This window comes from Amblyomma maculatum, chromosome 1, assembly GCF_055883805.1.
Source record: "Amblyomma maculatum isolate TAMU_Amacu chromosome 1, ASM5588380v1, whole genome shotgun sequence".
NCBI lineage: Eukaryota > Metazoa > Arthropoda > Arachnida > Ixodida > Ixodidae > Amblyomma > Amblyomma maculatum.
Window position 1 is genome coordinate 195,121,710 of NC_139344.1, and position 64,932 is coordinate 195,186,641.

The 64,932-nt window shown below is 47.8% G+C and overlaps 1 protein-coding gene across 1 annotated transcript; it reads right to left on the reverse strand.

Moving 5' to 3' along the window:
- Positions 1-27,954: 27,954 nt before the first annotated feature.
- Positions 27,955-59,608, reverse strand: HGTX (HGTX homeodomain transcription factor). Its single transcript, XM_084586905.1, has 3 exons — positions 59,146-59,608; positions 31,168-31,337; positions 27,955-28,179 (listed from the first exon to the last, which is right to left on the reverse strand). Exons 1-3 carry the CDS (start codon positions 59,606-59,608, stop codon positions 27,955-27,957), a joined length of 858 nt encoding a protein of 285 aa, XP_084443031.1.
- Positions 59,609-64,932: the final 5,324 nt, after the last annotated feature.

Below are 64,932 nucleotides of genomic sequence, written 5' to 3' on the forward strand. Positions count from 1 at the left end.
GTTCAGTTCTTTTTTATATAGTCATTTTGCAGTGTCATTAAGGCAGTATAGCCAAGTAATCATGACTGGATTCGGTATTTTATGTGTTTTTTTTTTTTGCTAGTTGTGTGAATTGTGCTGGATTGGCTCTGGATCTGTCTTTTTGTTGCTCATACCAAGGACAGTTACTTTCTGCGCACGCCACTAGAAAGGCTTTCGCCTTAAAAACCGCGGGACCACACTGGCAACATGCACGAGATATATCTATGAGTGAGGTCCCGAAGAACTCTGCGGAATTCTGCGCAAGGAAAAGGCTAAGATACTGCTGAGACTGTATTCAAGATTATCATTGATACTTTCCGTGCCTAATCATGAATAAGGTTGAACAAGATGCCTGTGGCTATAAGCGCTCTAGATAAACTTCGTACATTGTTTCGTCACAAAGATACGTGCTAGAATTTTTGAGCAATAACAAACAAAAATTACGAAGCGTCACGCCAATATAAAGATGTATTAGTCCCTGTCAAAAGAAACAGTACGCTTGTCAGCTCTCTCTGCCCTTTACGGAATACTTAATAATTTCCAGGGAATCGTAGGTATGGTAGTATTACTTCTAATGTGCTCTTTGCTGGCAGTGGAATGCCAGCTACAAGATCTATGCAATGGCTTCCCCAAGGAATATATTCTCATACTATTGCCAGGCACTCACGCGTATGAAAGGTGTTCGTCTCGCGCACGTAGCTACGGAGCCTAAAACTTGACTGGCAATAGAAACTTTGCAGTATACGCACATGACATTACGACGTACCCTCTGCGCACTGAGTGCAATAACATCAGGTTACAATTTCTGCTGGAGAGCATTAAAGTTGTTTCCCTGGCATATTTCAAGAAAAAAGCTGTATACGCTGAATCATGTATAATTACGTCATAATTCTAAAAAAATAGAAGTTTATTGTGTGAGATGATGTTCTGTATCAGACTGTTCTGGAAACTTTTTTAATAACAGAGTTTCACTTCCTTTGAATCCACAATGGTAACTGCTGTGGAACCACACTTGCTTTCAGATTACTAAACATATCTTTCTAAGAAACTGTTTACAAAGGAATAATAATACAGAAGGAGACAGAACGGAAGGGCTACAACTGTCTGGGTCGGAACCGCTTTAATGCCAGCGCGGTAGTTCTTTTTCTCTGGCGGCTTCTGTCGAACACATTCGCGACCACTCCTGACAGCGGTGAGGACTGCTTCCGTCGGCTTGGGTAGGGCTGCACCACATTTTTAAAATGTCAGCTGGTCGCCGCTGTTTGTCACTCACACCATCCCCACGCGCTTGTTCTGGTCCCGCTGATGCATGGCGAAAATGCACGGCAGTTTATCACCTGTCTGCACCCTAGAGTGTGCTCCGTCACTCCTTGTTGCTACCGTTACTGCTTCAGGGAGTCCTCTTCTCTCCCAAGAACCTCTCACTTCCTCCTTCATCTCCTCCTCTACGGTGCAATTAAGGTATCCACCCAGAGTGATATACTGCGCATTTTGTTTCCTCATGAAACGCGTGCATTTATTGCTTGATCACTCCGTTACGTTGTCCAGTCGATGAAGCTACAAATGTAAAGCTTCTTTTTTTATTTTTATTTTTATTTTCAATGCGTGCGTTCAGTTTTATTGAAATCTTGAAAAGTCGAAAGTTGAGAACAATAGCTCAAGTGAAAGACTTTACAAAACGAAAAATATACACTCAGTAACAGAACCGCATCCCGACGCGGTGGCTCAGTGATTAGCAGCTTGGATACTGAGCTCGACAACTCACTTTTCGAACCCATCCTTGACGGCCACGATTAAATGGAGGCGAAATGCAAAAGGTGTCCGTACGCTGTGCGATGTCAGTGCTTGTTAGAGATTCCTAGCAGGTCTAAATTTATCCGGAGCCTTCCATTTTGGTGTCCCTCATGTCATGAGTCGCATTGGGACGTTAAAGCTCACACAACAGAACATTAGTAAGGTTAGGTGCTAACTAATAAAGCTGCAGAAAAAAAAAAAGAAGGTGCAAAGGCCCATGAGAAAATTTATATTTGAAAGACGGAGTGGTCCAGAAATACGTGGTCGCTGAAGCTTTTCCCGTACAGAAAGCCTCGCTTCAGTTTGAAGGGGTGGGGAGGGGGAAGGACATTGACCTTTACCTCCATTTCACCCCAGTCAGTCGTTCAATCCGCTCCCTACAAAAGCCATCGCGGTACGAGTTGCGCTATTCGTGCATCCCTGCCGTAACGATTTGGGTGATTTGGAAGTGCCGTCATCTAACGGCAAAAACGTGAACTTCTGCGAAGCGCTTAGTGCAGCTTCAAAAGGCGGCGCTGTAGTAGGCAGATTGGCGGCTGAATCGCTGAAGTGTCCCTCTCTCTCTCCCACAATTTCATTTCTTAGCTTTTTTTTTTTTTTTTTTTTTTTTTTTTTTTCTCTATCGGGAAGGGGAATTTTTCATTTTCGGCATTGTTACTTTGTTACAGAAGGGCGAAATGCTCTGGAAATCGTTATGCAATACGAGTTGCAGGAGGGACCTTTTCTAGAGTGCAGCTTTGGCCTCGTAGGTTGCAACCACCAACATGTGCGTTTTCCCCGTGGCCAAGAATTCACTATCCCTGGCGGGCCGCTGAGGGGGGCTGCTGCGACAGAGGTGGTCTTTTGCTGTCTTGTGTCTTTCGATTTGACGAATGCGAACCCCGGTTTGCACAAAATTCCTTCAACGCCGATTCATTTCTAGTTCCAAAGACAAGGTCAGCTTTCGCCACCCTGGTTTTCTTAGGAAGCGAAACTGAACTTTTCTCTATATATCTTGCCCGCTAAACGATCGAGGTGTTTTTTTTTTTCAAAAAGGGGGGGGGGGGGGGGGGGGGGGGGGGTCTTGGCTGCGAGATGCGGAAGAGAGCTTCCATATTTTCATCAGTTTCTTCCTGTATTTCACGCGCACATCCTTCAGAAGCTAAGAAAAGGAAACCTCCATGAGCTTGTCCTCGCTGAGTGTGCAAACAGCTGCACGTCAGCATTCGATAGTCACGAGTTAACAGAAGGTAATTATGCTGCCTACAAACAGGCCCTGCACACCTTTGAAGCTGGCTGAAATCTCGTCGCTCTATATAGTCATTCTCTTAGAATGCATGTTGCTTAGGGCTCCTACGGCGAATAGAGCACAGCCAATTTTACCGAAGCGAAAAGAAAATGAAGGACGAAGCAATGACCTAGATAGAGGGCGAAACGCAGCGCTGACTTCACCTTTGAGAACACGGTTTAGAACGCAAAAATAAAAGGAACACAAAGAAAAAAAATCTGGAAATACATGAGCTTGCGGTCATATGTTACCATAGGCGTGCGCAGGGTTCTGGGTTAGGGGAAGCCAAGTTTCCTGCAGCGCCTCCTCCCCCCTCCCCCACCAAGGCCCCTACAGCCGAAACACAGCGCGAAGATGAGGAATGGTTATCAAACATTTATTTTGATGTGATGGAATAGCAACACATACAAAATATTCTGCGCTTAAGAAACAAAACAAGCTTCACTATTGCAGCAGAATTGCAAATTACTCGACGACACGCTTCTCGCAACGGTTCCTTAATTGAGTACCCAGCTTTCTAGAAGAAAAGGTGGCTTAGAAAGCAACAGCGCGAGTCCTCGGCCGCCAGTATAGTAAACAAATCTGCATGGCAATAACCATAAACTTTTAAAAACGACGACACAGGTCCGGCAGAGTGAAAGTGATGATGATGATGATGAACTGGTGGCCATGCCCTTTGAAGCGTGTGGACACTCACACAGTATCCGGCCAGAGTGGAAAAAAAAAAAGAAAAAAAAAAGTTACACAGTTCCGCATACACTGAGTTGCGCAGTTACACACACACGCGCACATAGGTCACATCGGTCACTCTCACAAGCACACACACAAGCAGTAGGGTGGATTAGGCGCCCCCTATAGAAGATTAAGGGGGCGCCAAGTTCACTACCATAACTTCACTCTGTGGGATCTGTGCCGTCGTTTTTATAAAAGTTCCCCCTCGTCAGCGTATGGATGAATATGCTATATACCGTTAGGAGCACATCACGGCCGCCAACAGCGCATGCAAGCACTTCTTTACAATGCTAACATTCGCAAATCGCTGAAATGAAGAGGAAACTCACGACAACAGCTGTATAAAAGCTCCTCACTTTTCCTTTGTAGACTCTCCCACTTCTCTGCAGGGTAAACGGCAACGGCATGTCGTACGAGGTGCAGCTACATCGCTGTCTATTCTTCGGCGAAGAAAGCGGAAAATAAAATAGCTCTGTTTTTTTTTTCTTGTTTTTTTTTTTTTTTTTTTTTTTTTTTTTTTTTTCTGTCAACGAGCGCACGCCATCACTTGCTGGTTTCTTGGTTAGTAAGGAGAGGGCATTCGCGAGTACGCCACTGAAAAAAATACAAAAGTATGAGAGCGGCGCAGCTTTGCGACGTATGGTTGATTGAGCATCGCGGGCGATGCATGTGCTGCAACGGCTGTGGACCTGTATACCTTCATACGCGCTATAGCATCGCCGGAAGCAAAGGCAAAGCTTTAGAAATAAGCACAGAAAGAAAACGCAGATGCGCCAAATAGCGTTCATGGCGTCCTCTTGTGTGTGGAAGCGGGAAATGATGTGCAGTCCCTGAGAAGAAATCCTGCGGGTAAATACCAAGGTGAGATACTAACAATTAAGGCAAAAAAAAAAAAAAAGTCGTGAAAGAAATGTTTATCGCCGGGTATGTAAAACCTGGTGTAAAATTCCTGAATATATCCAAATATAAAAAAATATATTTTCAGGAACAAACTCCCTACTGCAGCGGACACAATATGCTGCAAAACTGCTCTAATTGTTGAGGTAAATAATTATATTCTACTAATAAGGTTTTTATTTATTGCATTGGGGGGGGGGGAGGAAAGGAAGGGGAGTAGCCCTAACGCGGGGTTTGAAACCGTGAATAAGGCGATACCATAAGTGTTTTTGAAACGAAAAAAAAAAAAAACGCACATTTTCGAAAATCCCGCAGCGCGAGGATGTCCGACGCTTTCTGCCGTAGGAAACCGAAACGGAGAGCAACAGACGCGCAAGAAGCTCAGCACAGACGCGCCGTCCGGTCATAACCTGACGTATTGGCTACGGTGCCAAATTTCAACTGCCTGCTATATACTGTGCCGTGTCATGCACTTTATTTCGCTCCATCGCTGTGAAAAATATCAACTGTGCAGTTGGCAATGAGTGGATCTTTCCCTTGCATCAAGTTGAGGCAAAGGAATGCACAAAACGTGGAGCAATACCAGCTGCAGTTTGAACTGGGTACCGTAGCCACTCCTTGTACGTCCAGTTCGAAGCCTCGCAGCCCGGAAAAAATCACGAGCATGCATTCAGAAGGTGGTATAGCTGGCAGGTTACATGTCCAAGGGCTGGTATGTCGGAGTTGCAATGACACGCTCTCCGGCGCTCATTGCTCTTTTCCTCAATAAAGTCGCTGGACGTGTGATTCGTCTGTGGGTTGTGACGTCACGAGACCAGATGGCATCGTCGAGTTGGAAAGTGCTGCCAACTCGGCCAGCGGTCCTTCTCTCCCGCTTGAAACTTTGCAGCCTCGTAAAATTACAGACATGTGTCTTGGAGCTGTGGCAATGGAATGCCCAATCCTTTGTCCACCAGGCGACGATGCTTCGTTTGCGCTACAAACTTTTAGCCTGACAGATATGTCGATGGCTATTGGACATTCAATATGGTTTATACCGTCTAAGTCACCTAGAAGGCATTTGCCACCACGCGATAAATGATTCAGAAAGGAGCATGTCCCTGTCCCTTATTTACTTAGGGATAACACAGTAATGTAGTACGTTATAAAAAAGTAACGCTCTCGTCTGTATGACGCATGAATCTGATCAATATTTTTTGTGATTTTTTTTTCTCCTCAGATCTGTTTAGGCTTGTCTTTTGAATGAAGAGCCTGATTGCGCATTTAGGGAGGTGATACCTTTAGTTATTATTTTTCCACGTTAGTAACACCATTGTTTCGGGGGAGGCAATCTGAACAACGCTTGTGGCGATCAGTAACATGTGCAGATGCTTAAGATGGCGGCTGCCACATGTAATGCACAGGGAATGCTGCCGGTAAATGAAACCCGAGCGCATGGTGGTGTAAAGGGCTCATTAGCACAATATATTATTTGAATAAAGGCAAATGCATGGGGCGTCTCTTTCATTCAAAGTAAGTTCGAAACCGGACAGAACTGTCAGCTAGGAGAGCCGATGACGCATTACAATGCGTTCCAGTGCCAGGTGCGTGCACGCCGTTGACACGGACGGAAGAAGGAGAGGACATTTTCCAATTTCGTTCTGTCATGAGAGTTAAAGAGGAACGAAGATATATAGTTAAAACATTTCATTGCGTTAATTCATCCCCAAAGAGTTAGTACAATTCAAACAATTAATAAATGAGTAATTGCCCGTTCGCATCCACTTTTCGTAACCATGCGTCTGTGCTTGCGGAGATAATGTCTAATTACTCCATTCTTTAGTGCGAACGCACTAACCCGAAGGTCTCGAGCCTGGAAAAATCGTCTAACGTTTGTATGTCGACTTCATGTATAGGTCTCCGCCGAGGAGTGAGGCAGATGCTGAGTTTTGCTTTCCCCAAGAACACACCAGCTGAAGATCTTTAGTTCAGTTTAGCTAGCTCAGTTTATATGATTTAACATCCCAAAGCGAGTCAGCCTTTGAGAGACGACGTAGTGCGCGGCTCCAGAAATTTCTACCCCCTCGGGTTCTTTAACGTGCGCTGACATAGTACTATACACGGAAGCCTTGAAAACTGTAAATTGCAAACTGTTGTATAGGAAAGCAAATACGCAGTTTCTTTTCACACTACTCGCTGGACACCCTAGCCGTGCCGTATGAGAACGAAAGAAGGTGGGAGAGAAGGAGGTTCCCCAAGGGTGCGCTTACAGCTCCGTGCCAGTTTTTCAGTGCTAAACCGCCAAATAAAATCATGCCAAACAATGTTTTCGCATGTATTAATCGACTTAAGCACGGTGAAAGCTTGGCTAATTTTTGCAGTTAAGATGTAATTTCTTGCTTGGCAAACATATGCGCTCGTATGTAAAACTGCTGAACTGGTCCACATCGGTGGTCGCGTTTTCACTCACAACGATTAGTCCGTAGTTTGACGTTGGACTAGGAAGCGGATTCGATCCCTGCCTTGTCAGCCATATTCTATGGAGGCAAGGTACGCAACCGCCCACCTATTATGCGATATAAGCGCAGGTTAAAGATCCCAAGTGGTCTGAATCAACGTGTGCCAGTGCCCTATGCCTCAGATAAGAACCTTACTGCTTTGCCATCTTTCGCTTGTTCATCAGTGCTCTCCATTGGTCACCTGTCTGAGCGTTTCCTGTTTACTCATCCTCTTTCATAATATACTGTGAAAGAAGAAGAAAATGGAGACTCCTCACGAAAGCGAGCAGCCGAAGTACCAAAATCAAATTTTGGCATTTTATTTCTCCTAAGAGCGCTACTCGAAAGTCATTACCAAGCGTGTAAAACACTACGGGAGGTCAAACTTTGTCAAAGACAAAACTTTAAGCTCGGAATTGCCTGCGATACAGAATTAAAATCGACAGCCCGTGGTGTACATGCCAAGAATGTATAACGCGTAGCAAGTTCTTTATCCTATTCCGTGCTTGCCCTGAGTGAATTTGCGAAGGAGTTTATTGAATGCGCTCATGACAGCGTGGGAGCCGCGTCTCCTCTACAAAGTGCATTATTCTGATTGTGTCTCGTACGTGCTAGTCGCAAGGCTGTCTGCGCCTGAATTGCGACGAAAAAGTGTGACGCTAGCCAAGCTAGCGCTTACAATCGCATTTTCGTAGGAAAACAGCGCGCATTCGACGAGGAGCGGAGAAGACACATCGAGACGAGCGCCGCAGTTTGTCGCCCTCCGTAAAAACCAACGGAAGCCTCACTAATGCGACTTGTTGGGGCAATCCCCAAGACACTGCAGCCCCAGCGTGGGAGGCGGGCAGCAAGAGCGTTTCTTCTCTTCGTCCCTCATTCGTTGCCCCAACGCCACCGCGAAGCGGCATCTTCCTGTCCCTTTGGCTCGGAGATTACCGCGATGACATTGACATCCATCGTTGAAAACAGCTCGTCTTGTGCCGCAGGACAGAATCAATGAAAACAACGGCCGGTGTTCCCTCTGCTTTCCTTTTATTCCTCTCAACCTCGCCGTAGTCCCTTTCTTGCCGCCCATTCAATGAGAGCCTTCTTAATTTCCAAGATTGCGTCCACCGTCCATCTCGGAGCGCACTCGGCGACTGCGCGGCCCTCCCCGAGAGTCGGCGGTGGCGGTGCCGGTCTTTCGATCACCATCTTGTCAAAACTCGATTTCGGGAGATTTAGTGAATGGAACAACAACTTTAATGCCCCGCGGAGAGACAGTTTGTTCCGAGATAAAACTTGCCTAACTCGATTTGCGACCCATCAAAAGAACTTTGGCCGCCTCCCGTCGATGCGGAATGAAAGTCGACTGATGGGTCGCCCCGCTGCATGCCGGAGTCCCGGCTGTCGATGAAATTGCATTAGCAGAAGATGTATCGCGCCGGCTTTTCTTTCTCACCCGTTCTGTGCCTGTCTGTTCTTGTTTCTTTTTCCTCTATCTCTCTCACTCTTAGCGGCGTTCCCTCCTTTACTTTCTCCCCTTCAGCTTTCTCCTGGCCACCATAACCGCCCGTTCCACTTTCTTTAATTCGACTCTCTCACTTCTCCGGAGCCCTCTCTCAGTGGCGCGAAATTTTTGAGCCGGATCGATCCACGGCAAGCTTAGCGGGCGAAGCGAGCGCGTGTGAATTCATCATCGAGCTCTAGATGTGACGTCTCGAGTTTTCGAATATATTATCTGAAACTTAAAGCAGTACTCTGCTCGGCTCCGGAGCAATGGGAGCCAGCTGCTCGACTCCGCTCTCGTTCGTCTGGGCCCCGATGCGTGCCGGCGGCGCACTCTCTCCGGCTTTTAATTTTGGAAGCCTTCATTCCTTTTATTTTTTTCTCCGACGGATAATAAAGATTGCAGACGAGTGGACCAGCTTTGAGGAAAAAAAAAAATGGCCGGTCTGAACGAAAATGAAGAGCGACGGGTACGTTAATGAGCTTAATGACCTCGTTTTCCTTTTGAGGCGCACCGTTCTTTTGGTATAGACACGAACCTTTCCTCGCTCATCGTTGTCGATGGCGGGGTATACTTACCAGCAGAAAACAAACCTATTTGCTTTTAGTAAGGTAGATTTTATTAAAGAAAGATTATGCAAGTCTGGCTACGTACAACGTTTGCTACAATATGGGAATAAATACAGTAATTTAGGAAAACAAAAAGAAGGCTAGAAACAAGAATTGAGGGGAGGTGGTATGGAGAAGGAGGTGGAATAAGAGACTAATAATATCTTATGCCGTCGACCACAAAGGTGAGTAGGGAAAGCACCCTTTTGTTTTTTTCTCACGGCCTGCATGCAAACGAGGAAGTGCTAGAATGAAGAAAAACTAACCTGGTATACAGTATGGTAGTAAAAATTGTAAAAAATATGCACTACAAGACCAATGCAAGCAGCTGGGAGCTGAACACACGAGTCCGCTACAGTTCCAGGAGCAATTTAACAGTGCATATAGCTTCGCCTGGTAAAACTTATTGGAGTGACATTAACGGTGCAGCATAACACGCTGTAATCCCTCAGACTGCTGTTTTAACCGGCCTATTTATGTGCCCTATATTGTTTAGGAGAGCTTAATGGTGTTAATAACGGGACAAATCGCCCACTAAAGAAGACTACAACTGCCTGTGCCTCAAGACACAGCCACGCCACATCCTTCGGCGAACGAACGATATTTATCCTAATGTACAAAAATTGAAGGTCCTCTATGTAACGCTAGTGTGTGCCCTTGAATAAAGGCTCTCCCGCTTGTGTTTCGCCACACAGTTTGAAAGCGCTGCCGGCCGTTTCCGAGGGCAGGTCGTTGTCGTCACCGCACTGCGTATCACCAACGGCGAGCGAAGCGATAAAGCTATACCGTCGCTACACGCGTACGGTACTACGCTCTTCGCGTATACATACACACTCCGACGTTTGCCGCAGCAGCGCGGGCCGGGCGATGCAGCGCGGACAGCTAGCCTCGAAGGGGAGCAGCAACAACGCGGCCGCTGTTTCTCCCCAGAGTAGCCATAACTTGTCGCGGACCGAACAGAGGAACTGGCCGGCCTCTCCACGCATCCCGACTCCACACTCGTCGATGTGGATTTATACGCTTGCGCGGCGTTGTTTCTCGCCAGTCCTCCGAGGACCACCCGATCATAACTTACGGCGATGGTCAGCGCTGGGCCGCCAAAATCAGCCTCTTCCTGCTCTCAGGGAGCGGCTGCCGTAACGCTACAACTTCGTGCGTGCGTGCGTGGGAGTGCGCGCGTCCTAAGGAGTCGCTTTTTCTCGGTTAGCTTTTGAACGCGCTGGTCTGCGGGCGTGTAGCATGTGAGGACACCAACTGTTCGTTTTGCGGGCCGGGCAATCCGACTCGGCTTTTCTTTATCTCTCTCTTTTTCTTCTTCTCGCGTTGTTTCTTATCGAAGCCGATATGGTCTGCGTACAGTTGGTGTCTTTGTTGCCTCCAGCGCGGACGCAGCGTCGTCAGAGCCCGGCGCGCATCTGCAGGCGGGGCGTGCGTGCGTGTCGCGCTCGGCGGCCGGAATCCCTCTCCCGGGAGCAGTTCCCCAACGAGGGTGTTATTTTAGAAACAAAAGCTTATGTTTCCGCTGGACCAATTCGGCACGAGAAGGCCGCTGCGGCTATATTGCCCGTGCGTCTGAGAGACATCTAATATCGCGCCCTGGGCGAGCCTCAGTGCGCGCGATGCAGGCGAGGATGTGTCGCCAGCCCAGTCCCATGGTTCCGCTCTTAATGCTTAGTTTTTCTTTTCGAGAAGAGAACAAAAGAAGACAATAGCAGGCACTCTCTTCTCCTGTTTGATAGAGAGGTCATTCTAGCGCGTGAATTTTTTTTTTTTTCATATCTAATCAACTCGCAGTCTAACGAGCTTTTTTTCGATTTAAGGCAGGTGCGTGGATTAAACATCGAAATAGATTTTTTTTCTCTGTGTTGCTGATACGCGTGCCAAATCATGCCTGCGCCTGCCACCGACTGCCCACACCAAGCCTGCACTCTATCTGTAGGCCGCTTTTTTTTTCTTTTTTTTTTGTATTTTCTCATCTTCGTCTTCCAAGCTATCTTAGATAAGCTATCCTTCTACTCTTTCAACGAAAATCGAGCCAAATGGGAGTTTAAACGGTTGGCTTCACTATTTAATCTCCCTCTGTGGAAATAGTTACTCCACCAGAATAAACCTGTCAAGTGACATTAATTTCTCCATTTACCTATTAATGGAGGACGTTTCTTTTTTATGCTGTTGTGAAATGGTTCTTGGCTCGACGTTCCCCGAATCTCGAATGTATGGAAAAACAAAGCATCGTTTTCAGCCATCTGCACCACCACTGAGCATCTTGTCTGCTTCTGGTAATTCTTTTGACAATAACTGTGAGTGACGTCCCTTTCGTTACCACCGTCGCAGCACAAAAGGTCGAATTATCGCTATGTTTAGCAACAATATAGCTACATTGAGCTGCTTCTATTAGGCCTCCAGCACGCTCAAATTATACCTGATCTTCCTTAGCTCGCACTGAACTCTATAGTGCTCCCGCTTTAGGCCTCCCTCTCGCAGCTTTCTTTTTAGTGTGGTCCGCGCACTGCGTTGCATCCGACTACACTGTGGCGCATCAACGCGGAACTACGACGGAGCAGTGTTCTCGATAGAACTGATGAAATGGCATTGCTCTTGTGTTATATTAAAAAACAAAGCCTTATATACATAAAGATGAAACAAGTTAAACAAGCGAGGTTACATCGCTTCATCTACGATACTTGTCCACCAGATGAGCTTGCCAAACACAAGATGACGATACCTACGAAAATAGTTCCTCCCTCCTAAGCCTACGTTGCGCTTGCAGACGGCGAAAAGAACCGGCAACGCAGGCTTTTGTGTGAGCAGCACAGTTTCCCACGCTAGAATACCGGCTTCCCAAGCTGCTTTGTAGCCGCGTTTACGCCACTGGCACGCAGGTCTTTTAAGGATTAGTCTGAAGGAGGATGCATATCATCGCGCCATGTTTGTGTTTCATGTCTGAGTCATAATAATTTTGCTTATTTATACTCCTTAATATTTATCTTGAGTATCGTGATAATAAATTGCTCCTTATAATATGTGCAGTAAGTAAGCCATCATTATGCGTGTGTGCTAGAGGACAAGCCATTTGCTCCCAGATGCGCTCTTTTTGCTAATAGTGTACCAGGCGGCGTTAGCAAGCCGAGTTATGTTATAAAGAGATAGATGACCGTCATAGTTATTCATGTGAACTACGGACAGCGGACGCAAACGTGGGTCAAAATCTTGCAAATCTTGCTTGCGCATGAAAAAGCCCTGAAAATGCATTTCTGCATTAAATATTAACTCTGTATTTTGGCAAACACCTGCGGTGCAAGGAATTGCAGAAAGTGCGATAGGTATACTTGTTCACAGATATCAGTTTCTCTTCCAAGGATGCGGGCATAAGGCAATCATTTAATAAAAAAAAAACGATTTTTTTTTCTACTCAAAACGACCTGAATTTAGTGCCAATTCAAAATGATGAACATTTGGGTTCAATGTAATTTATTTTTCTGCTCAATCCGCTGTATGCCCGATCATAAAAGCGTTTCGCTTGCCCGCAGGGGTAATTAAACATTACAGACGATTGATATGCCTTTTACTGGTGCATAGTCATAGACAAAAATTTGCGAGATGCCGGACAAACGTTTTAAAACTGCTTTGGCGTCCCTAGGCGGCGACATGACAGCGTCGAGGCCAAGATGGGTGACAACTATATTTGACTGCATGACTGCCTGATTGCTTCTTTCGCGGAAGCGAGGCTCTTTTCTTCAACTACGAAGTCGCTTTTGGCAGCATGCGCTCGCCGGCAGCCATGCGGCGTTCGATTCGCAGACAATCTATTGACGGCGTACATTCGCGGGGTACGTCGTCTTCTGTCGCATCTTTGAGAAACGAAATGTTGAAGTCTTGCCTTTCTATCTTGTTTCTTTCGGATAGTTGTGCATTCGTGTGCTTGCCATTTGGAAAGCGTGATAACCACTAATGGCTTTTCCTATTACCAGACAGTGTCCTTTGAGAGGGTCCACTAGTTTGACTTTTATACTGCCGTATTTGTTTCGTGGCAATAAACACATTGTCATGCTTCAGTTGTAACACTTTCGGCTGACATATTAATTATAAATTAGGTTGCGTGGCAACGCTAGCAGCTGAGACGAACAAACAGAAATGCTTCGTCGAAAGCCCCTGCTCTTGCTTTGAGCAGTTTGCAAAATCCACGCAGTCCTACCACTCAGGCACAAATGCACAACTAATCACGAAAATAGAAAAAAAAAAAAATAAGCGATACTGCAATTTTTTTTTTCTTAAAGATGCGATAAAAGACGACGTGCTCCGTGAATGTGCGCCGTCAGTGAAGTAGATTGGCCGCGTTATGGATCAATATAGCCGCATGGCTGCCGACGAGCGCGAGCAGCCAAAAGCGACCACTTGCTCTAAGTTCGGAAAGAGGCTCGCTTCACATGAAAGAAACACCGAAACAGTCATTCGGGCGAACATAGGACGCGCATGCGCCTAGTCATCTCCCAGCGTAGCCTCGACGCTATATCGCCGCCTAGTGACGTCAAGGCAGTTTTAAAACGCTGGTCCGGCATCTCGCAAAATTTTATCCATGACTGTACATAATATTTCGTCTGCGATGCGTATTGAGTCAATCGTTGTTTTAGCATAATGTTCACAGCATAGTCATGTTGCCAAGTCGCGTCAAAAGCGAAACACGCTTCTGAAATCACGTATTCAAGCTTTTCGGAGCTCCGCAAATGCGCCAGAACCTAAAAGTCTTTTAGGCAGTCACATACCGGACGGCGACGAAACTAGACGACATACCGATGTTCCCTTCACATTTAGAATTTCTCATGCACATGTCACATGCTGCTGTACGTGCACATACATAATTTAAAATTACATTCTGTTGGTTCGCGCATTTGCTTAAACGAGGAGGGAGGCTTATACTTGTAATGTATTTGATTTAAAAAAAAAAATAAAAACGCGAGTTTGTTTCGGTCGCTATGAATGCGCTATATACCGTGTAACCGGTTGCTTTGCAGTAGTGTCACCACTTAATTTTATCCCGATGCCTGTGCCTCTCAAAAAACGGCAGCCATTGTCAGCACAACCGAGCGTCTTGTTTTCTCCCGAATGCGCACTATCGGGTCACTGATCTGCCTTCATATAAAATTTTTCGATAAGCCTCCGGACCAGGGATTATCGTAGCCGCCCCAGCCGTAAACGTCGGTTTGTAAGAGTCGCTGTTCATACCTGCGCTTTGGCACAACGAACGAGTTGAATAAGAGCAGTAACATTGACAACTGCTTCGAGCTTTTATTTAAGACATATGCGGCTCAAATTGAATTCATTCCGCGAATGTATACGAGCTGCACCATTATTTTCTTCTACGAAAAAGAAAATAAAAGGAAAGGCGATGCTCACCAACGCACAGGGAATATGCATGAAAGTTGCCAGCGTTTTCTAAAATATACCTTCCGCATATATATGTTCTTCCCAACGTATCACGTACGCCGCCATAAGTTGTAAAAACCGACTACTTTAAAGGATAGATTTCTGTGCACTCGGAACGTATCGTTCGAGATTAAGGGGAGCACCGCTTGATTCGCTGCGTCTATTCCGGGATGGGCGCAAAGGCGGCGATGAAATTGTGGCTTTGGGCTTCACTGATACCACATTCCGCAAACGATTAAACTGTGTGCGTTATTATTAGTACGTCCCCTATTGAGCTGCGTCACCGCTATACTTGCAAGATCAACAGAAAGCGATGACTACCAGCAAAGCTTTGATGCTCGGCTGGCGAGTCGGGATCCACTCGCGGGAACCAATAATGTCCCGCTCCTCTCCATCTTCCCTGGTCCGCTCGAGCAAGAACCACGCCGTCGCCATGCAATGTCGAAGTGTTATGCGTCATTCTTGCTTGCCCGACAAGATAATTGAATCCTTGGTCACAGGGGCCCGCTAGTGGACAATGTACTACGTACGTTTGTTACGCGGCAAAGGTGCGCATGTGAGAGGGGAGAAAAGGAGAGAAATGAAAAGAAAAAGGCGCGGCTTTTATTCATGGTTTGCGATCGAGGAAACGGGGTTTTGATTTGAATCCGTAAGACGTTTTTACTCCGGGCCTCGATGCTGACTGGAAGCGAAATTAATTTATCGACGCTATCGGAGCCTGACACTCCTCCCTCCCAAACAATAGGGCAAAGACAATAACACTGCCTACTTAAACCGATCCACAAATTCGACTCTATAGGAATCCGGCCTCCACAATAATTCCAATGGGACACCGACTACTGTACCGAATCGCTCAAGCACGAGATCAGAGGGTGCACCTCCAGTGAAAGGGCTCTCCGTGAATTCGAAGTTGCTTCTTCCTGGTGAGATTATCACACGTGTCCTTTAGACGCCTCTCTTTGAGCCTAGGAGTGAGGCTAGGCTCACTTCAGGTGTCTCTTCTAGTTCCTCAAGTCGCCGCCTGCGAGCAATGCCGGCCGAGTGGTCATATGGAGGATCACAGACACACCTTTTCTCCACTGCGAAGGCAGGGGTGGCCAAACTGCGGCTCTTCGTCGGTCCAAGGGGCTGTCTGGCATTTGTAACGCACGGCCCCTACCCGTGACTTTTAACCAGGCTGCTAAAGAGTGCAAGCAAAGCATTCGAGCCAAACTTCAAGGTGTTTTCTTCATGAATGGATAGAACATTGCAAAGACAAAATGAGCAGCCGCTACTTGTTTGGTAAGTACAGTGTCACCACCAGTTCTTTAGACGAAATAAATATAGTTAAAATTCCCGCGTTTGCTGTTTACTGCAGCTCTCGATTAGAATTATAATTATTATTATTATGTATTTTTTTTTTTTTTTTTTTGTGGCTCTGTGCATATGCATGTCTGACAACACGTCTTTGAATAGCCGCGCCTATTGGACCATATCGCGGAGAGAGGACGGCTCGCATGTTTCGCGGCTCTGTTGCCCTTAACTGTAATCGCGGACAAAAGAAGGCAAGGAGGCTAGCGAATGTTTACCGTTTCTCTTGCTCTAAGATATGCCTGAGACTGTGAACCAACGTGCCTGAAAGCGCCTTACTTGGTACTTCCTGTTGAGGTTCTGACTGCCAATTTAACATCAAGAAAAGTATATTGAACTTAGACGTCCCTCGGGGGCAGTCACTTCGAGCGTACACGTTCATCGATTCCTTTCAAACATACACGTCTGTGTTTCGCTTCATTTCTGTCCTCTTCAGGAGGCTGTTTTCCGGTCTACCTTCGTATATTCTTGTTATTGATTTTCATTTATCGTGTATGTCATGTCGACAATATTACATGGTAGTAGATCAATCCTTGTATAATTATTTCTTCACAAAGAACCCAAAGAAACGCTTTACTGAACACCTTCTTCTTTTGTCCTCATCTGTTGAGGCAATTGTGGAGTCAAATTAGTTGTCATCAATTTTTTTTTTTTTTTTTTTTTTTTGCGGCACATATGCAGTTCCGAATCCCGTCTGTGATAAGTGAACGGCAGCAGTGTCAGTATTGCCGTGTTGCTTTGCCTTGCCCACATATTTTTTTAGCGAAGTTTTGTGAAAAACGCAATCTTTGTCGCTTTACCGAAGTGTAATTTTGACATAGAGACCCTTCCAACAACCGGACCGTTGAGAAAGTCTGCAATACGGATCTCCATGTCGCAAGACAACTCTGGCGCGACAGTAAGGATTGGGAACGTGTAGTTTTTTTCCGCCAGCAGCCCAGAGTTTCGACGCCAGCACCCCCTGCGCCCCCGAGCAGGGTCAGGCGGTCAGGCAGGGTCTCCAACCGGATCGGCATTATTCGGAGCCTGCGTGGAGCGCATCGCACCTTGTCGGACACGGCTCGACAAGGACGATCGCGGCATCGCGTCATTCAAGTGGCGCCAGGGTCCAGATGGGGGCTCCACAAAGGGGGGTCTCGCGTTGACATGCGATCCAGAGACTCAAAGGCAGTCAATAAATTTCAATGAAACGCTTGGAGGGCTCGCCATCGCGCCGATATCCTCTCGAGAGGCGAAGCGCCAGCCCCGCGCTCCATTGAGCCGCGGCTTGGCTCGGCACAAATCGGGCCTCCTCGGCTCCTTCGCGCGCCCCTCCTCTCTCGGGCGGCGGCCGCGTGTTTGCGCAGTCTCGTTCCATTGAGCCGGCGCGCTTGGCTGAATTCGGGCCCCTTCGGTTCCTTCTCGCCCCTTCCTCGACCCAGAGGGCGAGGGATTAAGACCGGGGAGCGGTCGTTTGTCAAGCTAAAAGGCAGAAATGTCATCGAGTATTTCGGCCCATCGGAATATAATGTTGACTCGTTTGAATGGAAGGTGGAGCCCCTGGAAGATGGCCGCTCGCGCGCTCGCTGACGTTGCCCCATTTGGCAGCTCACGGCCGGCTTTGTTATTTGACTTTGGGCTTTGCCAGAGTGTCCGCTTTGTTAAGTGGGTGTCATTGTACGCCGTGTTGCGCTGCCGGTCGCCCCGGGCCTGGCACACAGTAACCGTCCTCTCCGCCGCCACTGGCTCGCCCCTGGCGTTCTTTTCGGTAAGCCGAGCCAAAGAACACGCTTCCACTTTCTCTTTTGTTGCCTTTTTTTACACTCCAGAATTTATTCAGCGAAGCAAATAGACGGGAAAGAGTGCGGTTTACCTAGTAAGAAGTATTTGAAATGCGCTTCATTAAGTTTTGATTACGCTTAATGTAAAGCGGAAAGAAACGTCACTCTTGAGCAAATGCGATGAGTGAGTTCCAGTTAGCCTCTGCTGCAGTGCGATGCTCCAGCCCCATTCACATTGAAGCGACTTCAATCCCACCAAGTCGCAGTAAAGGAAGATGCATTTGTGCATTTGCCATATAAGATAGCCCAGGGAAAACATCGCCGACCTCCCGTAGCGATGATGCTGCGTGCCAGCACCGCAGCGGGCGATTCCTTCCTTGGCTTCTTCCGAAGGACGCACCTCTGCATGTCCAGATGTCCCCGCGCCCAGCAGTGTGTACAAATTTTGCGGTATTAACTCGAGCGGCCTTTTAAGGAACAGGCGGCCATATGGACCCATGCGTGACGCGACAAAGGGGCCTGCTCCGCCTCAAGCCGTGGGTGAGCCCCGGCCCTTTCAGGCGGCCCCGCTTGACTCGCGGCCCTTTCAGGCGCGCTGACAGCCGTGCGTGCCGCCGAGGCGTAGTCGCCGACAGCCGATCATCGGCTGCTGCCCTCGCTCGAAAGTCAACCGGGCGACAAAGCGGCCTGCGAAAACCACCGGCATCTCTTAATAGGCCTTAAATATAATGGCCCCGAGCGGCGGTCAGCGCGGGGGGGGGGGGGGGGGGGGGCGGGGGGGGGGGGGGGGGACAGCGATTAAATCTTTTCAGCCAAGTTGCCAGAGAAGGGAAAGGAGCAACTCCGCGGAGCGGCTGCGACAATGGACCCAGCCAGCAAGGACCCCCTCTCCCCTTTTTTTCAAAAGGTGGGGAGAGGGACGGAACCCGCGTTGGGGCACTGTCGTTCCGCCAGCGTTTCACGCGGCGACAATGCGTGTCAAAGGAAACCCCCGGCCGGTGGGGACAGCGACAACCGCTCGCGCCATTTGTTAATGCCCGGCCAGAGAGAGAGAGGATGAAAAGATTTATCAGCGACAAAAGTGCGTGCTCGCCGGTCGCTTTCCTTTGTGGCACAGGATGTTGATAGGACGCCGATGAAAAGTCGATCGCGCCGTAAGGACACGCACACGCACTGGAGCTCGAGAGATATTTCGATTATGTGGTCAACCTCCTTTGTGTCCGCCCTGGCACTCAATTTGTTATGCAAGGAACCCGTTGGCGGCCAGCTCGCGAGCACCGGGTCGCGCCCCTGCATGGGCATTTCTCACGAACCGCGGCCTGCGAGAGCGGAACGCGCGCCACAAAGGCGCGCTCCTCGAATCACCCGCGGACACGCGGAAATGAGCCGCGCATGCGACGACGATAAGCAACTCTCGCCACGCTCTCGATCCCCGCGCAGAGCAGTTTCGGTGCAAAGGTGCCCCATACTCTGGATTTCGCTTTGTTCCATGCGAATTCCCTTGCGCCTCCTCTTTGTGCACTTCCTGATTTGAGCTCCTTTTTCGACAGTTTCCGTTCGTGGATAAGCGTGCACAGCCGTATTCTTTACTATACAGATCTCTTTTTCAAATTTACAGTCCTGACTATTTCAGCCCACTGTTTCAGCGTTTCTGAGCATGTAATTTGAACTAGTAGCGCTCTTAAAGCATTCAGGAGTACATCGAGCTTGTTGCCAAGAGGCTTTGTCCTATCTTTTCAGTGGCGATATACTTGAATACATGCACGAATCATCACGCTGATCTACGGATTTAGGAGGAAAAAAAAAAGGACTCTTAATGACGGGCGACATGCGCAGAGAGTTACGAGAGTCAGAAGTGATACTGACAGAAATAGCGGTACTAAACAAACACATAAACAACAAAGCCCAGATACAAGGAAATACAACGTGCCAAAATCAACTTACTACTCTTTCCTAGTTATATATGCGGAGCATTTAACTTATACCTTACTTAAGGTAAGTACTGAGTATTAAAAAAAAAACGGAATCAACAAGGTGCCACTACAAATCCTCTCTTATATGCTTTATAACTACCTGAATTTCAAAAATAGAGCAAGCAGAACACAGAATAAAAGGCTGCAAAACAACGGAACAAAACGAATTCAGATCTTTCGTCTTCTCGTGCTGCGAAGTGTCAAAGATTGCTTTACTTACCGCCCCTCCAGTGATTGTTAAGGCCCGTGCACGCCTAAATGACCCTAATATCATAATGGTAACGCCACACCACACAGCTTTGCTAACAGCGATAGTTGAATGGAGCCTTCTCTTTGCGCCATGAAGTGGCGACGGCAGCGCAACGACCCGCAGTCACCGCTACCACTGCACTATATACTATACGTGCGTGGCAGTGAAGTGGCCTCAAATCTCCATTACTTCAGTGGAGAAATTCCAGGAGCTTCACACAGTGCACGAAAAGCATTGAATGACGATGGTGGTGCTAATTTGTCACAGACCAACGCGGAAGAGGTGCTGAACTAGAGTGGAGCTTAGCATGCGAGACCTCCATAATGGGTGACACCCAAGGAGGTTATAAAAATATCCCAGTTTTTTTTTTTTTTTTATGACCTTCTTGGTCACACCTGACTTCCCTTATGCTGGTGAAACTTTGAGGCAGCCTTTGTTTTTGCGGTCCTCATGTAGTAGACATTTACGGAACCCTCCATTACGGCGAGCCTCATAACTTGAGTCACTTTGGAACTTTAAACCCCTATAAACCATTAGCCACCCCCCCCCCCCCCCCCCCCTCCCGCCCCTTTTTTTTTGCGGTTTATGGGCATTGCCGCTCTCGGTATCGCGTTCTGAACGTATACGGAAAGCGCCCTCGTCCACAAAGCGTGGACTAACTGGCAATGTGGGCCGAATCGCGGATCTACGCGCCCACGAGGGCTTGGTAAAATTGTCGTTGCCACGTATTATTCCTCGATAGAGGTAAAATGGAGTTTTTTTTTTGTTTTTTTTTTAACTCCGTTATTCATTTTTCTGGGCCCGAAAAAAAAAAAAAACTGGGGTAACACAGGAGCAGCAAGCAGAGAGCAACACAAGATGCGCGCGTTGACAAATAAACACAAATACGCGGGCTTGAACACTAATGGCGATTTCCACTGGTCGATCGGAGCTGGGCGCCCGAGCCGACCCAAAGCGCTACAGAGCGAATCAGCCTTGGTCGACCAGCGGAACGTGTAGAGCGCGCGGCGGAAGTAAAGCTGAGCCGGTTTCGAAAGTTGTAGCCGCATCCCAGCGCCAAAATGTTTACGGTTGATAAATAGGTAGGAGTGCAGCCCTCAACAACTTGCTTTCTCATTTTTTTTTAACGCCGCAGACGTTTTTCGATAGACGCACTTCGACATATTCGCGCAAAAAACGATGACATCCAGCGTCCTCTGCCGATGTCGCTGAAACGGTCAAAAACAGCCAAAAGAATCCAGCAGCATCCGGAAGTGACCGCGTCAGCGACTAGGACTTCCGGCGAGATCCGACTTCGGTCGGCGGATCGAGCTGGAGCGTCCCGAGTTACCCCAAACGACCAGCGGAATACGCGCAACCTATCTTGGTCGACCAGTGGAAATCGAAATCTCGTCCCGGAGCAACAAAACGTGCTCCGTAGCGACCAGTGGAAATCGCCGTAAGGCAGCGTCCAGTAAGAACGCCGCCAAGAGCGAAATTAATAAAAATTAATAACCGCGCTTTCTTCACCGTATACGGGATCACCATCGTTACTACTTGAAATGGAGGCCTTAAGAGGTGTCTTGCGATCATGAGGACACCAGAGATATATATCAGAGAAACACTGCACAATAATCTTACAAGACATATTGCACATTTGATAATTCCTTGCAAAACCTCGTAGAAAGTGTCCACCGTCACAAACATAGTTTGTGGCGTCTTTCCAACCTATGAGCACGGCGAACTGGGCTAGTTGGAATGCGTTCAGATTAGGAAAAAATTGCCGACTATTACATTACTTCCTAATGCGAAATTTCAGCGCAAATCATAAGCTGTTTCAGCGTTTCGATAGATTGAGGCAAACAATTCGAGCAAGACATGTTTGTACAATTACAGACAACTTTTAGGCAGGCGGTTCGCAGTGGCGCGAATGGCGGCGGCTATTCTTTTCGTCTCGGGCGGTGCACATATCGAGATCCGCTGCCACCGATCCGGCGCTCTAGTTGCCGCCGCACAGGGGTGGTATTGGAGGAAGAGCGAAGAGAGCAATTAAGTTATCGGGAGGTCGCGGGAGGCAGCGCATCGGCCCATAGGAACGTTGCGCGGTGCAGAGATAGCAGCAACTGACTGATGCCGCTGACGCCGCTAGCGTGTGAAGAGAACGTGACTCTGCGTTTCGGCTTGGGATGCACGCACCGTGATCCGCTGATGCCGAGCCGGCGCTTCGGCAACCGGAGATTGATTGATTGATTTATAGGAAGGGAAAAGCGCGTTAACTGTCTCACTTGTTTTCTGTGGACACCTCAAACACGCCGTAAGGGAAGGGAGGAAGATGGGAGTGAAAATGGAAAGAGAGAAAGAGGAGCCGTAGTGGAGGGCTACGGAGTAATTTCGACCACCTGGGGATCTTTAACGTGCGCTGACATCGCACAGCACACGACGCCTCTTCGTTTCGCCTCCATCGAAACGCAGCCGCCGAGGTCGGGTTCGAACCCGGGAACTCCGGCACAGTAGTCGGGCGTCTTACCACCACCCCGGCGGGGCTCGGCAACCGGAGACACCATCGCTGCCACGGAGGAAGAGGGGAGGGTGAGGGGGAGGGGGTACACGCAGCGGCGAACGGTGGCGGCAGGAACGCGCGCTGTCTAAAGTTCTTCAATAAACGTTTGTTGAGGGGCTTCAGCGCTGCCCCAGCTGCGGAGCTAGGGCGGGCGCCAAAGAGCTTCGCTCTAAAAAAATGAGCTCGAAAAACAGGGGCAACAGAGAATAACAGACAAACACAATACTGTCTCGCAACTCTGTCTTTCTCAGGAGCGATTGTAAACAACACAGGTACTGTTGCGTGAAAGAGCCCTATTGTGAACAAATTGAGGTCCAGTAAAAATGCTATAGTGTTACACGAGGTAGAAAGTGTTTTGCATCGGTACGACCTTAAACTCGCAGTGCAGTGAGATGTTCAGCTCCTTGATCTGAGCCATGCACATGAATAGTATACATTGCTCTCGTCCCAATTGCAGGCTGATGACACATTGTCACAGTCGCAAGTCCACATATGGCTTCGCCGCCACGAGGTTACCTAAGGAACCGCCCGAAGGGTGGACGAAGCGGAAGACGCCCAGCTTGATGCGGCGTCTGCCGCCCAATTCGGTGTTTGTGTATTGTGTACAGCGTTTGGCGTACTGTTCTGTTTTGGATGCTGCATGCAGTGTTTTCGAGACTACCATAACAACAGGTCATTATAAAATCTATGCACGCGTTTAAAGCTCCAAATATAACACAAAATGCCACAGCTGCGTTTAAATTTTCTTTCTTTTGGCAGCTCTAACAGTGCGGTGTAAGACGGAATGAACCTGCATGTTTAATTTCACTCGATTGTAAGCTGAAGAAAAAGTGAATAATTTCGCCAATGCAATCTCAGTATTGGCAAGTAGATTACGTCAACATTTTACCCAGCGTGAAAGGAGCGGGCACGACGAAGAAACAAGCAAACGATATGACTGCAGCTGCTTGTAATTTCTATTCGATTAGTCATTATTTTCCAGCGCTTCTTGAGATCTGCTGAGTAATCAAGGTTCGCACCGAAAAACGTGTGACCAAGGCTGTGATGGTTTTCAGTGCGCATTTTTGATCAAATTGCTTTCTTTTAATAGAGTATTGCCGAGGAACAATGACGTTGACTATAACGTAAATTGTGAACCACTCTTGAGGGAAACATTTTCTATCGATGACCGCTGCGGCCAAGCAAGGAATCAAATTCATGTTTTCCGCGCGATTTTTTTTTGTGCACAATATTTGCAACTATGCAGTAGATACCGGATGTTCAGTATTTTCGTCGTATATACTGTGTACCCTATTTCACTGTGACGTGGACGTCCACAGCTGCAGTAGTAGCATTTGCGGCACCCGGGAAGTTGTTGCTATTCTCTTCATAAAGTCGGAGCCACTCTGATTGCCAAGCGATGACTGTTGAAAAATACTTTCGTCAAGGCTTGTTCACAATTTACGTCATTCAAAATCGATGCCTGTCAGTGGTGCTCCAAATGAAATGACCAGGGTTGAAATGAGCCCTGCAGACCCCCACTGCTACCATGCAGACCATGGTTCTTTGCATTTTGCTTTTATATAAGCAGCCAGGTGCGACGATGCATGTGCTGAAATCGGGTGGATGACTACGAGGTCAGGGTATACACACATACAGTGGCGTGAACGCACATTTCATGTTGAAATACCGGCTTCCATCAGTATCACAATCTAAGTAACAGCCGTAACTTTTTTCAGTATCCCTGTTTCTATCGGCACACGTACATCTCTGCCGCCTTTCTTGCAGCGATTAGAGCCACCTCAGTACAAGCCATATACTCCGCCGCTGCCCTCAGCATCCGAAAGCTTTGCATACTAGACCAATCCCCTCTGCGTCGATCGGGTATAGTTTCTACAGCACTTGCAGTGCGCGCGCACTGCTTTTACGGTGGCGCAACACAACGGAGCCTACATTGAGAGCTTTCTCGACAAAGTAGCAAACCCGTATATTAATTTTAATGCACTGCCTACCAGCGCAGAACAAGTCTAGCCGGACCCCCTCTCGGGCAGTCACTTTGGATTTCCAGTGGTGCCCTCTATATGTCGTGGAACTACACTCGCCGTAAATCGTATTGTGCTCAGTGTAGAAAGTACTTCTACACTGAAGGATATCAGTTTGCAGCGCAAACATATCGAATCTAAATTAACATATTTCGCCCTTGAGTCCACATGCTGCGCACAAGATCTAATGCATTACTGATGATTGCTGTAGCCACTGCGTTTCGATGAAGGCGAACAGTGCAAAATCGCTCGCGTCTTGAGATGTCCGGGCATGCTATAGCTCCTGAAAGAGTCTAAATAAATATGGAGGCTGCACTGGGATCTGTTACAAGCCTTGAGGTAAATAATTGAAGTCTTAAATCTCTTTTCACGTTGAAAGGTGTTTCGTTTTACATAATTCTCAATTTTGTACAGGTGAAGCATGGAAATCGCGTGGACAGTGCCGGTTTTGTGCAGCGACGAGAAACAGTGGGGATCACGCACCGAACATATTTGAGCGCATTGATTTGATTCAATCATACTGCATGGAATTTTGTTTACTGCTAGGCATGCGTAAATATGTGTGCGACCGTCATGCCAGCATGCGTGCTTCTTGATGCGGATCTATTCACCAAGTCACCTCGACAGTGTATTTTATCACCGCAGGACAGACAAATAATGCCATGCGTATACTTACATGAAGTGGTAATAATCCTGAAGAAAACAAATAACTGAAAGTCCATCAATTAGTTTGGAAGATGTCGTTTTTTATTGTTCTTATTGCTTCGGCAAAAAAAAAAAAAAAGACATATTGTAAATAACACAGTCATTTAAATATACAGAACCAGCACATAGCCGAATGTTGCGCGCGCGGAAACGGCAAGACGGCAAACATGCAGTCGGGTCGTCAATCTTCATCGCCAAAGTAAAAAGAAAGATCAGAAGTCGAGGTCTGCGTACACGGTCAGTCGCGGAACATCACTGCACATCTGCCACGAGATTTTGAAGACTGGCCTTGTACTCTTGTGTTCAACTTGTCGAGATCACATGGAATGTCGTTGTCGTAAACCTTCGCTATGCCGACCGACAGCGTGAAATTCTGTCTTACAGACGGAACATTTACGGTCGACGCTTATATCCTCACACACATTGTTGATTTCGTTTAGGCCTATTTGCGCTAATGACAACACATGCATGCTTAGAAAGTTGTGCACCGAAAGGTCCCCCTTGTTTTGTTTTTCTTGCGTATCAAGAGAATTGCGGCAAATACCCAGTCAAACGATGCATCTGTAAGGGTGCGCATCAAATTAAGCACAATATAGTGAAATGCATTACAAATGCCGAGTTAAGTTCCTACAGTTTTGAAGCCGTGTTCTCTTTTTGCTAGTAATTTGGTCTTCTGCCCCTTGAATGACATATGCTCTCAGTGCTTTCAAAAGACAAGACGGAATCTATATTAGCTGCCTACACTACAGAGTAAATTTCCACGTACAGATGTAAGTCACAGCGTATATTTACACGTGCATACTGACGCACCTCAAGCCAAGTAAACAAAGAATACGACAGAGGGCGAGAAAATACGACACGATGCTCGCCTGGGCTTCCCGAAGGAGGTTTGCAATCACACTGTCCTATGGGAAAAGGGTTACAAGCCAGGCACAATAGACAGGGGCGTCACTCTACTCCGTCTATTTAATGCTGATTGGTGACATTATTCGGGAGCGGGGCGTGCTAACGACAAGTCACTGCAATGAAATAATAGGCGGAATTCTTTACACCACCACTTTTTACTTTCTTATGCGCTCATCGTTGTTAACTACGTTCTGCGAAGTTCTATTCCTCGGAACGCTTACCGATACAACAATACCTTACCCCTGTATACGCCTACTTGTCTCCAACATCATTTTCTGTTTTTATTTGTTTTTGCAAACACCAGATGGGATATAAATTGCACCTACTGATAAACATACTTTACTTTATTTATGAAATAACCTGTAAAAATTACATGATATCACTGTCATAAAACGTGAATCACGTGCAAGCCGACCTTGCGAGTTAGTCCGAGGACCTGACCAATATACGCATGCGCTCTATACCGCATTGGATCAAGCCGTTTTTGTCCGGAACGAGATTTTTCTTCGAATGTCGAGACGCGTATTTAATTCAGATCTGTCACTGCTGCATCACAACGTGCAAGGAACGTTGTAGGGCTTTTGATTTGGTATGAAGTACACCGTTCAGCGACGTCGGTCGAGGGGTATCTAAATACCTGCAGTGCCATTCCTAGAATTCTCTTTGTAAAAAGAAAAAAAAAAGAGAAGGAAGAAACAAAAAATTGTCAATGAATTTTTCAGGTTATAGGGTCCTGTAAGTCCCCGTTCGTCACTGAAAATGCAGCTTAGAATCAGATTTTCATGCGCTTTTTATTTTCCTATTACTCGTGCACGGTTCAATAACTTGGACCTGGGTAAACAAATCCAGGTTAATTCGTGCTTTTGGTATACGTGTCTTTCGTGTACCGAGTTTTGTGTCGTAAAATGCGAAATAAAATACATATCCGATTTGATTATCGCAGCGTGCGAGGAGCTCTTGTTATGTTTGAACTGGGAAGCAATGGACAACCTGAACAGCGCAGCGAAGGCTGCCAACGCAAAGCAGTAGGCAAACGTATCTTTCTTTATGTGCGTCGTCCTCATAGCACGTCTGGCACAGCGCTAGGAGGGATTCTCGGAGGTTCGTAGAATACTAGACACATGCACGATACGTATTTCATATGAAAGACCTAATTGAAGAACCGCGGGTGTAAACACAGCAGCTTCCAGCGTACTATATCCGCCTCGTTTGAGCACACGCGAGCGCATTTTCGACTGCATCCCTCGCGTGTCGAAAGCGTCGCTTGGCGGGTGCGTCTCTCTGAAGGAACTGACTTTCGCGCACTCTTTCACATATCGGCGCGAACAAGCGTGCTCGCGCATCTGAGGGGTGAGTCCTGAGTAGGCGCGAACTGTGGCCTTTGAGCCGAGGAGCGCGCACCAAGTCACTGCGAGCCAGAGAGCTCCACTGACGACGAGGCGGGCACAGCCGGTGGCTGCGACTAGGAAGTTGAGTCCTCGCTGGGCTGCGGCTGGGCGGCGACAACCTCAGAGTCCAGGGAGGACCAGGAGGCGCATGGAAGACAAGTCCCAAAGAGCAGGCGAGCGAATGCCGCGCTTCGCACTCTCTTTGTTTCTTTCTGCTTCGCCCGCCCCGAGGTGCGGCGTTGCGCACAGTCATTATGTACAATTTCTCGGGGGGTGATCAGTATGTACAGTAAGAACGCTAATGCACGGGGAGAGGAGTATTGCACTGTGTGGCGGCGCCGCGGGCCCGGGGCCTAGATGGAGGCTAAGCTGTCGGGCCGCCGGTCGTCGCGGTGGTGATGTCGTAGCAGCGGGTCCTCCTGACGCATCTTCTTGGCGTCGCCGTGCTCCAGCTCGTCGTGGTCGGACACGTCTTCGTGGCGCAGCTGCTCGGCCTCGTTGTCGTGTTTCTTCTTGGCGGTGGCCATCTCGGCCGCGTGTTTCTTCCTCCACTTCGTTCTCCGATTTTGGAACCACACCTGCGAACCCAATGAAACAGCTGTTGTCATTGTTGGTATGTGCTTCTCGCCCCCTCCAATGAAAATTTGGCGGCGAAATGCACGTGAGACGCACTCGGAAATTGATGAGCAACATAGTAGAACAAAGCTTTAAATATGCATGCCAGTTGACCACCAACTTAAAGAGACTAGGTCAAGCATACATCCGTCTGACGCACAAGCTATACACGGAAAATCTTCTCTGCACAATCTCCTATGTCAACAAGCGCACAGCTGGTGACCAGCATACGCTGATAAAATGTTCTTGCTATCGCGGTACAACTACTACCTTTCACTGAGCAGCGCAGCGGGCATGCGCACTGCCTACAACTAACATTCATGTACAAAGAGAATTTTAACGACTCGTGTTTTTTAATATTTCTGGGATAGGCTATTTTAGCGCGCCTTCCTCTCGTGCAAGAAAACATGCCCTTGGTAGCATTTCGCGCTCGATGACGCAAAACAGGTCATCTTGAGCCGGCTAAGTCAAGGGCAGCTGTTAAAAGAAAACTTTGCGAAGAGCGTAAAAAAGCACTTCATAAACTCCCCACAAACTCCCTTCCTTTTAGCAATAAGATGCCGATTATAAAATCATTTTTGACTATATCAGTTTATAGGAATGAGTATTCATACATGAACATTATTACGGAAGTGTACACCTTCAGAAAGAACGACGCATTGAAACGAATGTGTGCGTAAAAACTGGTACGATACGCGCAGGAGGAAACGGCGCTCGCATTGCGACAAGGTCGTTACAAGCGACGCAGAAGGGCGGATGCCAGAGCGTCAATCTACACGCGCCGTTTTGTCTACAGCTCTGACCATAGCGCCACACGGAGAGCTTAAGCAGGCACCCCAGCGGCTGCATTTACACGCCGATGCATTCAAAGTGGAGCGAATCGGCAACTAATGTCGCACCTCCTGGCCCAAGCACAGAAGACGACAACGAGAAGGCGAGCTACAGCCTTTCCGCTGTTGTTCGGGACGGCCATGCTTCCTATGTGGCACAACAAGCTGTGCCTGCTCAGCCTCCCTCCTCTAAGCGCAGTAATGAAAGCCACCACCGCGGGCATCTGTTGATCACCAGCTCCCCCCTCCTCCCTCGTGATTGGAACCTCGGACGCGGCGAGAGCAAATGAGGCGCCCGCTGCTTGCCGTATGAGCGGCTGCAAGGGACCCCGCTGCGGCGCGCCCCACTTGTGCAGGCACGCGACCGTTTCGCGTCGGCGGGGGCGAGAGGGCAGCAGCGCGACCGAATGAAAGGCAGTTAGTTCTCTTGTCCCGAGATTGGCGGTCGTTAGCGAACCAGCAGGAGCGCCATTTCACGCCTATTCAGGACACAACGAGCAAGGCTGGCAAAAAGTCCTTATTGTCTTCTGATTGCCCACTGGTGGTTACCAGATGAGCCGCACTCTGGGGGACCCTTCTTTAACCTTGCATCTTTTTTTTTCTTCTTCTTCTTAGCGTTCTCGTTAGTCAAGCAGAAGAGTTACCGCCCCGCTAATAGCGTCTGTCGCAAGTATAGCTCTCTCCAGGCACCGGAAAAAAAAAAAAAGAAAATATAGCATTGGCTCTCAAGCTAAGGATCAGTGTTGGCAGATGATAAAACATTGATATAGGAGACAAAAACAAAAACATCTCGGAACAATGCCGTTAATCACTCTAAACATTAGCCTGTCCGCAAAAAAAAAAAAAAAGAAAGAAAAAAGTACGCGTATAGAAGAATATGTGCATGTATAAAGATTTGATCATGCAGTAGTGCATTGTCTGGCAGCGTAAAGTCACGTCTATAGAGCGTATATATATCCTCTTGACGTGAGGACCAACCACAAAAAGCGCCTGCAAATAGAGCTGCACCGCAAAGCAGGGATTTGAAAATAGAGAAAGCGTTCAGAGAGCAGAAAGAGAGGGAGGCCGACCTCTCTTTCGGCTGTCAGAAGCGCTCAGTAACAATGAAAAGAAAATCTGGCGTTCCCAGCAAGACGCATTTCTACGGCACAATGACATAGCTGCGGAGCTCCGTCGGAAAGTCCGCTGTGTACGATCCGCTCAGTAATCTGATGGATCCAGTATAGTGGGCAGGAGCTGTGTTGCATGTCAAGCTAACGGCAACGCCATGTATAGGTAGCTATCGCATTTTATACCAGACAACATGATTTCAGGTTTTAGACAACATAATTAATGAATTACTTTTTAAAGAACCACTAACGCGCGATATTCATGTAAAGCACATTTAACAATGGCACAATCCACTCCAGAAAGAAAGTCAATTAATTATCTCAGTCGCAACCTGAAATTAATAGCTAGGTCGCTAAGGGTTGCGCTCTCTTTCTTTAAAGATGCACACCTCGACATACACGGAGCGGGAGGATTTGGCTTTAGTTTTGGAAACGCCATCTTACCCGTGGAAGGCCGCACTGATAACAAGCCACATTGTGCCACTTTTTATCAAGCTGTGAAATGGTGGAGGGGTGCAGATTCAGCAACCATCGAATGCATCTAATCAATGTCACATGACCTGTCCTTTGTTGTCAGAATTCTGCTTCGAAAACATGAGATACTTTCCTGCAGTGATGGAACACGTTAGACAGTGAGTTATGCCGAAAACAAGGAGAACCTGCCACTCAGGGCCTGCCGAATGTTTTGAAAAGCCCATATTCATGGGTGGACCAGAGCCCCCCCCCCCCCCCCCCCCTTTATTCCCTTTTGATACGAGAAAATTTCTTGGACCCCTCCCGAAAAAAAAAAAAATATAATATTGGCATGTGCCTGCTGTTAGACTACTGCAGATGCATATTGACTTAGCCGTTAAGCGCAATGCATGAAGCAGAAAATAGCCGAAGTTCGCTCTCGTTCAGTTACCGATACAGAAACATTTAGCAGTGCAAAAGCCTCCCTTTGGCGCCGTAAATATTTTAGACGAGACTGACAGAAATAGAAGCGCACGAGCGCGAAGAGAGGCCAACGTACTTTTACTTGACTTTCGGACATGCCAAGGGCGTAGGCAAGTTTTGCTCTCTCGGGTCCTGCGAGATACTTGGTCTGCTCGAAGGTCTTCTCTAAAACGTAGATCTGGTGTCCGGAGAAGGTGGGCCGTGTGTGCTTCTTCTTGCCGTCCTTGTCGAGGCAGTTCTGGGCCACTGCGCCAAAAAGACAGACAGCAGTCGTCAGCTGCGTGCTCTTTGAAAATTTTGCCTCCTAATTACACCCCCTATAACCCCTGACTCAACAACAAAGATCGGGCATGTGCCACGTTCGTTTTCACACAAGAGACTGAACCAGCCAGTCTATTTGCTGAATGACATGCAGGAACCAAATGCCGTGGAAATTCGCGCCTAAGTGTTTGAGGACTATACATGTACTGGCCGGTGCAGAGTGTATCTGCTTTTACTTGAGTTTGAGCAGCGTATACGGCAAATACGGCACACGTCCTGAAACAATTGACACACTGTACAGGCGAGAGTTTCGTTATCTTACAGAGGAAGAAATCCGAGTTCAATAAAAAACGGCAGATTGATCCTGAATTGTAATAAAACTGAAATTTACCACCCGGAACCATCTGTAATATATACCGGCACGTGCACAGCTGCGCTATTTGCTATACTCGCGTGAGCGGCTTGCGAGCACAGTCGAATGTCGCTGTCGTATATGCCGTGGCGGCAAAAGTAAATCTTAGACCTATAATGCCTCAATGCCTGCGCGCGGTAAGCTGGAAGAACAGTTAGTGGTGATTCATTGAATCCTCTGATCGGCAAATTAAGACGAGAGCTTTGCAGGGAAGAAATTTTGCCGTCGGCTGAAGGAAAATGCTCGCACCAATCTGAGACCGCGTGGAATTGAGTGCGTCAATGTGGATTGCTTTGCCCGAAGATGTCTTTTTTTTTTTTCTTTTCTTGAGGCTCAAACTCATGACATACGTCTTCAGTATAGTTCGTGTTCACGTATTTATCAATGCTGTCACGCATTTATCATTTATCAATGCCAAGTATAAGCACTGGCCGACGACAATGGCCGAGGGTGCACCTGATCCAAGAGACCAGAGCCGAAAGCTCCCCCTGTCCTTTCTTCTTATCGCTCCGCTTTATACTTCCCCTCGCTATCCTCTCCCTATCCCCTTTTCTTTCCCGCCGGCAGCCGCTCAGGTGCTTCAGATGATTTTGATAGCAGTTGCAGCCGCCAGCAACACTATTTTCGTTCTTTTTAATTATTTAATAATAATAAACCACTACCACCACCACCACTCACTAAAAGGAACAGGATTTGGCCACCCTGGTGTATAATAGTACATGCTAGTCGCAACCTAACACACCGACTGCTTGCAGCAACCAGGCTGCAGAACAGGTTTCATTGGAGGGGTACGGAGGCCTTTGTCCTGCTGTTGGCGTGGTCAATCTGTTAGTATATGGCGTTTCTCAACGGCTGTCTTATAATTTATGGTAGACAGCACGAAATTTATTTGAGTTCAACATCTCAACAGACCTCTATCACATTGAATGCTTTCCTTTGTTCGGGACGCGCAAAATAATCACGCAGAACTGGTCAAGCAACGAACTTATTTCTTGGGAAACAAAGAGAGACTGCACTTTGACCTCCCTCATTCTTACACACCCAGTGATAAAAACCTCTATGGGCTATCGGGCTATTCTAGTGGATATTCTCATCGTGCCTGATGCTTATAGTGGTTCTGGTACATATGTACTACATTGCTTGGCATACAATAGACACAATGGCAACTGGCATTCCAAGATGTGGGTTAATTTGAATCAAAATTGCTTTCATATAGTTTTTAACAACGGCAGAAAAATTGTGCGTGGTTCCATTTTCCGTTCATGTTCATTCGATCCTGCTAGGTTTAACTGTGCCCTCTTGAGTGTAACTCCTCAGTAATCTTTTGAAAATAAAACTGTTAGGTAATATTAATATTAACCTGTTAGCCACCTCACGCCATGACAATAAATTTTATACTTTCTTTTGCCAATGTTCACTAACGGCGCCTAATGCCGAGCGGCATCGATTCTAGTAAATGAATGGCTTATTATAACCTTTCCAATACATAAAAGTTTCGGAACTATTCCAACGCTAGCAGTCGTCAGTGCCTCATGCACGCGTCAACTATAACTACGAGAAAATTCGTTCCGTCATATTGAACTTGAAACAACCGGACATAAATTAGATATGATTTCTGTAAAAGATGTTAAATTAGCGCAGGCATAGCGCCTGTTTAAGCCATATATTTAACCTTGTCTCCGAAACTGGTATATTTCATGAGCAATTCAAAACAGCCAAAGCGATACTTGTCTTTGAAAAAGGGGAATTCAACCTCCCTTAGTAATTCCAGACCAACTTAATTGCTACCTTTCGTGGACAAACATTTTATAAAAGGTAATAGTGAAAGGTTCTGTACTTAGTTCAAACATTTACTGTTAACTGCTAGACTGGGCGGATACCGACCATATATTTCAACTGATATCGCAACTGATTGCATGTAGAACGTGAGGAAGAAGATGGTTACACAGTATGAAGGAGCACTGAACAAGGGTAGAGGGCGGAACCTCAGTTCGCAAGTCGAGCCAACGTTTCGACAAGTGCGACTTGTCCCAGACGAAGACAAGTCCGCTTGTCGAAATATTGGTTCGACTTGATAACTGAGGCACCCCCCTCTACCCTTATTCAGAGCTAATTACTCAAAATGTTTTTTTTTTTTTAATGTATATGACACAACTTTCCTCTGGCATGTATCTGAGCTAAGGACACCCGTATTTCCATCCGGTGTGCTCCAGAATTTTAACTCTACATGTGTTGCATTTCTACATAATTTACTGCTGCCTAAATTCACATTAATTATGGCAAATTCGGTATACAGTTTTCAGCCATATCATTTTGTAATGAGCTGCCTTATGAATTCGAAGTAATTTTCTACTTGCAGCTTTATATTTAAAGTACGCCTGTTGAATCGAAACTATTTTTTTTTATTGTTTTGTGACTTTTAATGCGCTGATTGCTCTTCATCATACAGTAGCATAGGAGACTCCGCCTGCGATTATATAACCCTGGGACCTCCTTCTGTATATTGACTCATTGCATCATCACGTTATTTGGAAATAAATTCGGAATATGGTTTTGAAAAGCAAGCTTGAAGACAAGACGGTATTCTAGATATGAACAAGTTCTTAGCGCAGAAAGCCAAAGCATTTTCATGCAGGATCGCCCTAAAATTATATTACTTTACAACGTGCACTTGTATTGAACTAGTGGGTCTCTGACCCGTGCATGGAACGTTATACATCACTCGATCCATTTCATTCTGCTGCTTGACGCACGCAAAGCCGTGCAGACAAAGCCACAGTGGTAACCACCAGGATCATCACTCAGAGCGGCGAGCAATGAACCGCATGAAAATATGAGTTCTTGCGAAAGGCGGCTGCTTCAGAAATAAATAAATAAATAAATGAGGGGAGGGGGTTCTAAGTTTTCACTTATTAACGCAAATTTAGGTTTCTAATTATTTTTGACGACACGCTTGCTCAGCAAACTGCGTGTCGCGGCTACGAATTCGAACAGTGAATAAGGGCGGAGCTTTATGAACCGAAGTGGAGCTTCTTCTAAACGTATAAGCGCAACTGACTCACAAGGTCTACGCCATAAAGCAAGGGTCTACGCTACGCACTTTTTTACCTTTGTTTGTTATACGAGAGGCTAGATCGACGATGGCGTTCATTTTATTGCGTCCTCTCCAAAGCACGCTCTGACAACTCCGCTTGACGAGGAGCGTTTGAAAATGCAAACATATATTTTTTTCTCTTTCTTGTCTATGCAGTTCATCTATGCTACTGTATAGGGCTGCTGCTTGGTCATGCCGGAGTACAGTTTATTTTATACAACAGTCTAGATGAAGAAATAAAGCAGGTGCGTATGAACCTTGTTGCGGTGCAGACAATGCATTCTGTTCGGTGGCCGCACTCGAGCTGCAGGCCTTTGCGTCTCCTGCATGCTTCCAAACTTACGCAGCTTCTCCAATGCCCTATCGCATAAGTGTTAACGTGCAGACGTTTGGAACGAACAGGAACAACGAAAATGTTCACGAAATAATGGGAGTCCCTCTTAAAGGGCAGATTCAAATACCCAAAGATATATAGCTTTATCTGTTTGTTACCGCGTCGAATTTAATGCGAAGACATTCATCCGGCCATCCTATATACCCCGAGCAAGAAAATTGTCTTGCGCTTTAGCCTATAGCTGCCGCATACATAGCAAAGTGTCTTCCTGGCGTGCGCAGTCGGCAGCCAGAGAGAGAAGAATTATGGGGGCGCTCAAGCTTCAGACAAAACCTTCGTCAGAAAACTATGGACTCGAACCCATCAATTCCTTGGAGGAAGCGCGTGTAGAACGTCCTGGCTATGGTAGCAGCGGATTACCCCGCTCGGTAAAATTCAACACTCTCTCGCGCTGTGCATTGCCCGTCGTTGTCTCCATCAACCGCCATCTGTGCACGAAAAGCTACGTTGCACCCGGTGTACATATATGCTAAAACATGACCGTTTTATCTCGTCTCAAAGCATCTGCACTGCATTCCTGTTTGTCCGCGTTTTGAGAGCCAAAAGAGAGACATCAGAATTTCGATGAACGCCCCAAAAAGGGGATAAAGATGCTCTTTACACGTGTACACACGCATCACTAGCGCTCCGTATACGGCTCACATTAGGCACGCTCCTTACTCTCTTGTTTGTCCCGCACTGCTTTCCCTCGGACAGATGCAAATGAAAGGAGGCAATCGCGCGCACCTGAGGGGCTCCATAACAGCGCCCACGGTTGCACTGCGCCCCGCGTCTCCGCGAGCGAGTTGGGGAGCCGGTGAGCGATTATTTGCTGCGCGCACTCCGGTGGCGAAGAATTGGCTGCGAACGCGCTCCGCGGGCGCCGGCTGTCGCTGCCTGGCGGCGGCCGCAGCTGCTTTGCCAACGGCTCTCGATATTGGGTTGCGAATCGCGGGACGCCATAAACCAGCTCCAGTCCTAATGCACACGGGGGAGAGCCCCGCATTTTTGACAGCTCGCTGGCCCCGGCGTCGCTTGCCATAAGTCAATGCGGCCCGCGCGTCAAATATATGATATTGACATGTCTCGACACCGCGCGGCCCTGTTGCGATAGCGGCGGCGCGCCGTTTCGCTCTGTTTGTGCTTGCTGTTTTTGAGCGTGTTACACGAATTGCGGGCTCGGCCCCCGCGGTCGAGAGCGGCTGGCGGTTTGTTTCGTTCCGCGCCCGATAGACACGTGTTCTCTCTCGATAAGTGGATGCGGGAAATGACTGGAATGATTTTCTCGCGGTTAAGGCGTATTGAGCGGCCACAAGACGGAAGGGCCTATATATATATATATATATATATATATATATATATATATATATATATATATATATATATATATATATATAGAGAGAGAGAGAGAGAGAGAGAAACCGGGCACGTATATGGGCGCGCTGAACTGGATGAAACGCCTGGCGCAATGATGAAAAGCTGTTCAGCGCAGTTTAATAGGGGCTCATTTCAATGCGCTGCTACACTTGCACTCGTCACGCGTTGCCGGTACACCCTGGCCCCGTTAGTAGCCCCGAAATGAGCGGATGCGGTCCTGTGTGTACGTGTGCGATCTCCCGTGCCGAACGGATGCGGATTTTATTCAGCTCATGAGTGCTGTGTACGGACGCGAATGCTTTAAGTTCAGCGAGCTGATAAGAGAAAGTAAGAAATAATAAAAAGAAGGTGTTATTTTCCTCAATAGCACGCAATACTGCAACGCTTGTACCATCGTTCGTCGTGCACAATTTCACCGAAGCCATTAATCTGAAGTTCTTTCTTTCTTTTTTTTTTTTTTTTTCTGAATTGAGCGGAGCGCAAATCTCGCTTCATAGAAAACACAATGCAGAGTTCTCTGAGGGGCCTCTTACCGCCACGTTGTAGGCACGTGTAAGTGATAGGCATTGCAGCTTTCTTCATCAGTACCCGTTATTTGCTAATTAGCGAAACGCGAAATGACGGCACCTGTGTCATAACTTCGCTCAGGGATTTGCTTTTTCTTTTTTTTTTGCTTGTGCAGACCAACAACGTGGCGGGTGACCACGCCTTTTGAAGGCTAAGAAAAGAATATCCGAGTCGCCAGCAGTTTTCAACTTGGCTCTTGTTGATACCATGTCGACGTGGATATCAATGCACGAGCGCTCAAGCCAAGCATGATGGTGACCGAAACAGCAAAGGTGCTCCCGACACGTGTGTGCATACGGCTCGAGCTGTATGCCAATCATGCGTCCATGTCGCGCTGCGATCGCTGAAGCACACCGTTTGACATGATCTTTTAAAAGGCGTGCAAACGTGAGACGGTGGCCATACCTTTACGTGCACGCTGGGAAGAGAGCACGACAAATGCGAGGAAATCGACACCGGAAATGAGTCCTTCGTTTACCCACTACAACCTGCTCGCGTCAGTGAACATAAACACGAATGGCCGAAGTCACTAAAGCCGCCCTCCTCCACTGTTTGCCTCGATGGAATTACAGCGGCTCGGAGACCTCAAAATCCATAAATTGGCGGGAGGGGGAAGCGAGGTTACGTTCAGGCTTCAGCGTCGACGTATGAGATAAAGCATCAGATAAGTTATGTACACAGCCAACAGTAATGTTGTATGGGTTTTTACGTGTTTTTGTTTTATTTTCAAACGCCAAAATGAAATTTCGTAATATGTTGACTGCATACAATAAGGAGGGCTGCGGGGGTTTTATTACTAATGTGGAAGTCCACCTGCGCGCTTCACAGAAAGAAGAAACCTATCCTTTTGAGGCCAACAAGAAAATATCATTGAAGGAAAATCGACCGACTAAAAAAAAAAAAAAAGAACACGCGAAGAAAACAAAAAGAATTGGCGGCGCGCGGCTTGCATCGAACAGAAAAAGAGGCAGAAACCGCCGTACCACCCGCAAGTGATGGAACTTCGCGCTGTGAACAAAGCCTGCACACCTGCAGAGAACTCCGGCGGCCACGCGTGGCGCAGCTAGGGTACAATTTATTGCATAAGCACGCAGGCCCGAGTGTGGACACCCGAGTGGACCCGGTGGGCGGTTATAGACCGGCCGGCCAACCGCGGCTATCATTTAGGCCCGCTCTCTGCGGTACCGCGCGAACCGTCGCAGGAGGGTGGTGCCGTTAACCACGAGAACAAATGGCGGCCCGCGGATGGATGGCCGGCCATCTTCGCCCTCCTCTGCCGTGTAGCGGCGCTGATTAATCGCCGGGAAACGAAGCCCGCCGGGTCCGAGTAAATTTTGAGAAAGGCCCGCGGTGTTCGGCTTGCGCTCTATACGCGCCTCCGCGGGGAGAAAGGGTTGCACGACCGGGACATTGAATTAATTCTGGCCGGCGTCTGCTCGGGGCTGACCGCGCCCTGCGATTCGTTGAACCCGAACTTCTGGACGGTTTATTTAGGGCCAAGTCATCGTCATGCGCACGCACACACACACACACACACACACACACACACACACACACACACACACACACACACACACACACACACACACACACACACACACACACACACACACACACACACACACACACACACACACACACACACACACACACACACACACACACACACACACACACACACACACACACACACACACACACACAGTGAGCATTCAGATTCATGAAAATAGTCAGTTCAAAATGGAAAATAAATTTCCAGGCTCAAAGTCGATGGGCACAATTTACTGCAACGCTCTTCTAAATATCTGACCAGTTAACTACAAGCAACTAATTATATTTTAACTATCGGGTGTGGGCGATTCGTCCCGAGAACAAGAAGTTGCCATAACAGTCTTTGAAACGAAGAAAAAGCTAATTTTCCAAAGCGCAAGAGCCCCGCAGTAAGCTCGGCCCAGGCGCGGCGTGCGGTGTTGACGTGTGCTGTGGCCACGGCGCTCAGATCTGCATATTCATTGGGCTCGGAGTGTGGCGCACGGAAAAGGCCAGCCGTTGCCCAGTGCGTTATGTTTGACAGCGACGCTGGCAGTTTAAATTTGGCACCGTAGCCAATGCATCAGGCCATTACCGGACGTCGCGTGCGGGAAGACGGGGAAGGTATGTGGCTGTGAGCCCAGCTCCTCTTCGTAGTCTTGCAGCATAAGGTGACGCAGGTGGTGCGCAGACAGAGGAGCGCCCTGAGGTGCGGGGCTTGTTACTAGCTGAATGAGAGGCAGTGAGTGAGTGAGTGAGTGAGTGAGTGAGTGAGTGAGTGAGTGAGTGAGTGAGTGAGTGAGTGAGTGAGTGAGTGGGAGACATAGACTGTACTGTACACACCAGCTTGAGCGCGCCGTCTCGACCCTGAGTCGCAGGTGAGACGTCCATTCACGCCAGCACCTGATGGAATGTGGTGGCGAGCTTTTAACAAAACCGGTACGGCCTATAGCGACAGGCAAGCGGTGGCTGGGCCACTGACCGCTCTTTTCTTTTTTTCTTTATTACTTTTTTTTTTTTTTGCACCACTAAGCCCGAGTCGCGAATGTGACAAGTCACTACAAGCGAGGGGTGAGAGACGGCGGCTGCCGGCCGGGAGGCAACATTACTCATTGTGTTTAACGGCCAGGTGCACAGTGTAATGTAGGAAGGATGGGACCATAGGAGTTCGGCGTTCCTTTTTTTTTTCTTTCAGTGAGAGAGGGTTCAGTCCACTTAAAGTTGAAGTGGGAGCTGTGCGCCACAACGAACCAATCAGGTTGATGTCTGTTGTGATTGGACGTTGAGTAAATTAGAACTGGACCTCAAGGGGGTTAAAACCGAGCCCGAGGGCCCAGTCCGGCGTTCTGGGCTAGGTTTAGATGCTCTGCAGCTTCGGCTATGCCGAGGTGGGAATATTTCTCTGTTAGCTAGTTCCACAAATACTGAGTGTGTAAATGTTCAGTTATTCTTCTCTCAAGCTCCCGCCTTCAAGTATCCTCAACATACCGTCTCCGACGAGGCACCCCTGGTGCACAAGGGAACAAGAATCAAGCACGGAACCTTACTGCGTCTGTGCTGAGCTTCATGCGCATCTCTTGCTCTTCATTACGGTTTCCTATACGGAAAAAAGCGTCAGACTTCCTCGCGCTGCCGGAGTTTTGAAAATGGGTTGTGAGTTAATTCGCTGTATAATTAGAAGAGTTCCGCAGGGAATTTTGTCCGCTGTGGCTGATAGTTTGTTGATGCATTTTTTTTTTTCCGTTTTGAACTCACAATTTTTTAGGAATTTTTAAAGTGTTCATTGAAACACTCGATATACGTGTAGGCTAGATGACTTAGCCGCAAAGAACGAAGGTGTATGAGTCGGATGCTTTCCTGGTCAGTCCTTTTTGAAAGTGCCTCGCCGCGGTGGTGCAGTGGTTTGGGCGTTCGACTTCTGCGCCCAATTACGCGTGATCGGCCGCTTTTTGATGGAGGCGAAATGCCAGGCGCCCGTGTCTGTGCGATGTCAGAGCACGTTAAAGAATTAACCCCACGTGGTCGAAATTTTAGGCCCCCCCCCCCCCCCCCCAACGACGTCTCTCATAGCCTGAGTCGCTTTAATTGGCACGGTAAACCAAATAAACTAAACCAAACCGTATTCTTGAAAGACGGGAAGCTTTTAAATCCGCAGTTCTAAATTATTTAAAATAACATTTTGCTCTCCGATCAAAGGTCATAAAGGTTGAGTTTGGCGCATGGCGGCATTGGTTGCCACATATAAAGTGGCATAAAATCCAACGCAACATGTACACTTCCTGGTCAATTCTTCGCTTGAACGAGTCCTGTTAAAACGTTTGAAAACGCATGAAAATCTATCTTGTACATATGCACCCTCAATTGAGGTTTGAGTATACAGTTTTAACTGTTGCTGTAATAATTTCGAAGATATATGTGCATCTCGCTTCCCATTTCTTCGTTTCAAATTAAAATAGCACCCATTTATCGTGGGTGCTATTTGCCTTGCATGTATACATTTCGCCTAACATCGAAAGATGACCACACAACAGTGCATATACGCATACATTGAGAAGCCAGCAGTTGAATTGTCTAAACATGGATGCGCGAAAATAAATCCCACGCGACTTTGAGCGGACCTCCATGCACAATTCGCAAGCGTGCTAACAGAAATGTCCTCCGAGAAACCTTCGAGGAACCTCAACTAAAGAAGCGAGCCATGTATTAGCGAATGATAAAAGCAACCTGAATCGATATGTCACCGGGGAAGTGGTCGGACAAATGGGCAAGGCCGCTTGACTGATCGCCCTGAAATGCCCCGCGCAACGCAGCGCGGAAAGACTGCGCTTGCGATTGATGCTCTATAGCTGGACATGCAGATGCTGCTCATGAGCTCCCAATGGACAGCCCTTTATATCGAGGCGCGCCTCCATCGAGCGACTGCGAAGCTGTCATCGATTAGATCCACGATCAATGTTTGCGCCAGGGCATCGCCTAATGAGCCGCCGTTTAGATACGGGGCACAAGCGTGCGGCTTAAGCCGCGGCGTGTCGAAACCGGCGGTGAAGTCTGCGCGAGGAACCGACATGGGCAAAGTGCAACGCTTTCTCATCACCTCACTTTTCTTGCTTGCTCGGGAACCAGGCAACCGGCGTGACTCGGATAATGACTCCCTCATTAACTAAACACAATTTTCCGCTTTCCTTCGTTAGATCGGCTCTATAGGTGGGGTTGATGATTAGACCGTTCGAGTTATATATATCTCCAGGCAAAGTAAACTTCTCTTTGTTTCTGTGCAGCAAGTGGCTGCTGTTGTTTCCGCGGCGCGAATATGAGAAGAGAAGAATGCGAGCCCAGACAATTGCATGCAAAGATGCACACATATAGAAGGCGTATATTTCGCGTCAAGTCAGGAATAAAAGGAGAAAAAAGGGAACAGCTAGGCGGCGTTTCATAAACAGAATAACACTTCAAGAAGGATGAGAAGCGAAACACGCTTAAGAAAAACAAATTTTCTTTTTTAGACTGTACACTGAGTAACCTGCAAGGATAGCGATGTGAACATTGTGTCGCTGCAGGAATGAATTCGGAAAGTGGCCGTGTTTCGAACATGCAACTGTAATTTTAGCAGTTGAGCGACATTTGGCTCATATATGTTGTAGGGTCGAAGAGAATAGAGGAGGTGTGGGGGTGCTAACCACACCTATAAGCACGCCCTTTAATTAGTCCTTTTAGCGTAGCATTCTGCTGCGCATGTGCACTGGAATCCGGCTATTCCCCTGACTGGCAGTGCCACACTATTACGAAACTCGCTATAGTGAAAGGAACGCTGTCTTGAGAAGTCTCCTCTCTCTATATTTTTTCTTTAGTGCTTCCTTTTCCTACCCAAAAGATATAGAAGATTGAAAAGGTCGCCCACGCCGCAAAGTGATACTGCGTAAGCGCGCGGCCAATGGGCCTCTATATACGGGGCAGGATATTGTTCTCGCTCAACGCTTATCGACGTCCAGGCAGTAAAATTCTGTCTCAAAGCATACGTTCACAGCGTGTACACAACGGCAGAACGAAGATTGGAGAACACGCGCTATTTTCTTCGAGTGCCAAACATGAGTATACAACGAAAGAGAGGAGGGAGAGAAGCTGGATAGAAAAAAAAAAAAAAAAAGGAAGATCGCTGCTTGTGCAGGATCCAAGCGGGCGTGTGTATGTAATACATACATGAACGCGGGCCGACAGCGCGAAAGAGGCCGCCGAGAGATCCTGTGTTCTGCCGCTGCGATCTTGCAGCTTCTCGCTCGTCTCGGAGGAAAACATTTGAGCCAACAAAGCCTCGGCAGCCCGAGACGTACACCGGCAGAGGGGATCGCAAGAGGAGCAGCATCGCATTACATAGACAGCGAGCGCTGCTGGACAGACCCATGTGGGGCTGCTTGTCGGTGCAGTTTTCTTCTTTTCACGCGGGATCTACAAATACCGCGCAAACGCCGAACTGACGCCCGGCTCAGTTTCTTTCTCTTATATTTTCTGTTCCTTATTTTTTTCGGCTGTCCCAGCCTCTGTTCTCGCCCTGCGGACTGCCTTTGGTGTTTCCAGCAGCCCTGTTTTTGTTTCAGCCGGATTAATCTATACGCGGCGGTTGCCCCTGGCAACGCGAGGCCGGCCGTCTTCGGCGAAGCTGCGCGGAAGCGGCTCTGTCCAGGGAATTCTAATGCGCCTCTTATCCCGAACCGCGCGCGTCTCGGCTATATAGACCAGGCGGAGGCCCCATCACCGGACCGCTGTACTCTATACGGCCGGCCGCCGCAGAAACTTTTCCAACGGCTGCGGGGAAAGGGCCACTCTGCGGCCGACGGCGATTCGGCGTCTCAGACATGTGCTTCCACAGCTTTGCAACACCCCTCCAAGAGTTTGTGCCACGTGAACTGTGGGGCACAGGCAGCTTTCGAAACATGCAATACAAAATAATTCCGAGCGAACGATCTACCCAATCGCATTGCAATATTCATCTCTCTATGGGCGATCATGCAGGGCGGGCAGCGCTCACGCGACGGTTTATAAGCGGTCTATCTTTTCGGGAACATGCGGAAAGAGTGGCTCCTCGTAAAATGACTGCGACACAACATACGGCTCTACCTTCGCTCAGAACTTGGAGGTGCCACATTGCAAAGCTAGGAAGGTTAGTGGTTGATGCGAAAAATTCCCTGCACGCCGTATGAAACAAGTTATACGAGAACCGCCGGACAGCTCCGGAGCGTGGCAGCGATGATGTGATCGGCGGTGCCGCGAAATCGGTCTCGATCCGCGGCCATATCCAACGGAGCCGAAAGAGGCGCCCTTAAAGGGTCATTTCTCATCGCCCTATTGCGGCAGTAATGGCCTGTGGCACGCCGAGGCACGTCGCCGGAACCATAACTGTGGCGTGGATGGCACGGTCACGTAACACCAAAGTGGCGTTTATGGGCCCTCGATTCGAGTCACAAACGCGTATACCAGGCGGCTGGTCATTACGGCGCTTCTGGAGACATCGTGACGAGTTTATACGAGCGCTGTCAATTCGTCCGCGCTCTCTGCGAACAAGCTATATAGGCTTCGGGAGTCAAAGCGACGAAGGAAATTCTAAAAGAATTGGGGTCGCGCGAGTTTATGTTTAAAGGACGTGGCACGCGTCTCTTATTTGACCAAAGAGAAACTGAAGTAAATGTATACAGTCTAGGATAAGAGTAAACGTTAAGGAAATGCTCATATAATTGCTGCCAGAAAATCAGAAATAGCATTTTCTTCAAACATACGCAGTTCGTACAATGGATATACTGTTTTGATCCCCCGCTCCCCTTTTTTTTAACCCGATGCTCGTTGCGCGAGCAACATTACATTTTCTATCCCAGCTATACACCGCGATAGCGATCTGAGACGCTCAGAGTATACAGCTCATGATAGACGGACGCCGTATGGGAGGAGAGGGCCCCTCACAGCAGCGCTCTGAAACGCGGAGCCACAGCGGCCCGACGCCTGGACGGAAAAAACTTTGGAGGCAATTTTAGAACTTCTAACGGCGGGCTTCCAACAACTGGGTGACCGAAACTTTAAACGGGGCCGCGGTGGCCATCCGAGATGCATGCGTGCGCCAAGCTGGTGCGCCTGGCCCGGGCTTCTCGGGGACTAATTTGTCCCTCGTCATGGGTCTTTCATTAAACCTAAGGGCTGCCCGGCCGAGGCGTCCAAATCGCTTCGTTCATTAAGTCGGCCCTCTCGCAGCGCTGCCTTAGTCGCGCCCCTCGCTTGGTCCAAATTTCCATACTGTCGGCCGCGCGAGATGAGAGGCCAGCTTGGGCCAATCAGCTGCCACCCGACGGCCGTCACGTGACATTCGGGTGCGCTCTGCCCTGCCGACTTCATTTAAGTGGTTCGCATCGGTTGGGCTGCAGCCGGGCACCTTCGCCCCCGAGCGAACAAAAGCAGCGTAAAGATTGGGGAGCTCGTTATAAAGCCGCCCGGCGATGCCTGTAGGGGCCGCTGTTATCGGTTGCGCTCCTCTGCCGTGCTGATAGCAGCCGCCACTTTGTTCTGCGGGCATTCGGCTAAGTGTCAAGCGGTTAGCCTTTGACGCCGCCAGATGGCACCGGAACGAGCCTCATTTGTACGAGCTTAATTTATTTGCGACTCTCTCCGCGTCGTGCCCCCTTCGGTCGGGTTGCGTTCAGCTATAGCCGTCGCCCCCCTTTCTCGAATGGGAGCATCAAAATGCGCACAACAGACGCGACCGCACACGATGGGCGAGCTGATCGCGCCTCCTCTCGAGAAGTGCGGGGCGCGTGAAGCGGGTTCTCTTACCGCTGTGGATGTTGTTGCAAGCATGCTGCAAGTGGCATCGTTTTCCCTGTCTCTGTACCATGTCAGTCATGCGGGCTGGCTGTCATCGGCGAAGCACTTTTGTTAGACACAAAGAAAAGAGCTTTTAGAGGATTCGCTTCGCAGGATTTGATACCTTTGCGGAAAGCAAACAGGAATCCACAAGGAATGACTAATGAAAATACATAAATACGCGGGAAGATATTTCTTGTGAATCGACCTGCGTACACACACCCAGTGGGAACAGGACGCTGAAATTGGAAGCTTGTATCATTGAGTTTGTTTAATGATCAGAAAGTGCGGGTATTGCTCGAAACGTAAAAAAGAAAAAGTGAGGAAACAAACAAAACGAGACTACTTTAGCTTTTCATTGCAGCGGAAGGTAAGGATTCAAGCTGATGTTCTTGCTTTAGGCTCATGGATTTATTATATCAGTTATCTACTATGAGCGATTTATTGCCTCGGTGATACGAATCCCATCGACGAGCTGACGGTATACACAACGCACGGCTGATAGGATTATCGCTGCAGATAAGACCAGTGGCTGTGCGAAACGAAACACAATAAAGTAGTGTTTGGTTTCTTGATAACAGTCCCCCAAGTTTAGCGGCCCTCGAAATGCGTCCTGTCGTTTCTACGCCAAACGACGAGGGTTTCACTGACTGTGAAGTGCGAAACGTGAGCATCTCTCGTTTGGCAGATTGAAGTAAATTGAACGAAGAATCTTTGTCATAATGAGAACAGTGCCGATTACTTTACTAATCTAATCATAATAATCATCATCAGCCAGATTATATCCACTGCAAGAGCGAATGCCTCTTCCATATTACTCAAAATAATGCGGTCCTGTGCTGGCTGCCTGATTGAAGTCCCTGCGAAGAAATTCCCGATATTCATAATTTGTCACCGCGGTCTTTTGTGTACCTAAAGAAAGGCCGAAACACCTTCTTTTTTAATTTGACCAAATATAGACACTGAACGTGTGAAACTTGCAGGCCTACCCAATGGCTTTCAATTAACGTTTTAAGATACGACGTAAGTCGGCTAACGAAGTTACGGCAGTGTTCAGGCTTCTCCTCATAGCTAAAAAGTAATGTGGCGGAAATAGTGACCAAAACTGAAGAACTAGACGTTGCAATATCACCACCTCTACAGGTGGACAATTCCAATCCATGAACGTTTGCCCCGAGGAATGAAACCAACGCTACAGAAGGTAAACACTGCAAAGCCTTGCCCGGTGCTATCGGATGACCCACGGAAGGGTTTGGGGCAAATAGCTAAAATTCCAAAGTGGCACAAACAATGGTGCAATCATCTATGTCCGCCACATTACTCTTTTGCTACGAGGAGAACCTTGAACAGCGTCGTAACTTTACTAGACAATTACGGCATATCTTTAAATGGCAACTAAAAACATTTGGTAACCTTTCACCCGTTAAAATGCCTGTATCTTGACGAATTAAAAAAAGACTGTTTCACATATAGGAGACGTCATCACAGGGCTCCCTACTCGTATTTGTGTGCTGCCTAGATCAGAAATAGCTTTAATCAAGAATTATGTCATCATTTTAGAATGCTAGGGCAAAACGGTTAAGCGTAATTGACCTGAAATGTTCACACGCCCCTCTCCCTTCCCCCCCCCCCCTTACACACACACAGACAGGCCATTGGTATTCCATCACTCATTTTCACAGTGCAAATTGTCTTAGAAGTTAATTCCACTAACATCGCAGATATCGGCGATCGACAGTATAGTGTTCCTCATCTCCCCCTCAACTCAACACAGGCTGACGCGGAAGAAAAAAAAAAAAGTCACGTCCAGACTGCGCCGTGGAGTCCCCCTGTCTCGCCTGCATCACTTGAGCGATAACAGGGCTCGCTCAGACGGTCCAGTTTACGTCAGCGGGTAAAGGGGCCCCATGGTAAGATATCGCGCTAATGGGGTGCTCGTAACTGCGAGAAGGAATTTTAAGAAAATTATTTGTAAATATGGTGTCCAAGAAGAGCTTCTGACTCGAATGACGATGATAAACCATTTATGCCCCCCCCAAAAAAAAGAGAGAAAAAGAAAGGTTGTTACTCGAACACTCACAAACAGCAATTATACATATCTGTCAAACTGCGTCGCCCTTGTGGTGCAATGGTTAGGTCGCTCTAAAGTCTCTTTAGGCGCTCGACTGCTGCGCCCCGATGCAGAATTGAATCCCAGCCTAGGCGGCCGCTTTTTTGTCGAGGCAAAAAGCAAGGCACCCGTGTTCTGTGCGATGTCAGTGCACGTTAAACAACCCCAGGTGGGCGATATTTCCGGAGTCCTCCACTTCAGCCTCTCTCATGCCTGAGTCGCTTTGGCACGTTCAACGCTGTAAATCAAACCAAAATATCTTTTCAGGGTCCCTTTGAGCAATTGGCTTCTATTGGCCTAAGCAGCCCAACTTTCCGCCTATAGAAACTGTCCCTAATTGTTTGCTTCGAGGGCGCTATTGATATTTATCTCGCTGTATTTGCATATCTCGTCTTTACGTGTCTATTTTTTATTTCCAGCCTTGGCAATCTTTACTTTTCGTGAAAACCGATGTACAAGCCAGCTATGCTTTCGCTATTTTAACATCACACCTAGCTAATGAAAGCAGGGGGGAGATAACAAAGTTGCCTCTAATAAAACCGTGATGACGTGTCCCATTCTGTTTAATTATTTGTTGCCATGAGTAGTTCATATATATTGTTACGGGGTAGTTCAGCTTGGAGCAGAGGGCGGACACGGAAGACAAGGCTTTCAAACAACAGGCGTTTTCTGCAGGCACCAGCCGACTCTGCTGAACGTCGTCTTCTCCAAAACTCACGAGTCTTCTTCCTTCCTTATGCGCATATCAGTGCATGCACCGCCTAATGTAACACTACCCCGCCGGCTGAAAAGCACCTTCCCGGTGCATACTAGCGCCCAAACCAGGGTCCGTGTAGTACGTCTTGAGGCGTGCAACATGGACCGTCTCGGTGAGTGGTGTAGAGGTATGGCGTGCGGGATGCAATGGCGCAGTTTTGTATGTCACTGGAGTCACTTGTCGTAAAATACGGTAGAGTCCTGTATAACGGGGCAAAAGTTCTTCCGAGAGGCCAAAGCGGCGAGCTGGGGTCCAAAGCAGCACGAGAGAGCCGCAAAAATACTGGGCGTTGCAATGATAGGAATCATAGCGACGTTTCTGGGAGTGCTTGGAGGCTGCGAGTCGGTTGCGAGCAACAACGCCGGCAGCATCAGCTCGGGCTATGGCTTCACGAGCATATATGAGCTGGCAGAGGCGACACACGGGAGCAGGCTGTCAAAAGGAAGCAGAGGTTCACGGTCGTATAGATATATAAGGAGGAGTAGCCGGTAGTGTCGTGACGCGACGAATTGTATGCAAATGCCAAAAATGGCAGCGTTATGTTCCAGTCGCGGTGGTAATCAGAAACGCACATAGACAGCATGTCAGTCAGTGTCCGGTTAAGGCGTTCGGTAAGCCCGTTCATCTGTTGATGGTAGGCAGTCGTGAAAGAATGACGAACGTTGCACAACTATAGGATTTCGTCGACTATACGCGCAAGAAATCAACGGCCACGGTCGGTGAGCAGTTGGTGGGAAGCTCCATGGACGAGTATAACGTCGTTGAGGAGGAAAGAAGCGACATCAGTTGCACAACTGGTTGGTATTGCTCGTGTGACCACGTAGCATGTGGTGTAATCAGTGGCCACCGCAATCCATTTGTTCCCCGATGCGGACAGTGGAAAAGGCCCTAGAAAATCCAGACCCACTCGAGAAAATGGGTCTATGGGGATGTCGATCGACTGCAGAGGTCCAGCTGGTAAAACTGATGGCTTTTTCCGGCGTTGACAGCGGTCACAAGCAGCCACGTAGCGGCGGACTGCGCGGTATAGGCCTGGCTAAAAGAACCGACGGTGCACACTGTCGTATACATGCGAGAGACGCCTAGATGACTTGCTGTGGGAACGTCTTGAAGCTGTTCAAGGACGGCTGTGCGTAAATGCTGAGTGCCGGTATAAGGTGCCGTGGTGGAGCCCAAACAAACGAAGGGAAGGGTCATAGCGATCCGCGCTAAGGCTATTGATAATTTCGCGAAGCTGAGGGTCCTGGCGTTGCTCACGGCGAATGTTGGAAAAGTCAGGAATAGAGAGCACGCAAGCGTCATTGTCACATTTAGGTTGGCTTGGCGGGTCGACTGGATGACGGGACAGGCAATCGACGTCTCGATGGAGCTGGCCAGACTTATAAATTACTGAAAAATTGTACTCCTGAAGGCGCAAGGCCCAACGTCCAAGGCGGCCAGTAGGGTCTTTGAGTGTGTGTGGAAAGCCAACACAATGCGTAGTGGTCAGTGACTACTGTGAATGGCCGCCCATACAAGTAAGGGCGGAACTTCGTAATGGCCCAAACTAGGGCTAAACACTCACGTTCAGTGATAGAATAATTCTGTTCGGCAGCAGAGAGGAGTCGGCTGGCATAGGCGATGACGCGAGGGGAACCGAGCTGACGTTGTGCGAGAACGGCACCAATTCCATGACCACTTGCGTCGGTGCGTACTTCTGTGGGCGCTGACGGATGGAAGTGAGCCAACACTGGCGGACCGGTGAGGTGGGCAATAAGAGCGACGAAGGCGGCCGATTGTTCGTGGCCGCAGGAAAAGAAGACCCCTTTTTTCAGAAGCTACGTGAGTGGACAGGCGATTTCCGCGAAGTTTGGTACAATTAGTCGGAAATATGAGCAAAGTCAGAGGAAGCTACGCACGTTGCTGCTAGATTTCGGTATAGGGAAATCACTTGCAGCGCGAATTTTGTCGGGGTCCGGCTGGATGACATGGGTGTTGACTAAATGTCCTAGGACCTTGAGTTCCCGGCGACCATGCAAAGAACACTTCTTGGAGTTGAATTGAAGACCAGCTCGTCGGAAGACTCCAACAATAGCCGAAACACGATGGAGGTGGCCCTCAAAGGTTGATGAAAATACGATGACGTCATCGAGGTAGCACAGACATATGATCAATTTGAACCCACGTAATAAGGAGTCCATCATGCGCTCGAAGGTCGCAGGGGCATTACATAAGCCGAAAGGCATCACCTTGAAAGGAATCACCTGGACACATCCGGGGTGACAAAAGCCGTCTTTTCACGATCTCTTTCGTCAACAGAGATCTGCCAATATCCAGAGGAGAAGTAGTTGGCATGCCATGCAGGCAGCCGAGCTAGGGCGTCTTCGATCCTTGGAAGAGGGTACACGTCTTTCTTTGTTATCTTGTTTAGGTGTCGATAATCTACGCAAAACCTCCAGCTGTTGTCTTTCTATGAAGAAATGAATATGACACACTATATGATAATGAATGAATATGAAGAAACAAAACCCCTACTAACTCATCCCCATAGGACAAGGAAAATTGAGATTCCTATTGGCCAGGGGCAGTTTGCAGTTTCGACACACCAACGTGATGGTCCAAACGCTTAGGGAAATCCCCAAGGTGCAGTATATTTGTAGAAAGAGAATATTTACTCCTTAGCGTTCACAAAAGCACTTCCATACGGTTACAAAAGAAAACTTTACTACTTCCGACGAAATTTCACAGCCGTATGGCTGTCATTGGATGGACGGTAGTTAATTATCCCTCCCTTATTAGAAATCTACTTCATATTGGACGATTCCCACAAGCACTGGGTAACACCTTTACAACTTCGAGTATGGTGGATCAATTCGCTCTCGCCCATCCGCAAGCCATCCTTGTTGGCTCAGTTGGTATAGAGCGACTGTCCCGGAGAGTTATGGTGGCCTTGGATTCGAGCCTCAGACCAACAGAAATTTTTCTTTAACCTCGAAGTTGCCCTGACAGCTGTTTAGCTTTTCTTTGTAGCCGCATGGCTGATGGTGCCTGACAATGAGTAATGGCTTCCCTATACGTATATGTATCCGCTGTCCATGCATCCAGAAGAATGTATTCCTGAACAGTTACAAAGCAAACAGTTGGCTAGCTATTAATCGGCACATAGAAAAAGATATAGAGAGCTACTCTCTATATGTGCTTGTGAGCTCCCTTAAAAAACAGCTACTCTCCTTGACAGCATGCATTTCTCAAGAGCAGGGGTAGCATGCGTGCATGCGACAAAGACCTTGTTTTAAAGTGATATAATAAATCCATGCCGCCATCATGAAACTGTCCCGTTGGCCCTACAGCAATTGAAGGTTATACATGGCTGTCATTTCAGCCCCCCTCCCCCCCCCCCCCCCCCGAAGTGCATCACCGAAATATTCCTAGTGTGAGCGCCATTTGCCAACGAACAAAAATTACAGCGCAGCATAAAGGCACCAAGATATAGCGAGGCCCAGGAATTCCGATTAGGCATCTCTCAAAAATAAACTTCCATAAAGCTCTTTAACTATCAAGGTGGCAGGAGGAGGGGCGGGTCTTTCCGAAATAAACCTGTCATTCCCCCCCCCCCCCCCCTCCACAATTTTGTAGGCCCAGTGTTCTTGTTATGCAAAGGCGCACTAAAACCCCACAACCTTCCTAAAGGACGTGAGTGCACACAACTGCGCACCTGTCAAGAAAGAAGAGACCAAACATTTGTGGGATACATAAGCTCCGAATTTTTAGGTGTGACACGAAAGCGGTAAGCCTAATGGCTACCGCCTGGCGGTTTTTCTTGCGGTTCCTCGTTAACGCACATGCACTTTGCGACTCCTTTAATCATTAATCCCCCAATTTGTGTCTCTAATATCCGATACAGTCGTAAGTTATACCCCGTTATGCGAAAGAGAACCCGGCATAAATCACCGCTTTAACCAAGCCATAAGAATGTGTCCGCGTGAGTATAGCGCCTCTTAATCGGGATACAAGATCAGGATTGGATTCCCATCTCAGAGGAGAAGCCCGAGTTGGCAGGTGCTCCCAACTCATCCACTCACGCGCTCTCGTGACGTCGCACAACCCGCCGACCAATCAGAGCCCGGCCATTTCACCAACTGCACTTGGTATGCTCGTGATTTTCGCTTCACAACGCCGAGATCGGATACTCTGAGAACGGGCTAACTTTAACGCGATCGCGTTAAAACATATTGTGCCAAGCCATTATGAATAGCATGCAGATATGAAGCTTACGCAAAACGAGCAAAGAAGGGCATGAAAAGGCGTGCACGACAACGTGAATAGCCGCGCACTCGGAAGTATACAGGATGAGCTCGAAACCGTTCAGCAGCGGCTGCTTGTTGTGCCCACCAAAACACTCTCACTAACAGTTCCGACTCAGCAGTGCAAGCGATGTAATAAGACTAAAGGTCACTAACAGTTTCTGTTTCACTATACCGGTGACGTGATAACGCTATCTGTATTGCGACCAACCCCCCCTCCCTCTCCAATGCGCGCGCACCAGAGGTGCAGCCGCTCGCATGCAGACTTAGCAAAATGGGCAAATTTTTGGCTCAGTCATGTGAGTCTGGCATCAAGTTTGTGTGTACAGGGTCGTCCACTCTTAGTGCAAACACACGAGCAGGGGGTCTTCAAAGCGGCATTGCGTCCGACGTGGCTGTACATCGGTACAAGCAAAGCAGGCCCGCCACTTTGCATCAATGAGCGGCCGGGTCAGACGCAATGACGCTTTGAAGAAAGCCACTAAAAATGGACGAATCTCACGTGAAAAGCTCATAGACAAGGGTTTGGTTTTCGTTAGTATATAGTAGCACTCAATGCATATACGAATCTACTAAGCTACACGGCTTAAAGGCATATGTGGCCTGAGGACTCTTGACGGGGAGTGTACGTAAAGAGAAATAATTGGCTGGAGTCTGAAGTTTCCAACGGTTCTATACATTCGAAGCGCTTGTAGAGAAAAATAGAGCGTCATTCGCAACTAATCAATGCGCTGCTTATCAGACACATTGCTTTCGTTAAGAGTGGTCATTTGTGCACGGCTCTTCCTGAAACAACCTCTCGTAACGGTGTAATTTAGACGTGTCTATATCTACGCGCCAGCGCACGCTCACAGTCTGTGCGGAGATTTCCTCCTCAAAAAGGTATTTCGGGCAGTGGCACTGCGTCTACCTTTTGGCGCCTAAAAGCTGTTAAAAATTACAGCGACAGCTTGTATACATAGCTTTCAGTTAAACAGCTTCCGCCTTAAAAGTCATGGCGGCTTTTATAGATGCTTCAAAGGCCCCAATCTGAAGTTCAAGGCTAAACCCATTGGACCATTAATTTCTGACAAAGGCTGTGTGTTACTGATTTATAGGTTTGCATGCGTTCCGGGCGACATGCCTGTGCTACGACGCCAGAATAATTTTTTCTCTTCGCGCATCTAAGTCCCATAAACGTTTGCTGTAGACTGCGCATATTCCGGCGAATTCGCACGCTAACTATATTCCGCCTCTTTGCAACAATCAATTTCTGTGAGTGCAATTGCCAGTACTGTCAGTCTGAACTGGAGCTAAGAGTTTTGGTTGTATTTCTCTCTCAGGTGTACATTATTGCGTTTCTCATTTCGCTGTGAATGCTGCCAATCAGATGACTGTCGCCGCACTGTACCCGTCTAAGCACGTGATCGAGAAGAAAGTGCTATGAAAGTAATGGAGTTGTAAATAACTGAGCACATGCTTGATATGCATTCAACACTGTAAAATAAATGTCAAAAAGTTATCTGGCTTAAAAGGACGCTGGAGGACAACTTCATGCAGCCATTGCTCTCAGTAAAAATTAAATTTCCGCCTGTTTCAGGGTATGTTGGCAGCAAAAGAAGCACTTGCTCAGAAAATAGTGAACTGCATTTTTTTTTTTGACAAGTTGTTCGCGAGCGTTTTTCTGCGCATATGGTAAGATTGCACCACAACAATCAATGTATCCGTCAGATGTCCTCTCGGAACGTTTGCAATGTTTCTGCTATTCATTGTGAAACAGGCACCCTATTGGTTTTCTAAGGCAGCTTTAGCTACGTGCTAAAACGAATATTTTCGAAATAACTGAAGGTAACACCAGTTCCAACGATGTGCGCAAAACACTTACTACACGAAAATCCACAGTTACTTCACAATTAAAGGTGATATCCAAGAAACCTTGTCTTGGTTTACAGATGAAAAAAAAAAAAAAATGCGTTCTGAATGAACCCACCACTAACATCGAACTCGTGGCGTTCGATCACGCCAAAAAGGGCTGGTTGCAGCCGTTTCCAAGTGAATTGGTGTACGCAGACTCTGTGATCCAGATAAGGAAAAAAAAAAATTGTAGAGGGCACTTTGGATCACTAAAGTGCGATGAGGCGAAAGCCATTATAGCGCGGTGGATCGTAGCCCTCCACTACGGCACCTCTACCTCCCTCTCTTCTTTCACTCCCACCTTCCTCCTTTCCTTTACGGCGTGGTACATGTGTACGTGGAGAATTGTGACAGATATTGCACCTTTTCTATCTTGTAAATGAATTTCAAACGCCGCTGATGCCTGCTGTACTAACTAACGCCTCCTAGATAGATCTGCTTCTGTTTGTGTGGTGCGGCGTTCGAGGAGGCGACAAATTAAAGGCGCCGCACGGACGCCTGGATCGGACGCCCGGTGGGGTCAGCTTCGTCATGCATGAATCGCCTGGTGACGTCATGACCTGTCGTGACGGTACATCGCGAGCCCCTTGTCGAACACAACGAACATTTCATTGAACGCATCAAAGTTCAGCGGCGTTCTATATATAATTCGTTTACAGGAAAGGAAAGGCGCAGTATCTGTCACTCGCGGAATCACGCTATCATCCTCACGGTAGGGAATTATGAAGAGCGTTTCACGACCCGGGACGTGTCGCAGTTGGTAAAGCGCTGGTCTGGGGATCCAAGGGATGGAGGTTCGATTGCCGGTGGACAAGGTTTATTAATTTATTTTCAATCCTCGCTCTCGAAAGCGTCACACCTCTGCTGACAACCTTCTGTCGACAACGATGAGGCATTAAATGCCTTCGCCTTAAAATAACAGTGTTATTGCACTTACAAAATTGGTAGGTGATGGCAACACGTGTATTTCGTTTCGAGGTCTCTTCTACAGCCAACGGAGGCTTCATTTTCGACGAGAGTGGTCTCTTTGTTACTATAGAACATAGTACATGTCGATATACTATACAGGTCGCCTTCAATTTATCCTCAATATACCTTTAATGTGGCGTGAAGCTATCGGGATTGGGTGTGTGATTATATTATTTTTGTCAACGGCGCACAAAGATGAAACACGAAACAACAAACAGGCGCGCGTAACTCCGTCTTTATTCCATCAAAGTGATCTGAAACTAACTAGCCCGACACCTTGCTCTGTATTTGAGTGGATTACCTTAGCCCCGTGAAGCTTAGGAATTTTCCTTAATGATTCACTCACCGGCATGGCGAGCATGTAAAGAGCTGCCTATTTCTGCCATGATTCGTAAGGAATAAATTGTATTTACTAAGGATGTTACTTTTTCGTTAATAAAAAAAAATGTAGTGATTCATTTTTCTTGTCATTGTCAGCGAGTGTGCTTTATACGTACCCAAAACACTCACATATATACAAATCTGGGTGCGCGTGAATAAACACAGCAGAGGCAGACTTCTTACTTCAAATTTATCTGTTTCATTTTTCTCTCAGTCTAACTTTCCGATGTTGTTCTAAACAGTATAATTTTTAGCTCTTACGCTTGTCAACATCGCAGCTGACTTCTCCACCCTTCCAAACAAGACCCTTTCAGGAGCCAAGGCGAAACCGGTCTGACATGGACTGTGGGGAGGGTTTGGGGGTTACGGCGTCGCCGTAACCAGTTGTTATATTGTTAGCTATAGGATGGCCGATGACACTGTATTGCAATTGACACTGGCTCACCGGGGCGCGCGATATTCTGCTCGGCATCCTGCAACCCGCCATGCACACTGGGAACAGAGACGTCCCGTAAATGGCAGCGTTGGAATCCTGAGGGACCCCTTAATGCTATCTCGTCTTACACTAAAAGGTGAAGCTTAAATGTACCCGAAATAGGGCGTCTCGGGTGGCCACCCTGTCCCTTGTGGCAAAGCTAAAAGGGCACAATATTCTACTAGGCTTCTATGGCAGCCTTCTGTGCTCATACGAAACGCTGACGTCACGGGCCCTGCAGTTTGGTGAAGATCCTGAGAGACCTTATACTCCTTTTAATACTATCATATGAAGAGATCTCTCGATAATATAGACTACCAGCACTACTGTGGCGCTCGCAGAGACCATGCAGAGTGCCGAACTGCTTGGCGCTTGCAATGAAGTCGGCGAACTGCGTGCTGCAAATTTGGACATCAGCTTGCTGGCAGTGGCTGTCTTATTTCAGTCCTCTCGCGCTCACCAAAGTCGTCGTACATTTCTTGTGGCACGCACTAAACGCACACAGATCCACACCAATGTTGGTACAATGGGGGAGTTCACTCTATAGCTATCGAGGTAAACAAAACTTATGCGTGAAACAATAACATTCTTCCCCCTCGTAACTCGACTCAAGTATAAGAACATATTTTCCTTTATTTCTCCAACCAGAAGGCCTCTCCGATCGCTATAAAGGACCGGAAAATGAGTAACTTGAAGAACGCCCAAGTGTGGAAAATAAAGTGTGCTACACTTACATGACTCTCTAAAGTTGTTGGCCTCAGTATAGCGCAAAATCAAGACACGAAATGAACAGCTTGCAAATTTCGCATTACCGAGTATCGTAATTGTCGCCTAGTTTATTTTATTAATTATAAGTTATTACCAATTCGTTTATATAGACAGGCATGCTACGCAAGATATTGTAAATATGCATTACGCCAAGGAAAATGCGTTAACGAGACAGGAAGACTGCCCCCTTGCCAATCTGCATTTAGCAGCTGTTCTCTCTCCAGGCTTTTAGTTCTGTTCTGCACATATATGTCAGCTGTTGGTGGCATAGTTTAACTGCGTCGAGTGAAATAAAAAAACAAAATGTTGAGACTGATATTGGGTACCACAAATTTCGCTATCACATTAAAACGATACTCGCTTTTAGCAGAACTACCTCTAGAGCTTTTAGAGGTAGTTCTGCGACATTAAACTTGTTATGTTTTATGACAAACGGGCATGTTGACAATGAAAAATACGCAGTAGTGATCACACACGCAACGTGTAGAGGAGAGGTTGAACCTGTTAAGACGCGTCCACCCGCGCCAAAGTACAGTTCTAGCATATGCTGACTTCAGGTTATCCGATGCGAAAAAAAAGCTCTATTGCGAACAAGATTTCCTGAACGTTGTGTTCTACATAGTTGGTCTTGATAGATGCATTCATAAGTCTATATATGCATGCAATGCTGATGAATGATCTATGAAATAACGTGCGTGCTGACCAAGGCCGGGCACTGACGCATACTGTTGCCTTTTTTTTTTCTTTGCAAAAGCAGTCTGCGCGGCTGAACCATGCTGGCAGGCCAGTCGACGAAAACCACGGTAGTTAAATCCTTGTGCGCGTAAACCTTTCTTTGGTTCTGTATAGGCTATGACTAAACGATCCACAGCATTAAGCTGATGAAGACATAACGCGTCTGGGTGGCTAATCAGGCCGAAAGAAAAAATAAATGATGATTACGGAGAATATAGATGATTGAAGTAATGAATTGCTACCTTCGGAAAACATTACCGTTTCGTGTTCTTTATAAGGATATTGGTCACGTATTCGTATACCACTCCTCCTCACACTAGTATTAGGTTCAACGTTGTAGTCATTGACATTGTAAAAAGTCGGCTCCTTGAGTGGGATCAGTAAGCGGTCACGAAAAAGCGCATATTTTGATTTAGGGATCTTGCTTGCAACAAGCATTGAATTGACAAGATCTGCTATGGGTCAGTAAGCAGCAGTGGGGCGCAGACTTCAAGCTCATTCCGCGGTCATGTAAATATTACTAACTGTCAGGAAATACCCGAATAAACGTTTTACCAATCCAATCGAGAACGTTAACCGAGAATGCGCTGTAATAAGCTGTCCGCGCTGATTCCTTATTTCCAACAAATCACGAAAAGTACAGCAAACTGGAACTCTGCTATGATCTTATGGAAAAAATGACAGATGAGAGCGATAAATCGTCTCTCGTGGCGTGCCATTGTCCGTCGTGTCATCGCTGTTTACACCAAACTTGTTGTCATCAAGAGCCGAAGCTGCAATGTAGGTGACAATTGCTATTATTTTTTTTCCCTGTGTGCAACGCATGTGCAGTTTCTACGCGATGATAAAGTACGCCAGGATTAACGTTGAACTAGGTTCACTGTGCCAAACACGACGTGCGGTGCATCATACATATAATCGACATACTCGTTCATTAAGCGAAGGGACGTGTTGAAGCTGGGGAGAGTGTCGCCAGAAATGTCTCACATGACGCGTGGCTATAGAGCGTGCCAGATGCGCAGAAATTCGGGTGTCAAGGCTACCAGCCACCCACGCCGCCCGGGCGTCGGTGTTTGGCGTGCCATGAGGGGAAGTGCGCCGCGTGGCTCCCCTCCGTCATACTGTTGCCGCGTGCATCGGGTGACAGAGTGCGCACGTGCCAATGGAAGGTCGTTTCATGCAGCGTCCGTAATAAGTTTTAGGACGAGCGAGAAAGCAGTCAGGCTTACCTGATGCCGATGCGAGGCGGTCCCTCCAGAGAGCTGGGTTCTGAACCATGCCTGGCCAGTAGAGGTGCGGCCGGCCTGGTAGCTCGGCCAGGCCCATCTTGTGCAGCGCGCCGTTGGCCGGGTTGAAGTAGACGCCGGCGGCGCCGAGGCCGAAGCGGGGCAGGCCGATAGCGCTCAGGCCCGCGGCGGCTGCCTGCGGCCGACCCAGGATGTCGTTGATGCCGTGCGGCGTGCCCGAGGCGCTCGAGTAGGCGCACGAGAGCGTGCCTTGCGCCTTGAGCGCCTGCGCGCCGGCCGGATACGACGCCTGGCTGGCGCGAAGGTCCGTCATGGAGTGGAGAGCGGCCAGCGGTGGGCTGCCCAGCAGGAAAGCGTTGGACCGGGACGACTCCATGTTGAGCATGGACAGCATGGATGAGGCGCTGCTCGCGGGCGGATTCGTGCCGGCGCCCAACTCCAGCATGGCACGCGCGCTCAGCAACGCGGGGGCTCGCGCCGCGCTACCATGGGCGTCGTGTGCTCGCTTGCCGAGTGCCGCGGGCAAGCGCCGCGCTCCGTGGGCAGGCGCCCCGTGGGGGGCGGGGCGCGCCGCCCCATTGGCGGCGCCCGCGACGCCAATCACGCGCCGCCGCGCAGCCAATATGCCCCGCGCTTATGGAGTGTGGGGGCCTCCTCTCAATAAGCGACGCCGCCGCGCTCGCGACGCGCGCCGCTCCTTTTCGTCCCGACTACACGCCAAATGAGATCGCGCCGACTTCCGCCGCCTCGCGTTGAGGCTCCCGCAGTTGGAGCGATGTTTTGAAAGCGCGAATATCGGTTTGCGGTTAACTTGGCGGGTCGGGGCACGGCCGTGGCGTGTACGGGCTGCATCTTCGGAGAAACGAACTTTAAAAAATGTAGGCAGTGGGAATTGTGAGACTTTAACAAGCCGTTGAGATGTTCAGTAAAAGCAGGGAAACTGACTTTCATCACACCCGTTAGCTACATTTATAGAACGGAACATTCCGGGAATGAGTGGCAGCAGTGGAGCTGAGACACTAACAGCACGCCGAGAGTCACTTACCAATTACCGACCAGATGCTCGATTCTTTTGCTTCGTGGCACCTTATATGTATCAAGGCTCCTTTTGTATGTTATACTTATGATTACGCTGACAATGCATGACTTTTGGGATAAAAAAAGGGATAATCGATATTTCGTTTAGACGAGAGGAGGAGGGTAATATAACGTCGACAAGTGATTGATCAATAGAACCGGAACCATTATCACTGCAGAGGGTACACGAATGGCGGTAAGGTTCGTTGAAAGTAAGAGGGAATTGATTTTTATCATGGTAATAACATTGGAATTTGTATGAACAAATAATGCGAGTGATTCAAAATGAGGAAAAATGAAAATGCATTTCTAGAAAAGAGCAATATACTCGGGAGTGAAAAAAACGCAAAAAAAAAAGGGGGGGGGCGGGGATAATTACATACCGTTTAGTTTAGGACTTCAGTCACGCGTAATTAACTGACTCGCACTTAAGTCTATGGGTTGAGTGACGTCATGGTTGTCACGTGACTAGGCAGAGAAGAGTGCGCGGTTCCCCCGGCTTCGGCCGCGGCGGCTGAGTGACGTCATAGCAGCCACGTGTTTTTTCTCGGTTCAAGGAGAAACGCGCACAGGGAGAAGCTACGACTTTCGCTTTTGAAATTCCTTATGCTTTCCTTGGAGTCTTCAGTGCCTGTTAGCTCTCCTTGTATGTATTTTTCGCAAGGAACGCCTCATTTTCCTACATTTCTTTGATGCCGTAAAGAATCTGTATTCTTGCACGCTTTTAGTTGGGGGGTCCCAGCCCCCTATTCGTGTCTGCGTACCCAAGAGGGGGAGTAGGGAAATCTCCTATATCGGTAGCAATAATGCTTTTAATCAATCAATCAATATCCCGTCAAAATATGGTGGTCGTCTACTATTTTTCTAGGAAGTGTATGGTCATACTAGAATAGTTTGTCCATGTCTAGCTACATTGAAACTTTCAGTGTTTCATGTAGCACCATGTAAAGCAAAGTATAAAACATAGCAAATCTATGAAATGTATTCTTCGATGCAACAGGCATAACTAAAGCTAGTCATTCCTGCTTCACAGACAAATCTGCTGTGGAGGGTGGAGCGAGAACATACGGTATGTCAGTACTCGTGGCTGATCTCGTGAATGCCTTCATATAGTTCCCTTAAACTATTTCCGGATTTTTATTACGTTATAAACATGTCAAACATTTCGCTGTATAAATTTTTCTCTGTACCTGGTTAATCACAATTCATGCGTATCTCCACTCAACGTAAGTTTTTAATCGCATTTCGTCGCACTGCGTGGCTTTCTAGAAACATTGGTGCATGTTATATATATGGCTGTAGTGTAAGAAGCGCGATAATGTTAGTACATAGTTAATATGTTAGAACCATGGACCATGCTTTCTCTCTTCTGTATTGAGGGAAGCGAATATTTCCAGCTGGCAACTATAAGTGTCAGATGGGGCGCCACTACTTTCGACCCCATGTCTTGAAAGCTGCACCCATTGAAAGGTATACATACAATATCTGGACTTAAAACAAATTCTCTTCTACTTGCGATACTTGTATCCCTATGTTACGAAATTGGCTCACCTTTTTATTAAGCCGGCGCGGCACCGCATCGAGGTTCCACAACGTTCGAGAAAAGCCTCCTTCTCCGCGCGAGTGAGCGCGTAGCTTTGTACGCGTCGTCGTCACCCTCTTTCTCATCACCCGGCAAAGACGGTGATTCATCAGTCCGGAAGATGCCAGACGTCTCCAGAAAATTCTACGGGACCTAGCCAATAACGACGCGCGGCTCGACGGGAGAAAAAGGGAGCGCTTCAACCAGCGAAGTTAAGTGTGTGTGCGCGCTAGCCTTGGCGCGTCTTAACAGACAGATGCGGCGCTACCTATTTATGGAGGCCGCGTCGCTTGTGTAGTGAGTCAGTCAGTGATTGCGATGTGGTCGCAAGTGGCACAGCTAGACTCCCGGGGATCACCTGCTGCTGCAAAGCCGACCTGCGAGGGAGCGGCGCTCGTCTTGTATGGCGGCCACATCGTGACTCTCGAGGCGTCGGACTGCAACAGTGCCCGGTGAACAATGTGGTGTTTGTTTATGTGTATTGTTTTGTATTGTAAGCCTCTGTGTTATTTATTGAATACCTCTGTAGTTGCATGGTTAGCGTTTGTTTTCTGTGAACCTCTCATCTGTGTAATTTTAGTGTTTGTGTATTCCTCTGTATTGTCTCTTGTTGCGTATAAAGTGTGTTTTGTTTGTTACCTCTGACTCCGACCCTTACTCTGGCTTGAACCGGCGAAAACTGGGTACCAAACGGCCACCCCCTTCTGGGACTACAAGGTAGTTGAACTCCGGCTGAGCTTGCCTCGCAGGTCGAGGGCATCTCCTTTGAGACCGGAACAGCTACCCCCATTCACCGTTAAGGGCGCATCGTTAATGGCGCATCGATCTCGCCTCGTGTAAGACTGCAACACACTGTCGCGCTGTGCTGTAAATTGTAGAAACAAGTTGCGCACAGAAGGACACACACAGGAAAAATAAGCACAGGTAGGCAGAAAGAGCGCAAACTATCAATTGGTTTATTACTCGTTTAAGCCTACATTTATAAGCAGTGTACACGCATGCCTACAAAAAGATAGGTGCGGAAGAATGAGAGGGCAAATCGCAACCTGTGCGACAATCACCCAAAGCCGCTCAAAAAAAAAAAAAATTAGCCGCTATTGACTAATCCCTGAATCAGGGGCTTGCTAACCAGGGGGTACTTAGGGTGTTTAGATACGTTGACGATTTTTTAATTGTTTTATCTAAACAAAAAACTGACTCGCACTCATACAGTGATTATAATTTTAACTCTTTTTAAACGTTATGGGAAGGGTCTAATGTTTACGCATGAATTCCGACGAAAGGTGCACTGCAGTTTTTAGATCTTAACCTGGAGTTTAGTTTTTTATCACGTCTGCTGGCACTACGCTCCAAGAGCGCAGAAAGGGCTCCTTCATTACGATTCTGCTCATTCTAAGATAGTTAAAAGAGCCATAGCCAGCTCGTGTCTAGAATCTTCTCTCACGAAGTTATGCCCGCATGCTATGAAGACCAGTTTTGATAACCAGATAAACAGGCTGATTTCGGCCGGCTTCTCCTGTGAGGTCATCTCAGCTGCGGCTGAGTACCTTCTTAAGAAGGGGGAAAAAAAAAAGAGAACAGCGCCAACAGTACGGAGCAATTGCCCCGAAGAAAGGCTACGGTCGTCCCGTATATGCACAAGGTCGCCCACAACATAAAAAAAGTGTCAAACAGGCATGGCATCCCTGTGGTTTTTTCAGCTCCACGCAAGCTCGCAGGGTTATGCCCTAGGATCAGTGCGAAAGGCGCTCGACGAAGAGCATGCGATATTAAACATGCCGAAAGATTTGTAGAATGTGCCACGGGCGTTGTGTACCAGATCCCACTCAAGTGCGGACGTGTGTATGTGGGCCAGACAGGACGCTGCGTCAATGAACGCGCAGGGGAGCACCAGCGTTCTATTAGAAATAGGGAAGGAGCAAATTTGCCTGCTTATTGCATTGCATGCATTGGTTGTGAACCAGTGTTTACAAGCATTAGAATTCTAGGCAGGAGCAATGATAAAGTAGCCCGTGAAATTCTAGAGGCGTATCATATCAAGAAAAAAAAAGGCGATAATTGTGTTAGTGACACTTCTGTTTCCCTGTACAATTTGGAAAGGGATTTTTTTTTTTTTTTGAGCGGCTTTGGGTGATTGTTGCACAGGTTGTGATTTGCCCTCTCATTCTTCCGCACCTATCTTTTTGTAGGCATGCGTATACATTGCCTATAAATGCGGGCTTAAACGAGTAATAAACCAGTTCATAGTTTTGCGCTCTTTCTGCCTACCTGCGTTTATTTTTCCTGTGTGTGTCCTTCTGTGCGCAACTTGTTTCTACAATAGTATGCACCAACTCGCCCAACAAGAAGTTCTTCTAAACTGTGCTGTAAACATTGACGTTTTCATTAAATTCCACCTGCACACACTAACACGCTGTGTAGTGCACATCGTCGTCTCCATTAAAGTCCATCTGCGCCAACCCTTCCTTTAACCTATAGGTAAATATGCCATATACGCTATCTGTCCGAGTGCGGTTGAGGTCCGTTAGCGTAATGTCGAGCGATTCCACCAGGTGGCGTGGCAAAGCTCGCAATGCTTTTGCATTACTGCACCTAAGCAGACTTCAATGCCCCCCTGGAATTTTTTTGATGGTTTCCTCTTCAAGGATGTAGCAATTGACACGACATCGACTATTCTGCGGAGGGTTTGCTCATGCATGGTGCATATATTTGCAGCACCCCTAAAGGCCAATATTTTCATGCTTTGCAAGGTGAGGACCACGGTTCTTCTTGCAAAACTATACCCAGAAGAAAACCATATATGACCTGAATATTTTGACAAGATGTGTGCATGCGTAGGACGTTGTAGCCCGGTCTCATATGTGACGTAATGCACTTTCATTTTTCCAATGGCATACCGAATGTTACTCAGTTGCCGAAGCGTGAATATATGGTGCTCACGGGGACCGATTCAGTAAACTGATAATGATCCACTCTCGCTCAGTCACATCACCTGACCCGACGCACTTGCCGAAGCAAACAATGCGGTGGGCCCAGGATAAGCGATAATCTCCATGGACTCAAAGTGAAGGTTGAACCCTGCGGAGAGAAATATCATAGGCAAATGAAGC

Bases quoted from the DNA above. Each gene is read 5' to 3' on its own strand.
- HGTX (XM_084586905.1), bottom strand. From the start codon at position 59,608: ATGCTGGAGTTGGGCGCCGGCACGAATCCGCCCGCGAGCAGCGCCTCA. The intron at 31,338-59,145 runs GTAAGCCTGACT...TTTTTGGCGCAG, and splicing joins CCGCCTCGCATCGGCATCAG to TGGCCCAGAACTGCCTCGAC. The intron at 28,180-31,167 runs GTACGTTGGCCT...TTGGGTTCGCAG, and splicing joins TGTCCGAAAGTCAAGTAAAA to GTGTGGTTCCAAAATCGGAG.